Source organism: Crinia signifera, chromosome 5 (genome assembly GCF_055691185.1).
Source record: "Crinia signifera chromosome 5, ASM5569118v1, whole genome shotgun sequence".
NCBI lineage: Eukaryota > Metazoa > Chordata > Amphibia > Anura > Myobatrachidae > Crinia > Crinia signifera.
The window spans coordinates 32663065-32735153 of NC_139221.1; the positions used below are offsets into that span (position 1 = coordinate 32663065).

The window sequence follows — 72089 nt, forward strand, 5'->3', positions numbered from 1 at the left end:
AGGTAGGGTGGGCAATCCCGGGATCGTTGGGATCCTGGGATTTGGTCAAAAAATTGGCAGGATTTCAATCATCCTGGGATTAAACTGCGCATGTGCAGTCTAATGGGCCCCATACATCAGCAATCACAATTAATGGATTTCCAAATCCAGGGATTTTTTGGCCAGATAAATGGATTTTACAATCTATCTGACTTTGCCCACACATTACAGCTTTATTTCAGTGATCGGCAGATTTTTCCATCTAAAGATTGCATCTTCATATCTGGAAATTGCCCAATCGATTGCTGTTCATAATGTAAATAGATGAAGAAGACGAATTGGGAATGCCCACACATATAAAAAAGATCTGCAGATAATACCAGATTATTAAACATGTTTAAAAACCTGATTAAGCAATTGATTGGCGATTTTGATTGGGATTGCCAAAAGGGGGAGCCCACACATCTAAAATTAATTGTGGCAATCATCTCCATATCTGAAAATTGTCACAATTAATTGCTGATGTATGGGGCCCTTAAGGCTGGGCAGCGTCACTGAGCACCCGCCACCCGCACAGATGCTGCCTGGCTGTTCCCCACCCTGCACAGCCTGACATGGTCAAAGGTCACGCTGCGTAGGCATACCCTCCAAGTGTACTGAATTTGCCGGTACAGTACCGTTTTTAAACGGTCTATACCGGCAAATAAAGACTGTACCGAATGTACTGATTTTTGCTATTTGTCCTGGCTCCGGGCTCGGCTGTCATTCCTGGTGCACTCAGGGGAGTCGACAGGGGGGGTCAAGGTGGACAAGTGTGATGGGCCCCAGCAATCTCAATTGCCCCAGAGCTTCCATGCCCCATCACGGCCGATGGCCTGTCAGTGATCCTCGCGGCCAGGCCATCTACTGTGCACCATCTGTGTGTGGCTGAGTCTGACTGACACTGTGTGCCACTGCTGTCTACTGTGTCTGTGCACCCTGCCATTCGGTGCTCAGAGCCATCTACACTGTGTGTGCACATGGCCTGTGGCCTGGAGGTGCACAGCCATACCCGCCGCTGGCACTGCAGCCTCAGTCTCTGGCTCCTGTACTTTATAGCACATGCATGGGTCGTCTGTTCCGTGCCTGCTTGGAGTGCTCGGCGTTCTTTTGTGAAAGTGACAGGCCAGCAGAAGGCAGCAGCCAGGAGCCAGGCCAGCAGGACTGAGAACAAGAGAAGTCTGCACCTGAAAGCAGGATCTGGAGCAGCTAAAGGTTAAATGAGGCTCGTACAGAAGAGGGTTGTGTGGATTTGGGATTAGGTGGGGGCCCCAGAAATATAATTGTACAGGGCCCCAAGATTTCTGTTGCCAGTCCTGGGTGCACTCTCCCCTGTATTTGTCTGGGCTCTGGGCTCGTCTGTCAATCCTGGCGCCCTCTCCCCTGGCCAAGCACCTGTTCCCAAGGTTGCATTGTGGGTCCCCTGGGTGGCCAGCGTGACAGGGGGATCTGATGAGCACCTGCAGCCCGGTGAGTGGAGGCTAAGCAGCAAGGAAGGTTTTTTTAGCGCTCACTTTTTATTTTAAATGCCGAGTACACATTCGGAAAGGGGGTGACCATGCCCCCTTTACAGTGACCACACCCCCTTCACCCATGACCATGCCCTCTTTCTGGATGTGTACAGAATTGTACACTTCAGATGGAGGGTATGCGTAGGCTGCACCGTCGCCTTCCGCTGGCTTGTTCCCAGTGGCAGCGGGCAAAACAGCTGCCTGCCCCACTCCCATCTGCATTTTTTTTTTTTTTTTTTATTAGGACGGCCAATCCCGGGTTTTAGCTGTTTTTACTCCCGAATCCCGGTTTTGAAAAATGCTGCGGGATAGGCATCCCTACTAATAAGGTACAAGCAGACAGAGGTGCAGGAGTTTGTCTGAGAAAGGTCACATTTGTAAATGAGCAATAATTTATATAGCAGAACCTTGATTTTAATCAATATAATAAATATTATTTATAGATCTTTCTTAAACACATTTAACAAAGCCCTCAAATGTTTATTATATATATATATCCCCTATGTAAAGCGCAACGGAATATGCTGCGCTATATAAGAAAGTGTTAATAAATAAATAAATATATATACACACAATGAATTTTTATGTGTGACAGCCATACAGCAGTGGCCAGCCTGTGACAGATGACAATTAGACGCAAGACTGCCATGCTTATGCAAAGCCAGCAGCACGCATGAGTGGGACACTGGCATGGATGAGTGAGTGAGTGAGTGAGTGAGTGAGTGAGTGAGTGAGTGAGTGAGTAGTCTACTACTGATTCAACAGACACAACCACCCTGCCCCGGACGCGAGCGCCCCACCTATCGCGCGCTCCCGCGGCGCCAGGGAGGGAGGGAGCGAGCGAGCGCGGGAGCGAAGCGGGCGGTTATTATGCCACCCAGTCAGCGGTTGCCATGGCAGCGCTTGACGTCACTCCCTCCCCGGCCCCTGCTCGCCGATTGGAGGAAACCCCGTGGATCGGTTAGAGCAGAGCTTTGAGCGCTCGGAAGAGAAGAGAGACCGGACTCTCCCAGCGGCAGAAGCCAGAGAGACGAGCACTCGCCCAGAGCCCGGGGACCGATACAGCCGCCAGCAGCTCTCCGTGCTCCCCTCTCCGACACAGGTACCGGTACAGCGACGGCGGGAGGGGCACCTCGGGCGGGCGGGGTGACAGTGCCCTGGCAATGGCGGAGAGGAAGCATAGTCCATGGAGCAGGGAGGGGGGTTGCTGAGGCACCTCTACACCGCATCCTCCCCCCTCCTTCTCCCCTCCATCCGGCGTCTCCCACTGGGCAGCCCGGGGCTTCTCGGCTGTGGTGGCATGGCCATGGCGGTACCGATCCAGCCGCTTGCATGGCATGCTGGCACTTGTAGTGCTCTCCATCCATCCTGTGCATCTGGTTGCCTCAGCCGTGGGTTGTAGGAAGCCATTGTCCCCAGCCTTTCTCTAGCAGAGGGAGGAGGACCCTCCCTCTCTCTCTCCCAGCATCTCCTCCTTTACCCCCCTCCCAGCACCCCATATATGGTGGCCAGGCTGAGCTCATCGCCCCGCTCTATTTACTATGCCGCCTTTATCGTGCGATCTGAGCGGCTGTATAGGATAGACGCGCCCGCTCCCATTCATTGGCACCACGTGTAATCCGCAGGCAAGCGCGGCTATTCGGTGTAATCCGGTAATGTGCCCAGATCTGGGAGAAGGGGTGGGGGGGCGCTGCTGCATGCAGCCAGCCCCCCTCCCCCATCATGTTGCATTGATGCAGCAGACATTGCAGCACAGGTGAGGCCGCCTCCTCCCCCCCTGCACACGGGAAGGAAGGGAGGTGTCTCCTCTCTATGCTGCTGCTGGGTCACTTGTGGTAGAACTGGTGACAGTGGCCATGTTCTTTGGAGAGGCTTGTGCACAAAGGACCCCCTCCCTGCATGACACCAGTCATGCTGCAGCCCATCAGGAATGCATTACATCTCTGCCTATCATTGCCAGTGTCAGGCCCTAGTGTATACCCAGGATTAAGGTCACTGTGACCCCTCTCTCCTCAGATGCAGATAGAGCTGTATATTATGGCCTTTTTGCACGATCATTTTATTTCACACTATGATCCATATTCTGCCCATGCAGAAGAACAATGCCCCAGCTGATACCCCATTAGCCAGGGTGTGGTTAAAGGAATAACCTATTGCAGTGTCTTCCTTACAAATGGGGACCATGTCCTTACAAATGGGGACCATGATCGGAGCAGAATGGCTTTTCTTAAGACCTGTGTATAGCATGATCGCACCTCCCCCCACACATTCCAGATACTTGGGAAAGGGAGGTGTTCATGTGGGTAATGCCTAGCAGGTCCCTTGTTCATCTGAGGCTTCTACTGACGGCTGAAGGTGGGATTCTGTCTGTTACCTAAGATACCATACATTAGTCCCTTTGCAGCCGCTGTATTTAACATTGAATGGCTTCGCAGGGAGTGGGTGGGGTGATGCTAAGGCTTTCCGGAAGATGGGTCCACCATGAGCCTTGGCTTCCTTTGAGAGGATGTTAATGTTCATTTGAGTATTTCCAGATGGGAGCCGAGTTTGTTTGAACTAACGTTTCCGCAGCCCCTTGATATGAAATGTGTGAAACCTTTTAGCGGCTTCTTGCAAGGATGTTGCTTTATTTATTTTACCATTGCATTGTAAGGAGCACACAAGTGCAGTTGCAGCTCTGGCATTGATTGCATTATGTAACGTGAGAGCAGAACCGCAGCCTTCTCAAGGTCTGCTGAAACCTGCTTTGTAAAATGGGGAATGATCCTTCCTTTGTCACCCTAGCCCAACGTTCTATGCCCACTGCAAAGCACATGGAAAAATCCCTATTAAAAATGGATTACAAGAGCAATGATGCAACGATAGGTGGAGTTAATCCTCGTATAAATCAATCTTGGAGATCATATTGGCTGGCATATACAATTACTGGGGACTCCTCCCTTGCTATAAAACTAGGGCGTCTAGGTGATGACCTGATGTATAAAGCTGGGCACCCTAATTCTCCTGCAAGTAGCCAGACACATCTCAAACAGGTAACACCAGCAGATCAGGGTGGGGCCCTTGACTGATCGTTATCAGGCTGCATTTTTGTACAGACTATAACCCTCCCCTACATCACTGGCTGGTTTTCTTCCTCTTAATACCACCCAGTGACCAGGAGAAACCTCGTTTTACCTTCCCTAGCAGTCTTGTTTAAAAAATCTTGGATTAAAGATAATTCCCTACTGGAATATCCTTCCGCAGTGGTCAAATTCTTTATTCTCCTTTTCTGAGAGCTATAAATAAACAGATCCCAATGTTCTGGAACCATTTAGTCTCTGTACGATTTTTAAATTCGGAGCTGTATTCTCCCCTTGGGCTTTTGAAGGAGATGTCACTTAATATCACAGGGTGGTTTCTTGCTCGGGTGTGGTGGCTGAATTTTTTTAAATTTTTTTTTTTTCTTCATACATTTTGGTTCCTGTTCATACATGCATAACACCTTGTGGCTGTTGAATATATGACGCCTGCATGCTTATGCGTTAACAGATATGCAGCTTCTGGCTTGTCCCTGTAGTGGATGGCTAGCCTGTGACCTCTGGTCAGTAGGATACAGATAATTTATGTGTACCTGGATTACGGATAACAAGGGGATTTGACTGCACACAAAGGCTGTCATTTATTTTTATTTTTTCCCCCTTGGATTGTGACATGGGAATCCCCACAGTCTTCCATAGACAGGACGAGAGAGAACCTGCATTGTACATTACCGTTCTCTATCTCCCATTTATTGTAAGCAATGTCATTCGTTTTATCCCGTTGAATCTCTAAAATAGGATTGCCGCACAGCTTGGGGATGTGCTGGGAGAATATTAATGACAAGTGCGATCAGCTGCTCTGGGGTTAACCCCTTCACTGCCATTCCACCCAGCCTTCATCCTGGCCAGGCTGTAGAATCGGTGCTGTCATTTGCGAACCTTTTTCCATTCCGACGCCTTAAATGAATGTCCTACTGAAATGACAGATATTCCAGAGCCGCTCGTGTGCAGAGTCTCTGACGTGTAATGTCAAGCATGGAATTGTCAGTTTCTCCAAGATGAAGGGGTAACTTGATACTGTCTGGATTTTTGCATTTAATCCTCCTTAGAACCCGTACGTTGGATCCCATTTAGACTGTACTTTCACTTTAACATCATGGCAATGTATTAAGAATATTCTATTACGTAGAACATGCGCTCATTCTTTTTTTATTTTTTTATTTTTTTTTACATTTGAGCAGCTGTAAACTGATGCATTTGTCTATATCCCATTTTATCATTAAGCATATATTGAATTCAGTTTATTACTGAGCAGAATAATTTACATGACACCTGGAGTTATACTGGAACTGAATGTGATCACATGACGGTTCTTGCCTACCGTACATCAGTTATTAGGTTTTTTGACCCCTATAAGATAAGGTCAAGACGCAATAATGTTAGAGGATGAGGTGACATGGTGCTTGTCTATGGAGCTGCGTTGCTAGGTCAAGTTCACACTGACCCATATTTGTTACCCTTTCATAGCTAATGGCTGAACAATTTTAATTTTGGGCTTTAGTAAACTGGCACCGGATACGTTATAATACTGATGTACATTTCAGGAAGGTTTGAGCATCGGTAACAATCGGATTTCAATAAACATCTACTATACGATTTGTAGCCAACGTAAAAATACATGCAGCCAAGATCTAGGCGGGCAATGGTGACGCACCGCCGCTGCTCGGGGTCATACACACGGGAGCATCGGTGCTTAATTTCTAAGCAATCTAGAAAGATCACTTAGAAATAGGGCTAAACGTGCTTCGTGTGTATGGGCCTTCACACTGATCCTTTTCAGATAACCATTATGTGAAGTAAGCACACGGTCTTCCTATTGTGACCTTTTCACTGTATTGGGTCATTTCTAGCTAGTGAAAGGAATGTATTCATTTGTATAATATTGTAGTGAGTAATTGTGACCGGAGTCAGCTTGAGAGACCTGGTGTACACCACCCTTTGAGATCTAGGTGTGTTCATTGCACTGCTCTGATGTCATTTCCTGCTCATGCTGTTCCTGTGGGTTTTTTTTTTCAATGCAGCTGAACTGACATGAGGACAGCTGCAGTGTTGGGGATGGTGGGGGGTGTTAATGCCCAACTCATGCACCTAGTAGCATCATTTTCTGTAACAATCTCTACATTTTATCTACGTTTCCCTTTAAATTGATCAAATCTGTATAATCCTATCCTGTTAGATTTTGAAGGGTCAATGCATTTTCATTTTGACCGAATACATCCTAGCCGATGATTCATAAAGCATTAATACAAATATATCTTTGGAGCACAAGGATTTTCTAAAATATCTTTTTATCATAATGTTGTAGACCACCCCTGGTCCTCAAGTACCCCCAACAGTGCACATTTTCCAGGTCACCCTGCAGGTGCACTCATGGGGGGGGGGGGGGGGGTGGTACTTGAGGACCATGGTTGGGAACCACTGTTCTAGACAAATGGCTCCTTTTACTTCATAGCATTAAATATTCCAGGTCATGCAACATAATGGCATGACCTGGAATAAAAAAATGTTTTAGCTGTAGTGGTCACTACAAGCTCTGCTCTCCCCATGACCCATTTTCCCCTAAGGGTAAGGGGATGTCTTTACCCCACTTCCTGCTTCAAAGTGCAAGGCCACAGCCTCTCCTCACACTCAGAATATTGACTTGGAATCCATCACAAGGGATTCAGTTGTTTGGCCGCTAGTTAATAATGGGAGCCCAATAGTGCTTGATTTCTGCTCAAAGCTTCCCGAAGTGGCCTTTTCCTTCATCTAAAACTTGTGGGCACGAGAAGTGATGCAGTTGTCCTTGATCAGAGCAATTGGCTTGCAATGTCAGGCACTCACTGCATATCGCTGCCTAAAAAAATTGTTCTTCCTCGCACCCTCCCTCGAAATCCCCCGCTCTAAACTGAAAGCTCCAATGGGTAGGACAGATGTGTACTAATAGCGCTATATCATCCCGTTTTAAAGGTAGGTCTCTAAAGGACCCAATTGGCTGCCAAAATTGTAACGTGTTGGATACCTCCACATAGCTAATTAAATCTTTAAATATCTTGTGGTGCCCGCATATTTTGGATAGAATAATTCAAGCTAGTATTCATTTGCTGCAATCACTACTCTGGGCGTGTTGTAACATATTTACAAGGCAACTAGCACATACCATCGGCCAAACATTCTTGGAGTTCTCAATTCCCAATTTGTGACTCCACTATATTGATCCCTATTAGGGACACTAGTGTCTATGGAGAGCACACAGCAATTTGTTCTGTCTCCTGTAGGCCCGCTGAGCGCAGGTCGTAAGCCGGGTACATGCTAAACAAATGTTCAGATGGCTTCCATTTAAGACAAATTTTTCCACATTCAGTTTGTATGTAGTCTATCGCTAGCGATGCGCACTCTGGCGAGACACTAGTAACGTCCTCTATATAGGCAGCTCAACCTGGGGATATCGCCAGTGACTGCATACTACTGGATATGGCCACTGACTGTCTTTTGCAAGATTGCACAATGTAAATGCGTTCTAGATCATTTGTCTGAGAGCTCAAGGTAAATTGTGAGCGACATTGTATGGTTTGCATGTTGTCTGATGTGTACATGGCAATAGGCTGTGCCACAGAGATACAATGACCATATAATCAGATGCAATAATTGCTTAGCTTTGGGATAATTGTTTGACTCTGCACACCAGACAGATGTCGGTGAATGAGCCAACCAAAGGGCCAATCCACACTTGCCGCTCGATTTGTCTGCCCATGCCATGCAGCTGGTCTATCCACCTCCACACACTGCCAGCTCGCTGTTATAGCTGCCATTGGCTGTGCTGCACAGCCAATCCGATATGTCAGACTGTAATTTGCATATCAATGGCAACACCCCGCTATGGACATGTGATATCGGCCAGTATTGGACTATTTTTCTTTCTTCCTATCCATCCCCAGTCCTCCTCTAGGGGAGGGACGCATTCCGCATGTTGGGGGCTTGTCCGGCACCTAGAGTGGATCTGGGTCATACTTTCCTACCTGACCCGCTCCATGAGGGAGAAAATGCTCTGTTCCTGGACTTCCCTGGTAATGTAGGATTGCCATCACCTTTGGTGAGCTAGTTGATAAGAAAGGTGTGTCACCACAGGTGATGGCAATCATACATTACCAGGGAAGTCCAGGAACAGAGCATTTTCTCCCTCATGAAGAGGGTCAGGTAGGCAAGTATGATCTGGGTTTACCCCCAAGCCATCCATACATGCGGTGGCGGGGATGCACTGGCTCGCTGTCTTAGCAAGGCGCTCCTGAACGGGCAGGGCACGGCACCCTGCTAAAACTGCCTAACATGAATACTGCAGTAATTGAGGCAACTAGTTTGCTGAAGGTTGATGAAGCTAGGTTTAATTGTAGTTCTGCACAGTTCTCATCGTTCTTAATGACAATGGGTTTTGTAATGCCCTGTATGGGTGTGCACTCGGTTCGTTAATAATATAGAAGGTTAATTAGAGTTGCAAGTAGAACTCTTCTGCTATTTTCGTATGATACTCCTTTTATTGATGATGAGCTGGATACTTCAGCTGAAGTGCATTAGTTTGAGGCGATGGTCAGACTTGGCTGTTAGCCCTCCCCCTTCCTAGTGACCATGGATTGCCCTTACTGCTGCTGAGGAATAGGTGTGCAACTGGGAGGAAACATAGGGGCAAATCATCTGATCAGTTGGGCAAGAAAATATTGGTAACCTCCTTTTTATATAAGTATCTGTTGAATCTTTGTTTGAAGTCTCAGCACTATGAATAGCATCAGTCGGAGCATGCCAGGACTCATGGATGTTTAGTCGCAGGAACTGCCATTTTCCAATTTGCACCATGCTAGGGCATATATTTTTTTTTTACTCTAAGCTATCTGTGTAGAAATTAAACAAATCGCTCTGAGTACACCCCATAGTGATGGCAATTCAAGGCCCCGTGCAACACCATCGCACATGAGGTCAAAATCTAGATCAGGCCTGACCAACCTGTGGCTCTCCAGATGTTGTGAAACTAGAAATCCCAGCATGCCTTGCCACCGTTTTAACACTCCCTTATACCAAAACTGTGGCAAGGCATGCTGGGATTTGTAGTTTCACAACATCTGGAGGGCCACAGTTTGAAGACCCATGTTATAGCAAAACTGTGGCAAGGCATGATGGGATTTGTAATTTAACATCTGGAGAGCCACAGGTTGGCCAGGCCTGATCTAGATTGCCTACATCTGCATAGCTATATATGTATAGGCCAGTGATGGCTAACCTTGACTCTCCGGCTGCATCAGTTTTAGCATGGCCAAATAGTAAAACCTGTAGCAGGGCATGCTGGGATGTGTAGTTTAACAGCTGGAGTGTCTTGCCACTGTGTGATTTCCTGAGAATTAAGAATACAGCGCCCCTTTAGTGCTGCTAATGCATGCTGATGGTTAATAATATCAGAACACGGGGGAGTAAAGTTCTACCGGATGTGCAGCACACCTGCAATTACTGCAGCGCACCTCTGGTGCGAATTACACTTGTGATGCCGGTAGACACATGCTGGTCCGGATCGGCAACTTTCCTCCTGTTTCACATTATATAGTACTACATTACTGAGCTTTGGTCATTTAAAATGATGGCGTTATTACCAGTGACTTTCTATAGCGCACATATTGTCCCCAGCATTTTACAGTGAATATTTGACCATTCACATCGGCCCCTGCTCTAGTGGAGCTTAATCTGATCTGCACTGATACTGGGGTTCAGTTACATGCGATCATTGCAAGTCACAGCTCACTGGGACTTGACATTATGGTCAATTCACTTTACATGTGATGGGACGAGTTGTGGTGGCAACCTCGGCCTGATTGCATCCTGGGGTTTTGGATCTTTGTATACCTATGGCCTTAAGAAAACTGCTGCACTTGTAGGTGAGACTTGATCACCCCTAATTGAATTGATCCCGTTTTTTTTATGCAAATTGCAGGGTATAGGTGTAATGATGGCTGCGGTTATCGACCATCAAATGTTGTCATAATAGTAATCTACCCTATACAATTGAATTGGTGGAACATTCCTGTTGGCTGTAGGATGCATCCAACAAGCCAGAAGCTGTTTAATCAATTTCATGTGTCTGTAAATCTGGTTGTCCAATATCTAACGCTTGGTACACAGTGGGTGATTCGTGGCACCTCCACGATCATTTAATGATAGGCTAACACTATTGAGCGATGTCATTCAGTGAATGCAACTGGTCTTAGATTGCATTGTACTGGAATTTGTTATTTTCTTGTTTTTTTTTCCCTCTACTACGTATTGTCGGGTTCTGCGGAACCCTTGTGGCACCGTATAATATCGCTCCGTGCATACCCAGCATAAGTGAAGGTGTTCTCTACAATCTCTGGTCCTGCAGGCTCTGTGGACTTTGACCTTTTTCTTTTCTTTTTTGTATTGTTCTAAAGCAAATATCAAGTATTGAATGTATAGACCTTTTTGTTAAACGACTACCTAGTATCTGTGCTTGCAGAGTTAACCAGTCGCTAAATGCCATCTCCTTTACCCCATAATCCCCTTATCTCCTCCTAGAGCTTTCCTGTTTGTCTTTTTATTGAGGTGTGATAATTCTCTTGCTATACAATAGCTTGACCTGGTGTCAAAGGATGTTTGTGAGAGTGTTGGGAGGGGGGGGGGGGGTGTATGACATCATTCATGTGTGCCCAGCATTAGTCAGTTTGTGTATTCTGTATAGAACATGCATCTGTGACAACACTTGTACCATACAATCTATCTGATGGGCTGTGTGGGGGGGGCTGGCTTAAATAGGGCTATTTAGAAGATGACTGACATCCGGCAGGCACTTTTGTGGGAGTCACCCCGGTTTTCTTGGATTGCTCCAGAATATGCAGGTGTTGCCCGGCAGATCTAAAGGCCGCAAAGTGATGGAACAGTGATGGTTCCGCCCAAAAGCTGCTGGGCCCATTTTCTATTCAATATTTTCTGCTAAATCCCGGAAAATGTGTTTATTCGGGGGTTAGAGGCAAATATTATGTACTACCCATATGTATCACGGAGGTAGTACGATTGCTGCCAGATGCATTCCCCCATAGGTTTCTATCGGGGATGTGATACTCCCTGATGTGTCAACATTGGGCCGCATCCCAATGGGTTCCTTGGCTCTGTGTGCATACAAACACATTGTACATAGCATTGCTTCTTATTCTTAAGACCGTGGGTGCTGCCTGCTCCCTACTCTGGTATACGTCTGTCTATCTCTGTCCTGCAGGAGCCAGGGAATTTTTAGACAAAAGATAGGGAGAGGGGGAGGCAGGAACTGGGTACAGTAGAAGGCTGGTAAAGGCCACTGAAGGATGCCAATGGGGGGAGGTGAGCTGGTGCCGAGACAGGAGCCAGGTAAAGAGTAGGTACAGCGCAAAAGTTTTATCAGTGGAAGGGTGGTGCTGGGGCCAGTTGCGGTTCTCTCATGTCCCCGCCTGATGCTGCTGTTGTTGCCGGGAGGATGCCAGCCCTGCCAGATCTCGCAGGGTAACGGAACACAGCGGCATGCTCCCCTGATGACCTGGCAGCTCCTTTCTCCTGTTGCAGGGGCAATCTAGCAGTTGCTTTGCAATGTGCATGGGAACGTGCATTGCACCTCTTGCCAAATATATGCAATCCGGGCACTGTACATGTGATTTATCTCTGAAATCACATGACAAGTGCCCGAATTGTATGTATATCACCCCAGTATATAGGGGCCTTAACTGCCATGCAGTAGTTTTTAGATTTAAGTTTCTAGTATTTTATAATCTGTTAAAGATCACTCATTTTCTTGTCTTAGTCCTAGAAATGACATGAGCTTCTGTCACAGTGTTAATGTGACAGAAGTGGACACCCTAAATATTGGTGCACCCTAATTATCCTAGCAAAAGGGCTGATTCATGGAAGTTCCTGGGGAATTCTGCTGTAGTATGGACCAAGTTCAACGTGAAGTGACACTGGGCATTGAGGCAATGTCTGATTTCACATGTTAGCCATATACAGTAGTGCCAGCGTCACACATTGTCCCTCGCACAGCATACTTGCCGGCACGTACGTTGTACTTTCTGGAACAACGCACTGCATTTAAATCCCTTCCCTCCATCCCTATTTCTACTGTGTATACAACTTACACCGTCCATGAAGAATTCCCTATAACCGTACACAAGTATAAAGATTTGTTTGAAGTAGACTAACGTTTTTCTTTCTTCGTTTTGTTTTTCTTCTCAGAACAGTTAGCCATGGATAAAAGCGAGGTGGTACAGAAGGCCAAACTGGCCGAGCAGGCAGAGAGGTACGATGATATGGCGGCTTGCATGAAGCGGGTGACGGAAGAGGGAACTGAACTTTCCAACGAAGAAAGGAACCTTCTTTCAGTGGCCTACAAAAATGTTGTGGGCGCACGCCGGTCGTCCTGGAGGGTCATCTCTAGTATTGAGCAAAAGACGGAAGGAAGTGACAAAAAGCAGCAGATGGCTCGAGAATATCGGGAGAAGATCGAGACAGAGCTTAGGGAGATCTGCAATGATGTGCTGGTGAGGGAGCGTCTACACTCTACTCTGCGTTGTCATGTCAACTGGCTGTGGTGTGCTTGCTATATAAATGCTGACACTGGGGGCAGTACAGTGATCATTGCATGCATACTGTATAGACCGTGTTCTCTTTATAGATAAAGATCATCATTTTGATCCAAAAAAAAAAAAAAACTTCTCGCAGCCATTTGCTGACATCCATAAAGCTTTTACAGAACATACAGTAGGTCTGGTCCATTTGCCTAATCTATAACTGGGGGGGGGGGGGTTTAATTGTTTTGGGTGCAGTTAGAGAGGAGGTTTGTTTGTTTTTTCCCCCCACACATTTCTTGCCATTTAAGCAGGCTGCAAGAAGAAATGTAGCTGGTATGGACCCCTTCTCAACTGGGGGAGGAGGCAATTCAAATGTTTATGCGCAACTGAGCTCCCGTCAACAATGATGGGAGATCAGGGGGCACCATTCAATTGTTTTCATTTTTGCACTGATCGCACCCTTCAGTGTCACCCTCCCACACACAAACACACCCCGAAACAGAAAGCTAAACCAGACTAAAGTGCGGATCACTGAGAGAACCGTTTGGGCTCACATTTAGCACATTTCTGCTCGCCAGCATGGTGGCTGTGAGCAGAACTGCCACCAGCAACTTTTTGCGCCCAAGGAGGGCAAAAATTGAATTGCTCCGTCGGGTGCTATCTATTGGCAGCCGGGGTGATAAACAATTGAATTCCCCCTTATATTCTGAAATATAAAAAATAGCATGTGTCTTTTTGATTCATATTTTTTTTTTTTTTTTTTTGCTGCTATCAAGTAGCTTCTCTAGTCTAGCATCTACCCTATTAACCTCTAACATAGTGTTCCCGCTAGGCTGTTTTAGCGGGGCGCTGCGCCCTGCCCAACTTTTAAAGGGCAAAATGTGCTCTGCCCCTGTAGCAGTGCCCCATTTTAAAGAGTGTTGTCCCCGTCGGGGAAGCCCAGCGCCACCATAGATGGCTGTGTCTTCAGCGAGGCCAGGCCCTCCCCTTTCGTGATGTCGGCGCCCTGGGACTGCCCACAAGTGACGTTGGTGGGCCAGGTCCGCCCCCCTTATGCTGCCCTGACTGCTACAGTTCCTAGAAGAACACTAACGTAGGGGCATGTGCCTATTTCCCAACAGTGGCCAGATAGCAATCCCTCTATTTTTAAGGCGAGTATCTAAACTGCTTGGTTGCCTTTTACACATCCTGTGCTAGCTAATACAATAGATGAATCCATGTAGTCTGCAGCAGTCCCTTGGTATTAGTAAGAGTGGCAGGAATAGAATGTGCGGCCCATGTTGGCTTTCGTCATCTCCTCCATTATATATAAGAGCAGAAAGTTGCTGCACCGCTGGGATATGCAGTGACTCACTGCCTCCATTACTGGCTGCTTTTCCCAATCCACGCAGGTCACGGTATATATTTGGGTGGAGAGAATTTAGCAGACGTCAGTGAAGGAAGATCTGGCCCAGTAACCTCCATGTGAATGAACCACCTATTGTTAACTGGTGCTTAGATGACTAATAAGCAAATGATGGCTGCCGATATATGATTCCACATTTAGTACAGAGGAGTCTGTGGCCATAAAGTCCTGCTGCAAATAAAACTGTTGCCAATACATCGGTGTTCCGGTACTAATATATTGCCCCTCCACTCCCCTTATTAACAGTCCCTACATGTCACCGATATCTTGCAGTCTTTATTGAGCACTTCCCCCTGAAATACGGAGGAAGTGGTTCCTGTCTCTGCTGCCTGTTTTCTCTATGGCCTGCACAAGTAGAACCGCACTTCTGTGTCACATGGGTGGTTGAGGACCCTAATGCTATTCGATGGGGTTAATTGAGCTATTGCGTGTGCCATCTACTGGTCTACAGGAGGTATTCAGTTGTTACTCCGTTCAGACGCCCATTACCTGCAGCGCACACTCTGCTTCCAGAGGGGCAAGGAAAGAGTTTGCCCACCCAAACCTGGATTTAGACTGGTTTAGCTACTTCTCGCGGCTAATCCCGGAGTGATGATCCTCCCAATATGCTAATGAGCGACTGGTCAGAGCAACAATTAAATACCTCCATTACTATAGACCGCTAGCAGGGGGCATTCCCAATATGTCAATCTGCCCAGGTACCATGGTAAATGCACTGTAGATGAGATTTGTTCTTCCAGAAAGGAACCTGATATTGGATTGTGGTTTCTGCTAAGGGGCAAAGCAAGGTCCAAACATTCAGGATGAGAATGCATTTAAAAGTGATGTGCCGATGGCCGGCTTCGCACACCTGACGCATATGGTTGAACCGATGTATCGAGTTTTCCCTCACACCTTTTGTTGGATGTAAGGGAAACCTTTTGTGAGGCTGATGGGTGCAATGTGCCATTCTGGAACGGCACATCGCAACTATAGCGCTGAATTGAATCCCCACCCCAACATGCCTGTAACTTGCCAACACTGTACTCCGTATTGTGTAGGCAATCTGGCTATTGTGGTAACCCGGACCCGGGTTGACAATGATTTGGTTGACTAGTTATATGCCTAAAAATGGTCAGTATACACTAGATCAGTGGTTCTCAACATCTATACACCCCCCCCCCCCCCCCCCAACAGTTCACGTTTTCTAGGTCACCCAACAGGTGCACGCATTACTGACTGACATCTTAAAAGATCACAGGTGGATCTAATTATTTTGCATGTGCTTCTGTGTAGACATGGAAAATGTGCACTGTTGGGGGTACTTGAGGACAGAGGTTGAGAACCACTGCATTAGATCGACACAAGCGGAAGTTCGACATGAACATGGTTGACATGAGTTTATTTCCCTGCTTTACCACCCAAGTGGACAGAGAGCAATAAAATATTGTGCCGACCTCAGCGATATTGTTAGTTGGTGCACATGTCGACACTCCTAAAAACCTTTTCACTGTTGACCACGTTCCTGGCGACCTTTTGCTTGTGTCGCTTTTTCTGTTACTGTCGTTCTAGATGCTGCCGTATATATTTTTTTAGGTGTCTAATTAGCCGTGGTCGACCAAATTACTGTCACCCTAGACAACGCCGACCAATATCATAACCATCCTAACCTTGTCCAATTTTCTGGAATTGACCATAACCAATACTATTACAGAGTGGTGAAAAGATACAAAGAGTCTTTATGTTCAGCTCCAGCCAAGCCTTCAAATTAGGTTGGTTCCTATTAAATATAATTGCATCTGTCCCGTTTAAACTTGGTCTATAACTATTCCCTTCTGTCGGCTGAATTCAGGGCCAGATGTGTCAAGCTACTTAAAGTGGAGAGTAATAAGCAGCCAGCCAATCAGCGGCTACCTGTCCTTTTTCAAACCCAGCCTGTAACATGTTAGGTAGGAGCTGATTGGTTGTTTATCACTTGTTAAAGCTTGATACATCTGGCCTGTAGTATATTGAGCTTGTAGATAAATGAAAGTTGTTTCATTGTCACAATTTGAACTTAGTAAAATGCAACAGGCGTTAAGAAATGTTCAGGATGTTCTGCTTACTGTCATGCACGTCATCATTAGGAGGGGGGGGGGGGGGGTTGTTGGTTTATTGTCGTCTGTGGGGATGAGTACTTGCATCTGTTACCTGCACTGTGCGACTGGTGGATTTCCCCTTGTTTTCTCCTGAGGTGTTCGCAGACACCCCCCGTCTCACAAGCTCTTCAATTAATTCCCCCCCAATGTTCTGTGTTGTCATTTCCCCGCGTCCCCCAAAAGTTAGCTGATCCTTCATGCTTTTGTTTTTGTAGCTGCAACTTTTATCTGTCCTTATTTAGAGGTCTTTGGGTGTTAATAAGATTGGGTTAAGGCTATATGATTAGGTATTGCTGGTGCGATATCACCTTCTACTTTATCTCTTCACCTGGCTTCATGCATCTGTCCCTAGGAGTGGTGACCCTTGGTCTTTAGTGGAACTATGCCAGTCAGCCAAACCTAGGAGCTGGCAGGATGTTAAAGGACCACAGAGGATCTGGCTTCAAATAAATATACAATGGGTACCAGCAGCAATTTGTTACACGTCAGCAATGCTTCCAGACTTATTAACAGTTACTTTATATAGAGCAGTATATGAATTTGTTTATTGGAGGTAGAGGGCCTGTTTGGGCTGTATTACATCTGTGTTTGTGTGTAGTGAGTGGTAGGGTTGTTTTACTTAATGAAAGTCATGTATTATTTTCTTTGCGGTTTTCTATTAAGTTAGTCACTGCTATATCTGGCTATCTCATGGTTATACTGTAACTCAGGCTAGATGGGTCAAGTGGCTCTTATCTGCCGGCAATTTCTAGGTTTCTGTGCTGGTTAAAAGAGAAGTTGTGTGTAGTTTGGAAGTGTCATTTGTCACACACACAGGAAGTGTGGGAGGGCAGTGATGAATGAGCCTGCTTCCTGCACAGGAAGTGCACGATGTACACGACAGCTGCTCTGCTCGCCTCTGACATGCGCTGACCGCTTCCGAAAGTCTCCTTGGTCATTCAGCTGCAAAGGACAGAAGTTTGTTTGGTCTATAGTTCAGCTGGAAGAGGGAGATGCCAAATATGCATTTACTCATGTGTATCTGTATATAAAGCACAACAGAATTTGTAATCTTATTATCCTTTTATTTATACGGCACCACAAGCGATCCAGTGCCCAATTATGGGGAGGGGCCCCTCTGCATTGTAGCACATTGGGCATGATATGACTGAACTGCCTTAATCTGTGATGAGAGATTGGGGAGCGATAGTGAAATGTTCTATTTCTCTGTGCTGATCGCGGACATAAGTGTCTAGATTAGAAATATGAAGTATTTAATCCATGGGCTCGATGGCAAGAGTACAGTTCACACTTGGCACATTTCTTCTCGCCAACGATTAAATTGCTCTGTCGGGTGTAATCTGATGACAGTCTCAGCAAAAAAGTGTTTCCAGACACACACACTGAGAAGTGTTACCTATCCAATTAAAGGGCACAGTGACCTGGTGGGGCAGTTAGAGGTGCCCACAGTACAGATGTATGATGACACCTCTGTATGGCCTCTCTGCAAATGCCTGTCTGTGATCTGTCATTGCGGTTGTCTACTTCAACCGTTCCCCTCACTACAACCAGACGGAACCCCCTGGGAAGGAGCATGGCTCGTGTGCTTGCGTGTAGTGCCAGCCCATGTGTATAGGAAAGTGTAAAACCTATACGCACAAATAGGAAGAACCGGCTCCGTATGATGATTGGGGCTGATGCTTTGGGACTTTCCCCGGGTTTGACTCATTTTCTATTTGCTTTTTAATGTTTCCACATTTCTATACATTCCTGCAAAGCAATAACCCCACACCTACTTCTCTAGGCTTACCTGAGTGCTTGATCTGACATTCACAATAATGCACCTTGGCCTCTACCTGGCCGGCCCGCACTTCTCTCCCTTTGTTGGTATTAGGTACTGCACCTTGGGTTAGGAAACACAGCCTTGATTCTTTGTGCTGGAAGTGCCAGTGTACGGCAGACGGCTTAAATAGAAGTACAAAGTCCATTTTGGCTGCTTTTGAGGAGCACTTGGGTGTGTGTCACAGGGTGTGTCGGGTGACGGCCTAGCAATCCAGTTACCACATTACAGCCAAGTCCCAGACAGGATTGTGGCTTCCCGAGAATCTCCCTCCTAGCAACACAGCCATTATTGCAGACAAATACTGCTTCTATAAGACTGCCACCGTCTGCTGCTCAGACGCTACTGCTTCCTGTCATGTGCAAGGCCGTGGACTGATCTCACTGGCTCTGCTGCCAGCCTGTGTCTCCAATTCTCCTCTGCAGCTGAATGGCTTTAGTGTTGGTTAAATCCTCCATCTGATTGCACGCTGCACTAAAACTTAATATTAATCTGGCTGTTCAATGTAGGGAAAGATGTAAGAAGAGGTGTTGTCACCCCCAGCCCTGCACATTATCAGACTGCCATCCCTCCCAGTAACCGTATTGGTGTTTTGTAAAGCACATTTATATTGTAGTGGAACTTTTGGATTAGTATTTTATTTGCTGCATATTCTTGTTGTGCTACTCGGCAATATAAGTCATCATGTAGAGTTATGTTTTGCTTGGATATTACACACAGCTGGTCCCTGTGTCTTACTGTAGGCCAGTGTGTGTATCTGATAGACCAAAATATATGGCTGAAAAGCACAAAGATTGCGTAAAGAAAAACCTTGCGATGGCCATTGAAGGGAATGTACATCGTAATAAATGAACCTTTTGATGGTGGAAAACCCTCTTTAACTGCACTGGGAGCTTTTTTTTTTTTTTTTTTATCAATTGTTTAGCTGCTCAGTCCACACTGGCTGCAAGCACCGAATCGTTATACCTGGAAGCACCAGGATTGGCTGCCTTAAGGCATACACAGTGCAGTTTTGGCTATGGCAACATTTTGACACTGCTATTTCCTCTTAAAGCACGTGGAACCAATTTTGGGCTAGATGCGATTTGGTCTATGGCCAAATAAACTATGCGACAGTCAATATGGCCTTTCCAGCACAGTATACTTTTACTTGAGCAGCCCTGCGAGGTCCGTATCGCATTGGTAGTAGCTCAAGCAGTACGGGCCCTGTGTGGTTTTTGGCTAATTTTTCATACAGGTTTGACTTGTCCCAATTGCACTGTGTGTATGCACCATAACGTGGCTTTTCCTGTGCAATCTACCAGAGCGCAAAGACATGGGTGAAGGGATGAGCACACAAAACAATATTTGGAACTTCTTGGCAGTCTAACTTGTAAAAGTGGGTCAATGCAGTGATGTGGCCGTCACCCCTTTTATATAATGTCTTTCCTGGAAAAAAAAATGTATGCAAATATTCCGAACACACACACGTGCTAGATGTGATCTGGAGTTCTTTAGTGAATACACTGGTTGTGAACAGCGATTCTTAACTTTTTTTCCTACCTTTCTTGTACTTCAAGGCCTATACATACTGGGCGATTATTTGAGCAGCTCTGTTTTGTGTTGCGCTGCTTTCAGGTTGAAAGCCGTCCGGTGATGATGCGTGCTCCTGCATCATCGCTGGGGGCGCCGCTCAGCAGATGAGTGACTGGGTGGACTGCTTTCCATAGCGTCCTGCTATGGAAAGTCATCCACCCCCTGTGAAAATTGCTCAGTGTGTATGCACTGATCGATTTTTCAGGGTATTATTTTTCACATCATCGCTGTCTGCAAATGTTAGGCACAATGTGTATGGACCTTCAGTCGAAAAGGTCTTCAAGTGTGACCCTTTACCACTAGTCTGAAAGTGTGTAATGATTGGCATTGTATACCCATGCCACACAATACTTTTCAGTGCTTTTGGTATGAGTAATGTTGAAAAGCGCTCACGGTTAGTGTGAGGTCTTGAAAAACAGTGATGCAATATACCAGGGAACGTAATTACAGCACAGTGGGTGAAAATGAAACTGCATTGTCTGGAACCAAGCTGGTTCACAAGTTCACTGCAAGACTGAAGGCTGATGAAGGCAAAACCTTGCAATGGAGTTGTAAATCCCCACATTTATCTCCAGGAATAATTTCCTAGGCTCCTATTTGACAATCAACGTTCATCTTTCTGACCGATCACTACAGTAGCGCACCAAAAAGCATCTCAACACCACATTGGTACATCTGGTTGTATCGAGTGCATCGTTCCCGAGTGCTGCCACTAGCTCCTAGTCTAGGCTACACTGATGTGAATGTTGGCTCACACACAATGACTGGCAGGATCACGCTTAAGGTTCCCATACACGGTACAATTGCTGGGTGCGATGAGATGCACACTCCCGTCACATCTCATCGCACAGCTCAAAGTATCAGTTAAAGGCTATTAATACGTTTGCATTTAATTGACTGTTAAACTTTTTTCTGTTTTTCCTCTTTAGAATCTGTTGGACAAGTACTTGGTCCCCAACGCATCACAACCAGAGAGTAAAGTCTTCTACTTGAAAATGAAGGGAGACTACTACCGTTACCTGGCTGAAGTGGCTAGTGGCGATGATAAGAAAGGTAGGCTTCTATTTGATGTTGTGTTGAATATTTTAGTAATCTAGTATAGGCAAGGTGCACTGTTGTGTGGAAAATCAGTAGCACAATGTCTGCTAGTTCATTTGCTCACTCACATTCCTCCATTGTTGTTCTTGGAGAATTGTATTTCTTAATTTAATGAACGCTGCTCTTACAGCAGCCATAGAACTCTAGAAGACCTCTCTGAAGCCACTACTGTAAAATATAAACACGTTTCCACCACTTACAACGGCAATTGCTTGCATGGGGTGACTTCTTTCCAAGTGTGGGGGTCATTGGGCAGGGGGCGCATAATCGTGGCATCACGGCTGTTCACGGTTTCAGAACCGCACCCCACTTACTGCCAGTATTTCAAGTTTTCCCTCTGTCCCCTTGACAGCTATATCATGACATTTGGCCACCTATATGGAAGATGACCGCACCCACAGGCTTTCTGGCCAGGTCATTATCAGACCTTGTAATCCATTTGAGGGTCACATAGTCTACAAACTCCGCATTGCCAATGATCATGCCAGGTGTGTAACCAGATTCCAAGATAAGCTGGTGCAAGAAATATTAACCAATAAATGCAGGTGCTTAACATCGGAGTTCTGATTCCGCTTTACTGCAGTCTCCTATTTATCACCCAGATCAGTATGCGTTTGACAGATCTCGGTTTCACGATGAAGGGAATGTGCTCCGCCTTTGGATCTTTTAAAATGTTGCCTAATACACAAGCTGGGAAAATCTGCATCGTTGGCATTGCTGAGGACAAATTGTAGAAACACTGCCATAGGCATTAAACTGTTCCTATGTTGCATAAAACTAATAAATATGGAAAGAACGTTTGCATAAGTGTAACACCTGGTACCTTTTTTTTGTTTGTTTCCTCTCCAGCAATTGTGGAGCAATCCCAACAGGCGTATCAAGATGCTTTTGACATCAGCAAAATGGAGATGCAACCAACGCACCCAATCAGACTGGGGCTGGCTCTCAACTTCTCAGTGTTTTTTTACGAGATCCTTAACTCCCCGGAAAAAGCCTGTTCTCTGGCGAAAACCGTAAGTTCCGACTGAGATGTGACGCACTCGCGCTTACCAGAGGACGGTCGTTTATACTCCCTCTCATTTTAGGCTTTTGATGAAGCTATTGCCGAGCTTGATACCCTGAGTGAAGAATCATACAAAGACAGCACGTTAATAATGCAATTACTGCGAGACAACTTGACAGTAAGTAAAGAGTTAACTATTTTTTTTAACTGTCTCCTGCTGGGAGAACAATGTGGGCGTGCGTTTTACCATGAGTGCTTGTAGGTGGGTTGAAGGACTGAATTTACTATGCATGCGTCTTGCTGGCAACAACGTTGACTGTATAGTGCACACATCAGGACATGTATGTTTATATGTGCTGGGTGGTTTCCCCAGGGATCGGCAGTGCTTTGCGCACGAGGTGAAGTGCAGCACTCAACAAATTAGCCAATGGCAGTGGGATGTGCTCATTAGGTAGACAGTCAAAGACGGCACAGGAATTTAACATGAGTTTGTCATGTTGGGGTGTTGTGTTTTTTTTTTTAAAGTAACTTGTTCATACGTTACCCTCCCAGTGGACATAGACTAGGCATGGCCAAGCTAAGACCCTCCAGCTGTTAAACTGCACATCCCAGCAACCCTTGCCATAGTTTTAGCATTCACTATGAGCAACACTGTGGCAAGGCATGATGGGACTTGTAGTTTCACAACAGCTGGAGGGCCATAGTTTGGCCGTGCCTGGCATAGAAGGAGAATAAGTCGTGCCCGAAGCAATGCAAGGGGAGGAGTTACTTATACGTGTCCATGGTGACAGACACCAGTTGGTTCAAAAAAGAAATCAATAAAACCTTGTTGACCTTTTCCATGTGTTGATCAATCAGGGTTGACCTTCTGACCTATATTTTGCATGATCAAGTTTACGTAATTGTCCCTCCAAAATAAACCAGACCTTTAATTACTCCATACACATTAATCTGCTGAGAGGAAATGGGCGTAATTAGAAAGTGGGAACAAGGTGCAGGGAACAGAATATTAAGCAGAATATAACATGTTCGTTAAACTTTGTGTTATGTGCGTTTTATTACAGCAGTTAATGTGTTGCATTTGGTCAGTGTGATACATTATAACATATGGGGAATACAAACTGCAGTTCTATGGTTTTTCCTAGGATAAGTTTTCTTGCCTGGCGTCAGTCCACCTGCATAACTGAGCCGGTGCTCTCACACGCCCTCCATAGCACCAGACTGGCCACTGTGCAGATTGGGTCTCCCCTCAGTGCAGGGGAAAGCGCATCACAAAGTATCCTGCAATTGAGGCAGTTTTTATGAATATGCTTTAGGGTACGTTTCAGTTAAGCATAAAAAAAAAAAAAATGTGCTGTAGCCCATAGCAACCAATTGGATTAAATTTTTTTTTTTTATTTTTTTACTGTAATGACAAATTAAGCAATGATATGCCCTCTCTAACTCTCAGGTGGATATCCCAGTAGCAGCCGTACCTCAACCCCCCCCCCCCCTCCCCCCTATATCGGATATTTTTTTAATTTGCCGCATCTGCAGTGTACCGTAGAATGGGTCTTACCAAACATTTAATTATATAATTTTTAAAGATTATCTCTGAATTAAATTTCTTTAATGGATGACCGTAATTGTTACTATAGTCAGGGTGATATGCTATTGTTTGGGTGGCCCAATGTTTTGCACAGATTGCGCCTAGAACTACAGAACTAGACCAATTTGGCCATTTTGTGCGGCTCAAGTGTTGGGTGCAGTGTAAAAAGGGTCACTTGGAGGCAGAAACTATTGAATAGCTTCTGACAGAGGAGGCAATAACTTTAGAATCACCATTTTGTGACTGTTATTGATATATTGTCAATTGTGTGTTTTTTTTTTTGTTTTTTTTAATATATATTGCAATAAATTGCGCAGTGTCTCCCGAAAGACTTAACACTAATGCTCTCATTTTCTCCTTTCATCTAGTTGTGGACATCAGACACTCAAGGGGACGAAGCCGAGCAAGGAGAATGTGGCGGAGAGAATTAATCAGCCTTCCTTTTCTGTCTGCCTCGTTCTAAAATTTACACAATAGACCATTGTCATCCTTACTGTCCCAAAAATAGGTTTATTTTTTTTTTTTATCTTTATTTTTTTTTTTTGTTTAAAATTATAAAAGGTTTATGTTACTTCTATTTGGATTTCTATATTTCCCATGTGGTTTTTGTGTTAAATAGGGAGTAGGGCCAGTTAACATTTTGGGGCATCTAAATAAAAATATTTTTTTCTTCCCACCCCACCCCCACCTACATCAGGTGACCAGTATGGGAAATGAGGAATTTTTATACATGTTTTAAATGTCTGGCAAAGTACTTCTGGTACATCATGGGTTACCACAGGGCCCGGTGATGAAAGCTATTCCCCTATAATCAAGCAATGTGAACGGCTTGTATATAAATAAACTCTGTAAATCGATTGGGGAGGGGTTTGCTTGGCACTGTAGACGAAGGCTCTTAAATTCCTATTCGCTTTGCCGGTTGGCAGTTGCGCCGTAGTCTGCTATCGGAGTCGTCCTCTGTGCCAAAAAAAAAAAAAACCCCAAAAACCGTTTTTCACCGAGTGGTCCCTGCGATAGCGAGTCAAAATCATGAGCAAAAAAGACGGTTCACATTCCATTCTCCTTACGGTCGGCTAACGTCTGCTTTTGTTTGTCGCTATTTCTCCATTTTATTTGTATTTAAATTGTTTCAACAACCTAAGATCAAAATAAAAACAAAGTACTTGATGCATTAGACATACAATGCTTGGTATCCATAATTTCACTATATATCAAGCACAGCAGAAAAGATAAAAAAAAAAAAAACATATATTTAACTTTTTAGTTTTATTTTTGTTTTTGATACTTGCCTAACATGCATGTGGCTGTAAAAAAAATAAAAAAAATTTAAAATACAGAATAGTTACCAGGGGAATAACTTGAGATGATGGCTAGCTTTGTTTAATGTCTTATGAAATTTTCATGAACAATCCAAGCATAATTGTTAAAGAACATGTGTAATAAGTTGATGTAAGTGGAATAAAAGTTTTATGAATGGACTTTTCAACTACTTAAGATGTGGTTTTATACCGTGCATTTATTGCTGCTCGTCCTTGGCCGAACACCCCGGTAAAGCAAACCAAGGCATTCTGTATAACTACGCTTCCCACGATGCACCTCTTCACTACGCAGCCAACATTATCCCAGCAAACACTTGAGAAATTATTGTTTTAAAACCACCTAAGAATGCAGTTCGCCAAATAAGTTTTCCTACTGCAATGTAATCACACTTGCATTTTATATTGCCTTTATGTCTGTTTGTCAAAGCTGCTGATCATCTGCTTTGACTGACAGTTTACAAGCCTCTTCATGATCGAGAGCTAGCTCTTATAGCATTTATTTCTTTTTTTTTTTTTTTTTAAATAATCAGTCGATGGTGCTTTATGGTTGTAAATGTCCAACATGGCTAATATGCAAGGCCCAACGCACTGACGGGTAGATGTATGAAGCAGTGATAAGGGAGGAGAAGTGTTAGAGTGCCTGGTACTTTATCCCTTTTTAAACCCAACCAGTAATAGAACAGTCAGGAGCTGATTGGCCGGTGATAGTCAGGAGGCGATTGGCCGGTGATAAAGTACCAGGCACTTTATCACTTCTCCTCCTTTATCACTTCTTCATACATCTACCCCAGAGATGCAATATACACTGTGATCCCGTATTTGTAATGTATGCTATGTATTCCCCCTTGTGGTGTTATATTGTTACCACAAAAAAAATCCTAGTATACTCTAGTATACCTGGCCATTAAAGCTAATTCTATTAGCTGAAGAGCTGGCAATCTAATGGGGCATACACACGGGGCGATTAAGACCCATTTCTAAGTGGTCTGACTAGATTGCTTAGAAATGAAGCACAAATAGCTGTGTGTATGCCTGATAGTGATGCACGGCCCCGCTTGTGCTAGATATTTCAAGCATGCTTGAAATCTAGGGATCGCCCGTGTTTTATCTATTGAGAACACGGGCAGTGACACATTGCTCAGCACACATCACTGGTGCAGCGCTGTGTGCTGAGCGATTCAGTGTCACTTAGCACAAAGCTCAACTCGCCCTGTGTATTGGCCTAATCTAGGAAGGCAGCAGATGAAAGGTTATACACTACTGTATGAAATGTAAGGGAAGGTATACTAAAGCCCCCATACACTATGCAATTTAACCCGATTTCAGGTGGATTTGGCCCGGAAATCGTCACAAATTGCATGGTTATGACATCGGAGGCGGAGAGCATACGTGCTGCACAGAAGATAAATCTTATGTGCAGCTGTCAACGGGGGACACTGAGCTGGGCAGAGGGAGCCAAGCGTAATAAAAAATAAGTGGACGTTGAAGGACGTTGAATGGCTATAAGCTTTCTCAGCCAATCAGCAACAGCCCATTCATTTATATGGGGTTCTCCTGCAGCCCAACTCTTGGTTCCCTCTGTCTGCAGCTGCCTGGGAGTTGTATGCGATTTATCACATGTAAAAAGAAGGGGGGGGGGGGGGGCAAATCGTATGTGAGCTTCCAGGGAAATCAGGTCTGAGTTGTACTTAGGACAAGTTGGTCTACTGCAGTGATGGCTAACCTTCTCAGCTTGGTGTGTCGAAAATCGTAAAAAGGTGTAGCCTTCCTCGAGTCGCGTGTCACATCAAGAAATATCCAATAATTTGGTGATATTTGCAGCCATAATAAAGATCAGCCATAATAGTTATATTTTCAATATCCCCCATCACACCAGCCCCACACTGTTTCCATTGCACCTTGTCCTTTCTATCCCCCTGTCAGAACATATAATACAAGAACAATCCAGCGACGCGCTGTGCTGGCTTAGCCGCTTCCCTTGCACACTTCTGGGTTTTTACTCCCTGCACACAAGTGGTTAGCCGTCAAGGGTCTAGTGCAGGCATGTCCAAACTATGGCCCTCCAGCTGTTGTGAAACTACAAGTCCCATCATGCCTTGCCACAGTTTTGCTATTAGGGAATGCTAAAACTATGGCAGGGCATGCTGGGATGTGTAGTTTGGTACTTGTGTATTATCACGGCGCCCATCACATCGCAGACCATAAGGTATGCGACGTGATTGGCACCCGATGGTATACAATTAAAAATTGTATACCATTGTATATGGCATACAATGCCATGCGTTGCAATTTTAAATTGTATAAGCACCCTAACGGGGGCTTACAATGTTAACGCCACCCCAACTATGAACCTGAAGCGTGGCGAGCGCAGCGGTACGTGTCCTCCAACCGCTTCATACCCCCACTATCCATGTCAGCGTGGAGTTGATTTTATATAGTGTGGCGAGCCACCGAGCCCGAAGCGTGGCGAGGGGACGCGGAATACATGTAAAGTAATTCGCGGGGCTCGCTGCGCTCGACACACTATATAAAATCAACTCCACGCCGACGTGGATAGTGGGGGTATGAAAAGGTCGGAGGATGCATACCGCCGTCCCTTGCCACGCTTCAGGTTGGCGTTCATACTGGGGGTGCATTTAACATTGTAAGCACCCATTAGGGTGCTTATACCATTTTAAATCGTATAGAGGGCTTATACCACTTTAAATTGCATCGGGTGTATGGCATGCCATGCGATTAAAAGTCGTACGACTTAATATCGGGGGCGCCGTGATAATACACAAGTACCTGTAGTTTCACTACAGCTGGAGGGCCATAGTTTGGACATGCCTGGTCTAGTGTATATTGGGGGGGGGGGGGGGGATGTATTAAGACTTGGCGTGTGAAAAATTGGACAAAGTACCAGTCAGTTGGCTCCTAACTGCCATGTTACAGGCTGTATGACCAATGACCATAAGGTACCAATCGGCTCTTCTAGCTCTCTTCACTTGACCATACTACTATACTATCTTGATCTCCCTTAAAGTACATGGGCTTGACTAGGAGACTGCTTGTTAGGGTTATGAGTACTTCCCTTGGGTTCTGCATCAAAGGAGATGGAATTAAGCTTGGAGTCATTGAGGGAATGGAGGAGGGTGTATAGATCAGTTATACATTGTAAAATACTTCCAGCAGACTGCTGCATTCAGATATTCCAGCTTCTCTAAGCTATTTACACCAATGGAATATCCATGTTTATTCTAAACAAATGGTTCGGCCAACAGTGAAGCAGCAGGCACTGATTGGCTGAGCATTCAGGCCGATCACACCTGCACTGGAGTATACCATATCACACCTGTAATGCTCCAGCGCTGATGGTAGCTAGGAGCATTACAGGTGACAAATTGCTGGAACATGGTCAAGGAGCTGCGTGAAGATAAGTGGTTTGTGTTACACCTGATTAACCACTTAAGCATGTTACTGTAATGAAGCATCTGATGCTGTTTAGACCAAGTGTTTTGACGCAAAGAAAAGCATTTACGTGTAAGGAAGTTACAGGTAGAAAGTGTATCTTTGTTTCCTTCACAAGCGGAGGTCATGCTGAGAAGACATGCAGGTTTCCATCCATCCGTTCAACATATAATTTAGCTATATAATATATAGAACGCTGCAAGTGTTGAGAACATTTTCTTACGCACACCATGTAATTTACTTGGTTAATCCTATATACTAAAAGGCTCCTTACCTCTATGGGGGAAATTAAAGTGTTGCGCGCCTTCGTCTGTTAGCTGGCGCCCATCATAGAAGAGGTTATTTTTGTTTTGATGCGGTCAGTAGGTAAAAGGTTCATGCCAGGCCCCAAGATGAGAATTTACAAATGGGCGCAGTTGACTTTTAAAAGTCTAGTGGTAATAAGCGGCGTTTACCTTTATACCTGGGCAGAGTTCTGCTTAATCATAAATGATACGGAAGTAGAATATTAAGTTACCTGTGACCAACCTTCAATGTTTCTTTGTGGCTCTCGAGCTTTAAACATTGATGGTTTTCATTATCAGTAACTTAAGGGGGTTATTCAATATGTGTCGTTATTCCCGACAGGGGAAATATCAGCAGGCTCCTATTCAATGCTGCCGTTAATGACTACCGACTAATTTTTTTTTTTTTTAAGTCTGATCTGTTTCATTGAAAATGGCCATGTATTGTCTAATTCCCGGCTAAATCTTGACAATCCACCACAGCTTTCGCCCGTTCCGCAGACTTTGACACTCCACCACCGGAACATCGAATTTCGACTGTCGAGTTATTCTTGGATCAATAAAAACAGCTTGGTATTCTGACAGTTGGAATGTTCCCACAGTTGAAATTCGATATTGAATACCCCACTAAAACGTTAATGAAAAAATTATTTCTGCAAAATGAAATTTCAGTCTTGTGCATATGCCTAAATTTGGGCGAGACCGCTTCTGGTGCCAGATCTTCTAGTTTGAGTCTTGATAATCTAGCACTTGGATGCAGTTTGAGTAATTTCAGTAATACAGTGCACAAAGACATTCTTTATGAAGTCACTGCTTGAGAATACAGTGACCACCCTCCTGTATTTGCATGCACACTTGTTCTATAGTCGTCTGGAGCTAAAACCACTGACTACATCACTATTTCCTCTGCAGGATCCATGAAATGACGGGAGGCAAAGCATGCCACTACCTTGTAATCTTCCTAATGCGAGATCACATTTACCACATGCTGTAAGTGCTGCCAACCTCTGTACACCAGCGGGCATAGACTGGATGCTTATCATTGTAAGATCGGTTCCAGGCACATAACAGATTCGCACTCTTCACATCCAGCTGGGTCCTAGCAGGCGACATGACCTTGGGGAGGATTTTAACCTCTAAACTTAAGGTTAGCTAGGACTTACAAGCAGATGCCATGGATATTAGAGATAAGCTTGTGGATAATCGCTGCATGAGAATCATGTAGATGAAGTCTTCCATCGTCATGTTCCCTCATTAGCATATTTTCCTAATGAGACACAAAGTTTGCTGCATGCAACGGTAATTGAGAATTCTCATGCAGGAAATGAATGCACTGTTCTAGGGATTATAGGTTTTATAAATGTTCTTACTGGCGGTGTCATGACTCATGTGTTTTATGAATGTTCCTCCTGTGTAAGGTTCACTTTCTGTGATGCCATGTTCACACTGCGTGAGCAGCGGCGACGGACCCCCGTTCTCACTGCTAGGCAAATACCAGTAATTTGCCTTTTAACACTTTTTTTTTTTTTTTTGCAGTGTGAACGGGTCAACCCGTGTCTGCATTCCCGGATCTCAAACATCGGTAAAAAGAAGGGTTTGACCCGGGTATGCAGACAGTTCACATTGCAAAAAAAAAAACGCGTTAAAAGGAAAATTACCAGGTCGACATGCTAGACCCGGGAATTTGCCAGCAGTGAGAACGGGGTATTAGTGTACGTAGATCTGGGGTTCTCAACTCCAGTCTTGGGAGTCGAACCTATTCTTTTCAAAGGGTGCAAGGGGCCGTTCCAACACATTTAAATGCCGTCAACCGCATCCAAATGAACCCGATCTTGCACCCTTCGCAGGGCCGAGTTTGCTATAAATTGCTTGCAATCCTATGGGACAGGGAGCATTTTGGTGTGAATTCCATCCGCTGTTTAGTGCATATGGTGCCTTGATGATTTGCACTTGCAAATTATCCGTGGCTAATCGTAACCTCTTTGAGTATCCCAACAGGTCACATTCTCTGGATGTCTTTAATCATGTAAGAGTGAGGTCATCTATTTTGCTAGGTTAATAATCTCACCTTTTCCACAGGCAAATCCTCAAAACATGACCTGTTGGGTGTACCTGAGGATTGGCATTGAGAAACGTTGGTGTAAACTAAATACCTGTAGCCTGGTATAGATCAGAGTCTAAACGTAAACCTATTGTTGAAATTGATAACACCACTGTCAAATCCATTTGGACGCAGCACACCTGCTGGGGGATATCTACTTAGATCTGACGAGCAGACACTTATCGGTAGTTAGGCAAAAGTCCTGATATCAGCCCTTAGAGCCCTGTTATTCTGTGTAAGCACATGGTTCTGGGAACTTATGCCACATCCTATGTATTGTTCGGTAGCGGTTAAACTGCAATACCGCCAGCAATGGAATAAAGGCCCGTACACACTAGAAGATTATCTTTCCAATCTGGAAATTTCTGGGAACAAATTACATTGACCGTTTGCTCCCAAACGTTGGAAAATGGAGAAAATCAGTCATCTGCATAAAGGCCCATACACACTAGAAGATAATTACATCAATCTCGTTCAGAAAGGGGCTTCTGAACGATATTGATGACCATATATTCTAGTGTGTATGCCTGATATTCCGGCCATGCAGTTTAATCTGCCGGTATTGCTCATGCCATTTGCACTTAGTGTTCAGTGTGGATGCACAATATCTTTCATGATCAGCTCAAAGGAAATTGTTCACCAATTTTTTTTCATATCTTCTAGTGTGTATGGGCCTTAAATTGACCAATTTGTCTGTAGGACCAATCTGTTCTCCGTGTTTAGGAGCAAATGGCCAATTGCTATTTGCTTACGACAATTTCCAGATTTTGATTCCAACCAGCCAGATTGGAACGATAATTTTCTAGTGTGTATATTTTAGTGAAATCTGACACCCCTTGTTGAAGTTTCATAAACATTACCAGCGTTACCAGCCCATCAGGTGCCATCTAGTGGCCACTGGCATGCCACATGCTTGCGGTCCAGCAGCCAATCAGAAGCAGCATTGATGGCTGCTGGACCGCAAGAGTCTATTGGTTAGCGGTCCAGCAGGAGACTTTATTGAAAATAAAGTAAAGCCCACTTCTGTGTGACATGATGAACAGTAAGCGGAGTGATGCACTCTGGTTAGCTTCTGGTCAGTCCATCTCCGACTCTCCCCTCTCCAGATTTGGTCAGAATGTTGTCATGTTGCAATTACATTAGGTGCCAAATTCCTTCCATGCTATGCCACCTGGCCTCAATCTATGTCCAGTGGAGGCGATACTTACAAACCCCTTTAAGTTGGTATACACCCAATAAGCAGGGCTATTTTTCAGCAGGCTCCAGCAGGAACTGAGGCCCTTATTCTAGTTCACTCTTTCTGACAAAATATTCCTTAGATGGACAAAACCATGTGCACTGCAGGTGAGGCAGGTGTAAAACCCCACCCAAATCTAATTATCTCTTCACAAGAAACACCTGCCTCACCTGCAGTGCACATGGTTTTGTCCATCTAAGGAATATTTTGTCAGAAAGAGTGAACTAGAATAAGGGCCTCAGTTCCTGCTGGAGCCTGCTGAAAAATAGCCCTGCCAATAAGTGACATGATATAAGGGATACAGAGAACTGCTTACACACTGCATAACAGCGTAATGTATTTGTACATGCTACATATAACATCACCACTTCGGCCATGAAATCTTCATACTAAACACAATGAATTTCCAATGGGACGATGCAAGCACCCAATTCATTAAACTTAGAATTGGATGGTGCACACCATACAATGGCTGTCGCAAACTTTACACAATGCTAATATTTAGGAAGTTGAGTGATTATCGTTCAATTGTACGTGTCACAGTCACACAATAACCACACCAAGGTCAATTGGCGATGTTGTTTGCTGTGTGGGCTTGGCATTAAATGCTGCATTTTGTACAAATTCACACTTTCACACCTGAAATATCTGCCCACGTTTCCTATTCTGCACCAAACACACATTCTGATGAACAGAACAGCGGAGATCCCGTACCGGGGAACCCCACAGTGAGGAGAACTAACCCCTATCAATACTGTAACATCTTCTTCTATGGGCCCCATCACTGACACCCAGCTGTATCTCTTTCTGCTGGTTTAATATACAGGAACAAAGATTATTATTATTATTATTATTATTATTATAATGCTGGGACTGTGGGAGGGTCCTCGGACAAGTTCCTGCAAGTGAGGGGTAGGTCATGTGGATGTTCGGTAAACCCAGTCAATTTATATGACTGAGTCATTATAATTTCTGGCTGATTCTACCCCTCCCTTGGCAGATGAAGCCTTTCCTAGAGATACTTCCACCTGGCACTCACCTGGCAGTCATTAATATGTGTCGGTGAAGGTTTAAGCTGTGCACACATCGAATTTGACCAGCATCCCTTTGGAGTATTCGGGCAGCAGGGGGGGAGGGGGGTCGTTTACCTGCTCACTAGGCAGCGAACATATGCAGGTCAGCGATCAGGTCTGAATCAGGCACATGGTGAGAATCGAACCCATGACCTCATTGCTGTGCAGCAGTAATGCTGACCATAGTATAGAACTACAATGAACATTGAATGTACATTCAATTGAATGAATGTACATAACAGGTCTAATGCAGTGGTTCCCAAACTGTGTGCCGTGGCTCCCTGGGGTGCCTCGGGACACATGCAGGGGTGCCGCGGCTTGGTGGTCCAGGACCAACTCAAATTATTAATGGTTAATTATTTAGGAGCAAACCCAGTGCTGGTGGCTGCCAATCATAGAATGTGTACAAACAGAAGCAAATCCTGCCCTTTACCACATAACTGCCGCTAAGAATCGCATATAAACCCAATCGAATTAATTTTTTTGGACCTAGGGGTGCCGTGAAAAAAATTCTGATTCTCTAGGGTGCCGTGAATCAAAAAAGATTGGGAACCTCTGGTCTAATGCAAAAACACAAACAAAGCAGCTGGAAGCTCTGGCTAACAGGGCCTGTGATATTTTAAAAAGCCCTATGGCATTTAAATGAAATGTAACCTTTGACCTCACAATCTAATCCTGGTCATGGGATGAGCATTGTGAAATGACACCTGACCTACTCATACTTGGCTCCACCTCTGGACATACTGATCGCCAAGAAGGGGTGTGCCCTGCAGTGGCAGGAGAAAACTCTGGAACACTCTAGGCCTCTTACACCCACAATATTATAGCCAATACATGCAACACTATATTACAGTACATTACACACACCTATATATTAAAGCAAGTACCTGTACCCCTATATTACATTACACCGCCACCATATTACAGCCAGTACATGCACCACTATATTACCTTATGAACATCCCAGCATATTACAGCCAGTACACACACACACACACAGACCACTGTATCACATACACACACAATATATCCGGCCTCTCTCCCCCAATATACTCAGCACTCACCGACCTGGCTGTGTTCTTCTTCCTGGGGCTTGTGCAGGGACCCGTCAGCAGGGGAAGATTGGCCCACCGGGAAACCGGGCCATCTCCCGGTGGGCCGGCCCAAAAGTCATTAAAAAGGGGCCGACCGTGCTCCGCCACTTTGCCCACTTCCAAAATGGCCGCAGGAGGGCTGCTGCGCATTCACGCACAGCACCTCCCAGTTCCCGTTCCCCCTCCGCCCGGCCAGCAGCAGGTAACACCTGCTGCTGGCCGGGCGGAGGGGGAAAAATGGCAACATCACATATTTCAGCTCTCACCTCAGGAGGCCACAAGCAGAAAAGTGTGTGTGTCCCACTCCCGCAGTTATTTGCCTCTGGAAGGCAACAATTGATTTGCTCCATTTGGTGACATCTAGTGGCAGCCTGAGGGTAGAAAAAGTGTATCGCCCCTTAATAACCATTAGAATTTATAGTAGGAGGTATATCTTTTTCTAATGAACACTGGAGCAATGCCATCAAGACTTTCCGACTATATAAACAATATTCATAAGTGTTTGTACATTATAAGAATAACTTGTGGGCTATTAAGTTACTGGTCACTGACCAGTCAAAATGACGGCTTTTGCAATGTACCTACAATCTCTGGGGGAGATTCTCTAAGAATCTCCGCCTCCCTTCGCCGCCCATCGCATATTTAATTATCGCATATGTTGTAACATATGCGATAATTAAGGCAAAGGACAGCTCTTGCGTTAAGAGCTGTCCTTTGCGGTGATAGTCGCCGGGTCCCAGCAGGTCCTGGCGGCTCCCCCCTCCCTCACACACCCGGCGCTGCTGCTGCTGCGCCGGGCTCTCCTCCTCCCTGCACACGGAAGAGGATCAGTGCAGGGAGGAGGTCACAGGTCCGGGCAGCACAGCTCTGTGCTGCCCGGACACAGGTGAGGGGGCGATGCGGGGCGGCGGGGGGTCGGCGCGGGGCGGCGGAGGGTTGCGGTAGAAGCCCATTGGCTTCTATGGGGCATCGCCAGATTTTTCTGGCGATGCCCCCTGCCGCGGTAACCCGGCGGGGGATGCTTACAGCATCCCAAAATGTGGTAAAAACCCCGATAACGGGGTTTTTACCGCATTTTTCGCTTAGAGAATCTCCCCCTCTGTCTTTACAGCTCCCTCTCCTCATATTCAACAAGTTTGAAACAGATCAGTGTCTCTGCAAATATTGCTTTAACTTTCTTTTAAGGAGTAATTTGGTCAGTCGAGTGGCCTCTAGTGGTCACCGGTGGTACTTCACATTATAGAGGAGAAGAGTAGTTAGCCTTTATTTATTTATTTATTTATTTATTAACAGTTTCTTATATAGCGCACACAGATTCCACAGCACTTTACAGAGCATAGTTATGATCAAAAACACATAACAAATTACAGTACATTATATATATTTACTAGTTTTAAGGCCCTTATGCAATTCTCAAAAGTTTTGTAAAGTGAAAAATGTTTTTTATTGTTCTCTCCCCCCTCCCCTGGGTCCCACTCAAGGGCCCTTATTCTGATCGATGCGGATATTCCCGCTTGCGTACGGGCCGCCGATGTTTATCTTCTGCGCATGTGCAGAGGTCACTCTGCGCATGTGCAGGCGATTTAGCTGCAAGGATTCTCTATACGCCGCACAGGGGGCGTAGAGGGGCGTGAGGGGCTACTTATCCTCATTACCCTATGCATACGCCCCGCGTTTCATGGGCGTTCCCATGCAAACGCGGGGCGTATGCATGGTAATGAGGCCGTGACGCGTGGGTACGGGGCGGGCATCTGACATCGCCGGATGTCAGCTGCCCGCCCCCATACAAGATTTCACACGGACAAGTGTCCGTGTGGTCTTGTGTTGCGGGACCTGGTGGAGCGTGCGGCCCTGCATTCGATGTTCGGCGACCATCGAATGCAGGGGCTGCTCCCACCATGGAGGAGGCGTATCCCCGTCCAATTTCATGCGGATCGCCACATATCCGCGTACGGACGGCAGGTGGCGATCCGTATGGAAGGCGGGGATTCGCTTTCACGGTCGCGGCCGCATATTCTGATCGGGCCGCACCGATCAGAATAAGGGCCAAGGTGATCCGCGGTCTCTCAATTGAAGGCCTTCAAGGTTCACATCTTTTTCTTATTCCCTCCCCACTTTTTTCTTCTTTCTTTTTTCTTTTCTTTTCTCTATCTTCTATTCCATCCCCTTCCCCCCCTCCTTTCTCTGCCTCTACCACCTAACCTAACCCCTAGCTACTAGCTTTTGAAAAGTAGACGGCCAGTGATTTATATCTCTCCATCATGCCCATCCACGTAATTTCTCAAAATGTTAAGGGGCTAAACACACCCCACAAAAGATCTCTTCTGTTTCGTATGCTCAACTCACTGCAGGGGGATATTGCATTTATACAAGAAACACATTTTAAACATAATACACACCCCTCGCTAGTATCTAGACGTTTTCCCACAGTGATATACTCCTCCCATTCTACTAAAAAGAATGGAGTAGCAATAATGTTTCGTTCCACAACCCCATTACAGATTATTTCCACTAAAAGAGATAAAGAAGGACGCTACATTATTCTGGTCTGCAGGGTGGGCCCTCAACTGATGACCCTGGTAAACCTTTATGCACCTAATTCTGGACAGGGAGTTTTTTTCCGTAAACTTTTTCTCGAAATTCTAAATGTTCGCCAAGGTGCACTCTTGGTAGGAGGCGACTTCAACTCAGTTATCTCACTAGGCTTAGATAAGAGTAGCCCCTTGCACCCTCACCAACACAGCCATCCCCCAGGCAATCTCAGGAAACACATGTCCGAGGCTGGTCTCTTTGATACTTGGCGTGCCTACTACCCGACCTCCAGAGATTACACTTTCTGGTACTTGTGTATTATAGCGGCGCCCCGGATGTGCATTGCGCGATGTTTATATCGCATCGCATGGCATGCATCACGTAGCATACAATGCGATGCAACGCGATTTTTGCCCCCTATGCGATGAAAGATCGTATAAGCACCATAAAGGGTGCTTTTAAGCACCCTAATGGGTGCTTACAATGTGAAATGCACCCCCACGCCACCCCCCCCCCCCACCACCACCACTATAAACGTGAACCCGAAGCGTCCTCCGACCTTTTCATACCCCCACTATCCACGTCGGCGTGGAGATCAGAATAGAAAGTGCGGCGAGTGCAGCGAGCCACCGAGCCCGAAGCGTGGCGAGCGCAGCGAGCCCCGCGCGGGGACGCGGATACCTTCACAGGTATCGGAGTCCCCTCGCGGGCTTCACATGTATCCGTGTCCCCTCGCGGGGCTCGCTACGCTCGCCACGCTTCGGGCTCGGTGGCTCGCTGCGCTCGCCACACTTTCTATTCTCAACTCCATGCCAACGTGGATAGTGGGGGTATGAAAAAGTCGGAGGACGCGTACCGCCGCCCCTCACGGGCTCGCAGCGCTCGCCACGCTTCGGGTTCACGTTTATAGTGGGGGGGGGTGGCGTGGGGGTGCATTTCACATTGTAAGCACCCATTAGGGTGCTTATACAATGTTTAATCACGTCGCATCGCATTGTATGGCATTGTATGCCATGTACAATGTCATACAATTTTAAAATTGTATGACATTGTACAGCATCGCGCGATATTGCGTCGCATCGCATACCATCGTATGCCTTATGGTATGCGATGCGATGGGCGCCGCCAAAATACACAAGTACCCACTTTCTTTTCGAACCTCCACGGAACATACTTGCGCATAGACATGATTCTGGGATGTAGTAGTATAAAGCAGTCACTGACAAAAGTGGACATTCTTCCTAACGTTTGGTCAGACCACTCAAGCATCCTAGCCACTATAGACTTATTAGGCACTCAAAAAGGTTGCCACAATTGGAGACTGAACGAGACTCTCCTCCGTATACCCCAATTTAAAGAACAAATTACTACCCAGATACAGGACTACTTTCAAACTAACGTCACTGACGATGTTCCCCTGCCCACAATATGGGTGGCCTATAAGTCGGTGATTAGAGGAGCTGTAATCAAATACGCCACACATAGAAAAAAGCTTCAAAATGAAAGGATCTCCTCTCTTACCGCTCGACTCTCCCAGTTGGAACATATACACAAACAATCTCACTCCCCCTCTGTACTGACACAGATTCAAGGGGTCAGGGGGGAACTACAATCTATTTTAGCAGAACGCACTGAAAAATCCCTACGACATCTAAACCAAAGATTTTATGAAAAAAGTAATAAATCAGATTCACTCCTGGCAGCTAAACTCAGAGCACAGAGAGCCTCCCGAACTATTTCCGCAATTCGCAATGCTCAACAAGCCCTTAGCTATGACCCAGTTCACATAAACGACTCTTTCTATAAATACTACTAATCCCTCTACAATCTGAGGGACCCGGTTTCCGGCCCCTCTTTACCATCAGCCATAGCACAGGAATATCTTGACTCATGTCACCTCCCCACACTTTCGGACTCAGCCATTAATTTACTCAATTCCCCTATATCACCTAAAGACGTAAATAATGCGTTGAAGTCACAGAAACCGTCAAAGGCCCCAGGACCCGACGGGTTCCCTATGTCTTATTACAAGACATTCTCGGGATTACTGATCCCAAGGTTAACCGAGGTTTTTAACAAAATATGTCAGGGGAGAGGTTTCATGCAGAGTCAATGAAATCTGCTACCATTGTACTGCCAAAATCAGATAAAGATCCCACATGCTGCACGAGCTATAGGCCGATATCACTCATCAATGCAGACCTGAAGCTTTTTGCAAAAGTACTGGCCACAAGATTAAGTGTATACCTTACCTCGTTGATTGATGCAGATCAGGTGGGTTTTGTCCCCACGATACAGGCCCTGGACAACACGAGACGAGACATCAACCTGATCTCATACATCAATAAGACCAAAACCCCGGCGATCCTGCTTTCACTAGACGCAGAGAAGGCCTTTGACCGCCTCTCTTGGCCTTTTATGTTTCAGACACTGAAGACTTACGGTTTCTGTGGGGGCTTTATGTCAGCCATACAAGCTTTGTACCACAGTCCAAAAGCAGTGGTTACCACCAATGGAGTCGTTTCCTGGCTCTTCGGACTGGGGAATGGCACCAGGCAGGGGTGCCCACTGTCCCCCTTGCTGTACGCCCTTAGTATCGAACCCTTGGTGGCCCACATCAGAAAGAACCAGGATATACAGGGGATTACTGTTCGGGGCTCCCAATATAAAATATTGTTATTTGCAGATGATGTCCTGTTAACACTTTCTTCTCCACTGACTTCACTCCCAAACCTTCAGGCTGAACTATCACTATACGGTAGTCTCTCAGATCACAAAGTAAATAACTCAAAATCGGAAGCATTAGCATTTCACCTTCCCAACACCACCACGGAATTACTACAGTCAAACTTTACATTTGGTGCCCCCAATCTATAAAGTACCTGGGTGTACAGATAACAAAACACTTCAACCAATTATTTAAAGCCAATTACGTACCTCTTCTCTGCTCCATCAAAAAAGACCTAACAACCTGGTCCCCTTTATTTTTATCCTGGACAGGCCGGATAAATTCTATTAAAATGAACATCTTACCCCGATTATTATACCTATTTCAAACAATCCCCATAGTGGTCCCTACTTCTTACCTTCGTACAATTCAATCTTTATGTGGCAAATTTATATGGTTGAACAAATCCCCTAGATTAAACAGATCGTGTCTAGCAAAATCTGCTTCCGATGGTGGACTAGGCCTCCCCATGTTTGAACGATACTTTCAGGCCACGAAATTGAGCCATGTTGTAGCCTGGCATACTCATGCGGGGGTCAAGAAATGGGTATCTCTGGAGAGCGAACTAATTGACTACCATTCGGTCTGTTTCCTCCCCTGGCTACCACAGAAATTGAGACCAGCCTCGGCACTGGACACCCCTTGTGTCCACTCTGTGTTAAAAATGTGGGACTATCTCAACAAAAAACTTAATCTAGCGCCATATCCCTCCCCTCTCACCCCTCTCTGGCGACACCCGGATTTTCCTTTGGGATGTATGTCTCCTTACTCACAGCCCTGGATCTCGGCAGGTATCACTCGTCTGTCGCACATCTCAGGGGAATTCGCCCCTCAAAACTATAAAGAACTATGTGAGAAATATGACAGTCAGCTCCTCAGATACTTTGACTACCTGCAGATTTCCAGTCTTGTACAGTCTCTATACAAATCAACTAAGCCCAGATCCCCACATCCCATTGAACGTTTCTGTATATACAGGGCCGGTGCAAGGCACCGGAGCGCCCCGGGCGAGTCGGGGTGGGGGCGCCCTGGTGCCGGGAGGAGGGAGGGGGGGGGTACCTGTGTAAAAAAATTGCTGCCCCGGCGTCCCTGCAGTGCTGGGGCGTCAGGGGTGTCCGTGCCATAGGGGTACCGCATAGCGCTAGTTATTTGCTATTCACTACAGGGACCCCGCCGGCCGCAGCCAGCTTTATACACATGACGGGGCCGCAGGTACCCCTACGGCACGGACACCCCTGACCGCCCCAGCACTGCAGGGACGCCGGGGCAGCAATTTTTTTACACAGTTCGCTGGGGGTGAGGGGCGAACTGCCGCCCTCCAGGTGCCGGCCCTGTGTATATACAGCTCTGACCGCAGAGGAGCAATCTCATATCTATACTCCCTGCTGGCAGACAAACCCCCGGCTAAAGAACCTTTCGAGGTAGCTTGGGAAAGGGATTTGGGCATGACTCTGGACGAGGAGGAGTGGTCAGAAATAAAAACACTGATAGCAAAATCCTCAATAAACTCGAATCTCAAGGAAAATGCCTTCAAGGTCTACACTAGGTGGTACATGGTTCCCACAGTAATACACCGTATTTTCCCTTCTAGCTCTAGTCAGTGCTGGCGGAACTGTGGATCACAGGGTACAATCATCCACATATGGTGGGACTGCCCCAGATTAGCACCTCATGGGATGACATTTTTTCTCTTTTAGGAAAGATATTTGATTCCCCGACCCCAAAAAATCCCTTGTTGGCTCTACTTTGCAGACCAGTTGCAGGGACCTCAAACCCTAAAAGCAAGCTATGTGGCCACGTACTCAACTCCGCCAGATTGCTGATCGCGGCAAACTGGAAACAACCTACCGCCCCTTCCATTCAGGCCGTTATCAATAAGGTCTGGTTTGCAGCTTCCATGGAGTATATCACTGCGCTGCTACATGACTCAGTGGGGAAATACAGATCAACTTGGACTCCCTGGTATGTTTATTACCAGAGGCAACCAACTCCCTGGGTAGAAGCGATCACTGGCTCTTACTTGTTGCTCTGATAAATTTAGTTCTTGAACAGTAGATACCCTTTCATATGCAAGGTTAAATGTTCCCCACTCCCCCTCTCTTTTTTCCCCCTTCCTCCCTCTGTTCTTTCTCTTTCTGTGTTTCCCCAATGCCATTATTTTGCTGTTTGTGTAACAAAAAAACAAAAAAAAACAGTGGTACTCATAGCAGTATATTTTATTTACATGCATTATTCCATGTTGTTTGTTTATACCAAATTGTATGTAAATGCATCGTTCAGATATCTGCCTCATTCAACTGTATTGTCTGCCACTGAAAAATAAAGAGTTTAAAAAAAAAAAAATGTTTTATATTTAATGGACCCTTCTAGGCCTTTAACCCCTTCGGTGGTATGCCTGGAAATTTCCGCACATGCCACCGCAAAGAAAAGGTGTGCCCGTGGTGCCTCCAGCAGTGAACCACTGGTGCATCACCATCCCCCTATCACTAATCCTCCCCCACTGTTGCCAATCCTCCCCGTCACCGCCCCTGTCAGTGGTGAGTATTTCAGGGCAGGACAAACCTGCCCTGGTAGGAAACCCCACCAGGGTTAAGGGTGTTTATCATGCTGTATTCAGTGCCGTCGAGAGGGGGAGGTACTTTTTACCTGGGTCTGATGGAGGGGCCCAGGTCTTGTTCCCCCTCCCCCGCTGCAGAGACCGGGCAGTGGAAGTAGAGAGCAGAGGCTGCCACAGCAGCACAGCCTTTGTCCCCCACTCAGCACACGCTGCTCAATGCCACACAGCCCGCAACCCCTGAATTTTTTTAAAGGGACATGGCCACGCTCCTCCCGTTGACCATGTCCCTTTTTTACCAGGCACGTTGGTGCTTTCAGATTCTCTGGTTGTATTCAGAGAGTCATAAGCTTTCCAACAACATATCACAATGCATGAACAACAGAAATAGCATGGACCCTTATGACAGCCCCCTTAAATGTGTCGTCCTATGAAACCCATCTTCATACTTAGATTCTCCCTTAAGATGATAAGGTAGCGCACAAAGTATGAAGACAATTATTTAATGCATTCGAGAGTTATTGTGGAACATCCATGCACACATGCACACAAACACACACGCACACACAGACACACACACACACACAAACATTGTTTAATTATACTTATGTAGATATAGATTACTTATTGCATTTTAATAGCATTCTTAAGCATTTTGGAGGTCATTCAGGTTCTCACTCACCGTTGTGAATTTGAGAGGTGTCTTACATCTGCAAGAGCTGTCGGAAACCATCGAATGATTTGTTCCGCGCAAGCAGGCTGCAAATGGATGTTTATGCTAAACATCCATTCCAATGCCTGCGGGGAAACTTAGCTTGTGAGGGGGGCAGACGGTCATGCGGGGGACTGGCAGTGTTTGGTTTTGCAAATTTCGCAGCTTTGCGAATCAACCTGAATGACCTCCTTTATGTCTGATCTAGTAAGCCCGCTCAAAGCAAATGCTTCGAAAGCTTGTCTGCTACCTTGTGATTGCCTCAGTGTTTGTGCATGTGTAAGAGAGAAAGAGATGTGGTTTCACTCGCTGCCAACAGATGGCAGTATTTTGGAGACCCACCATCAGTCACTAGACATATATATATATAGATTATAGTTAAATATTTAAGATATCATTATGGAAGACAAAGTAATTACAACGTTATCAATGAAAAGGCTACACCATACAGGTGTAACAATTCTCATCTGAGTCATTCATTTACCACTCTTATTCCAAAATCATGCGGACATAGTGCAGGCATACAGTACTCGTGTAACATGGGGGTGGAGGAGACATCCCACATTCAATGCATATATTATCTATGTCCTTTTATATATTAGAAATTAATTTTTAAAAATGCCCTATTAGTTTAGTTTCTTTGTTATTTTAAATGTATAACCCTTATAATTAATCCCAGTGGATCAATACAGTGGCACCTCCAGTACGTCTCTCAGTACAATGGTGCATTTCCTTGACTGCAAATGACTCTTAAGGGCTGAAATTAATTGTTCTCACTTGCGCCTTTAAAAAAGAGCTGACTGAAAAAGAAAGTTTGGTACAAAGATTAGAACTTACATTGAGCAATCCTGTCTAATTTATTATTGTTCATTAACTTTTAAAAGTAGAAAATCTGCAAATTTGGGATATCAACCTTTAATTTGTTCCTTCATAGAAACAGACCCTACTATATCCCCCAGGTGAACCCCCCCCCCCCCCCCCCACTAATACATCTACTGTGTCAAGTTGAAAATATTCTATAAATCATTCATGTCACATATTTTCGCTTGCCGTATGAAAAGAAGATCTAAAGAATAAATAAAATAAGTCATTTATGCCCTCACATCAACTCTGAATGTAAAATGAGTTTAACGCGTTTCAGCATTTTAGAGTATAACGCGTTTCAGCATCTTGTCCTAACGCATTTCAGCCTCTTGTAGCTAATGCATATCAGTATCCTGTACTTATGGGTTTCAGCCTCTTGTAGATAATACATTTCAGCATCTTGTAATACCGCGTTTCAGCCTCTTGTAAATAATGCATTTCAGCATCTTGTCTAACGCATTTCATCCTCTTGTAGCTTATACATTTCAGTATCCTGTACTAACGGGTTTCAGCCTCTTGTAGCTAATGCATTTCAGCATCTTGTACTAACGCGTTTCAGCCTCTTGTAAATAATGCATTTCAGCATGAGGAAGGCCACTGCCTTGACCTCATTTTCACCAGGCTGTGCTCAGTCTCTGATTTTACTAACACTCCCTTCCCTCTCTCTGATCACAATCTCATTACTCTCTCACTCTCCTCCATTACCTCAAGCTCACTGACACAGAAATCATGCAAGCCTACTCTAACCCGCAGAAATACTAATGCTATTAATTTTCCACAACTTTCCACCTCCCTGCAACAACAGCTCTCACTAATTTCTACATTTACCTCTCCTGACTCTGCTGTTTCCCACCTCTACCAGACTCTTGAAACAGCCCTTGATGAAGTGGCTCCAGCTACCCATTATACCCCACGTAGGCTTAGATGCCAACCGTGGCACACCAAAACAACAAGACAACTACGAAATCAGTCACGTAAAGTTGAACGCCAATGGCGTAAATCTCGTAGTACGACTGATTTCCTCACATATAAGACTAGCTACCACTCCTACTGCAATGCTTTGGACACGGCCAAACAAACATACTACCAATCTCTCATCTCTTCTCATGCCACCAACCCTAGGTGACTTTTTAACACATTTAAGTCTCTTCTGTACCCTCCCCCTCCTCCCCCACCGGCTACCATCAGTGCACAAGAACTTGCCTCCTACTTTAAGGACAAGATTGATAACATCCGAGATGAAATGGTATGCTCCACAATCTCTAACCCTCTTTCTGCCACACCTGAACCCTCTGGCACTTTCTCTTCGTTTGAGCACACAAATGAAAAGCAAGTATCCGCACTCTTCTTATCCTCCTACTCTACTACCTCTCCTCTTGATCCTATACCTGCACAAGTCATTAAAAATCTATCTCCTGTGCTTATTCAAACCTTAACTAAAATCTGCAATCTCTCTCTTGCTACTGGTACTTTTCCATCTCTGCTCAAACATGCAGCGATTACTCCCATTCTGAAAAAACACAATTCTGACCCTAACTCTCTCTCTAACTATCGTCCTATCTCTCAGCTCCCATGCCTCTCCAGGACACAGTGAAATGCGTTAGGTGACCTCCCTCAGCCTCTGGACATCGCTGTGAACACTTGCATTCAGTGTGAACACTACCATTCTTATTCCCCACTGTGGATATCTCCAAACGGACGACACCGAGCTTAATACTCCTGGTCATACCATCCATACCAGTGTGAGTTACCCTAGACACGGAAGCCATAACCCATTGCAGCAACATCTACTGGGATTTCGTTTTTGGACATCCTCCGGCGATTGAGACTAAAGGAAATATCTTCACTCGCCGTCCAATAGAGGACTGAATTTATCCAAGCGTATCCATCTCCTCCAGTGGCAATCCATCGAGCCACAGACATCGTGAGGACTCCCAGTTTTGCTACTTCTGTGGGACATCCAAATTCATATCCGGTAATGTGCACTTACCTGGTCTCCAAATAAGTGACCTAATATATCACACAGACGTGTCCATTGAGGCGAGGACTTATTTACATCCTCCAATTTTATCCCTTTATTATTGTTTTTATTAATTCCAATTTACGTTTATATCCCCACCTTACCCCTTTATTTGTTTATTTGTATTATTGTATTATTTGTATGTACTTTTAACAGTAAAAATTGTTACATTCTTTACCAATTGGTAATATTCATTGTCTTTAAGCGCTGCTCGACTCGCCTGGTGCGTGCCCACCTTTTTTCTTTCTTCTTTAAAAAGTGGGGAGTGACTACCCCCACACCTGAGCAGCTGCTTTAAATTGAACAGCTCAATATCAGGCGCCTGATTATTCCTAGTGAATAACCTTTTTTCACTCCACTGAGACAGCACTGACTAAAGTGGTGAATGATCTGGTAATAGCTAAGTCTAAAGGCCATTACTCACTGCTTATTCTTCTAGATCTTTCTGCTGCGTTTGACACTGTGGATCACATTCTTCTCTTACAAACACTACACTCCCTAGGTCTTAATGATACAGCCCTTTCCTGGTTCACATCTTACCTATCTGATCGCTCTTTCACTGTTCGCTTCTCTGACTCTACTTTCTCTTCACTACCTCTGTCAGTCGGAGTTCCGCAAGGCTCAGTCTTAGGTCCTCTGCTTTTCTCAATCTATACCTCCTCGCTTGGCAAACTAATCAGCTCCTTCGGATTTCAGTATCACTTATATGCGGATGATACTCAAATCTATCTATCAACCCCAGAGTTGTCGCCAGTGGTTTTGGGCCGAGTCTCTGAATGTCTCTCTGCCATCTCACTTTGGATGTCTTCTCGCCAACTCAAACTCAATATTTCCAAAACTGAATTACTTATATTCCCGCCAACTAAGAACAGTTACCATCCTGATATCTCCATCACTGTTGACAACTCGACAATCTACCCTACCCCACAAGCTCGTTGCTTAGGGGTCACCCTCGACTCTGACCTGTCCTTTGTCCCCACATTCAATCTGTCTCCAAATCATGTTACATGCATCTAAAAAACATATCCAAAATACGACCGTATCTCACACAAGACACTACTAAATCTCTTATCCATGCACTCATTATATCCCGCATTGATTATTGCAATAGTCTCCTAACTGGACTTCCCAAGAACAGACTCTCACCACTGCAATCCATTTTAAATGCTGCTGCTAGGCTGATCTTCCTTGCAAGACGCTCATCGTCTGCTGATCCGCTCTGCCAGTCCCTCCATTGGTTGCCTGTATATTTCCGTATTCAATATAAAACACTTCTACTTGCATATAAAGCTATTAACCATACTGCACCAGCATATATCTCTGCACTTATCACACAATATCTCCCATCTCGACCACTCCGCTCTGCACAAGATTTGCGTCTCTCATCTGAGCGGATCACTAGCTCCCATTCACTATTACAGGACTTTCATCGGGCTGCTCCCATCCTATGGAATGCCCTTCCATGCACAATTAGACTCTCTGCTAGCCTCCAAACTTTCAAGCGTTCCCTGAAAACTCACCTCTTCAGGCAAGCCTATCATATTTAAGTTCTACACGCATAACCCTCTGAGGCACTTATGTATTATATAGCTTCCCTTCTGGACTTGTAACTTGTTGGGACTGCTATGCTATTACTGATGCCTGTCCTTGTGTTTCCCTCCTATGTCCCTATAGATTGTAAGCTTGCAGCAGGGCCCTCTAACCACCAAGTCTGTCTGTTACCCAGTTTGTTTTATCACTGTCTACTATTGTAAAGCGCAACGGAATCTGCTGCGCTATATAAGAAACTGCAAATAAATAATAAATAAATAATCTTGTACTAATGCATTCCAGCCTCTTGTAGCTAATGCATTTCAGCATCTTGTACTAACGCGTTTCAGCCTCTTGTAAATAATGCATTTCAGCATCTTGTACTAATGCATTCCAGCCTCTTGTAGCTAATGCATTTCAGCATCTCTTGTACTAACGCGTTTCAGCCTCTTGTAGATAATGCATTTCAGCATCTTGTATAAACAGCTGGTGTATGAGCCCTATAACCAGTGGTGGTTTTTACCTATGGGCTGTGTGTTGGTGGGGGGTGCAGAGGACATATACAGAGAGACCTTACACATCACTGTAACTGAGGGGGGTTGTCACAGTAGACAAATATGACCAGTATATGAGGCAAGGAGTCAGAGACAAAGAAGGCTTAGGGGGAGGCAGGCTGCAGCACAGTGTATAGTGGGAGTGGGGGCACAGTTTATAGTGGGGTGGACACAGTGTATAGTGGTGGTGGGACTGGGGAGCACAGTGTAATTGTGGGGGGAGTGAGGGCACAGTGTATAGTGGGGGGAGTGAGGACACAGTGTATAGTGTATAGTGTGAGAAGTGGGGGCACATATTTGGGGGTGCGTACTCACCTTGCACCTATTAAGGAAGAGTGGGAGCAGTGCTGACAGTGGGCTGGGGCCTCCCTGTCCGTGGCCTCTGCCATACACAGCTGCTCAGGCTGCATGCACTATGGTACTCATGCGCATTCTCGATAATCTCTTGCTTTGCAAATGATCTGATTAGGGATCCTGAAGATCCCTAAGATTAGTACATCCCACCCTAGGCGACATGCACCGCAAATTATATCAGCTGACAATCCCTTGAACTTCCTGTAACTCCAGGACAAACGACATTGTGTGCACATACTGAGCGATTTTAAAAAGAGATATTGTCAATGGCAACATCCAGGAGTATGCTATCGTTAACAATTTCCTCAGACAGGATGAGAAACACAAAGATGTCGTTATGACAGGAATTTATCATGCATATCTTTTAGTGTTTAAGGTGCTTATGTATCTAGGCCAGATCTATGCCAACACAACAGTGGCTACATATGTGGCAGACCCCGCGGCGGCTTGGGGGAGAGGCGCCGGGGTATGTGGTGGGTGCCGCTGGATGAGCTGACATGTGTCCCAGGCAGCAGTGAGTGCTGAGCTGGCTCACCCTGTACATATCTAATGAGCGGGGACCCAGTGCAGTGCATATTGAATGAGCGGGTTTCGCTCATTACATATGCACGGGGCGGGGACCCGCTCATTCAATATGCACTACGCTGGGTCCCTGCTCATTAGATATGCACGAAGTGTGACCAGCTCATCGCTCACTGCTGTCTGGGTCACCTCACCCAGTGGCACCCATAGTCTATCGCCTCGCCCCTTCTTGGAAGGGGCGGGGGGGGGCACGGCAGAATTTTTTTGGGCAGGGGGGAGAAAAATTTCTAGCTGCGCCACTGCAACACAATTACTCCTGCTAATGTCATTGCGATGTTGCCGCACAGTACATAGAAGCTGGTATTCGTAAACAAGCGACCAAGAGTATGCTGCTTAGCAGAGTGGATGGCGCCTTCTGCAAGTTCATTCACTCAATAATAGTGCTGCATTTGCTTTGAAAAGTCTGTTGGCTAAATGTAATATCCTCTGCGTTTGGCACCCATGCACGATGCCAAACAAACTCTATTTTTTTTTTTTTTTTAAATGGGCAGTCATTTACAAGGGAAAACCATGCCCTTTAAATGATTACCCCAGTGGTTCCCAAACTGTGTGCCGTGGCTCCCTGGGGTGCCTCGGGACACATGCAGGGGTGCCCTGGGTTGGTAGTCCAGGACCAACTCAAATTATTAATGGTTAATTATTTATGAGCAAAAGCAATGCTGGTGGCTGCCAATAATAAAACATGTACAAACAGAAGCAAATTCTGCCCTTTACCAAATGACTGAACCTAAGAATCACAGATAAACCCAATCTAATTAATTTTTTTTGGGCCTAGGGGTGCCGTGAAAAAATTCTGATACTCTAGGGTGCCGTGAATCAAAAAAGATTGGGAACCCCTGGATTACCCTTTTAACAATCATCATCATCTGTGCATCCTGCAGTTGCCAGACTTGGAGATGATTACATTTTCCTGTGTGTGTTTTTGTGTGTTTGTGTGGTGGGTTGGCACTATCAGGGGTGCCAAGAGGGGGGGGGGGGAGTACAGTTTACCCAGGGCCTGGGCCTGTCAGGGGGGCCCTGGTCTGGACACACAGTCTTTTTAAAAAATTTGGTGGCGAGTACGCCGGAGTCAGCTGTTCAGCAGTGGCATTGAGAGTGCGGATGTGGGCGGACGTGGGGGCAGCAGCATCGCAGAGGTCCTTCTGAGCGTTGTTCCGCTCTCCGACTCCAGGGCCTGCCACATGACTTGGGAGTTTACCGTGGCTCAGCAAAAGAATGATACTTAAAGTAGGTAGTCCCTAGGTGCTGGGAGGAACTGGGTCAGAGGGAGGCCACCTCCCGCGGGAGTACCACCCACTCCGCAGAATCCAGCACGCCCTGCTCCCCACATTTCCCATCCCAGCCGCCACCAGCAGCAGCAGGTGCCAGTGCCATGTCTCCAGCCCAGCAGTCCCAGACCTGGTTCCCCACCCATGTCCAGGTCACTGTGTTCCAAAGTGGAAGGTGGGTGGCTGGTTGCTCTGTGTCTGCTGCCTCCCTGCATGCTGCTGGGGCTGAGATACAACTCTGGAAGTCAGCATGTAACCCCTGGCAGAGCATGTACTGTAACCTCATGACAACGAGCATGTTAACCCCTGGCAAAGCATGTAACCCATCGCAGAGCATGTAAATCCATGGCAACAAGCATGTTAACCCCTGGCAGAGCATGTAACACATGGCAGAGCAGGTTAATCCCATGGCAACGAGTATTTTATCCCTCTAATATGCAATGAGCATTACGGTGTGTGGAATAATGTGTAATAGGCATTATGGCATGTGGTAAAATATGTCATAGGTATTATGGTGTATGGTATAATGTGTACTTCCCACTATGGTGCGTGGCATAACGTGTAATGAGCATTATGGCATGTGGTATAATATGTAATGGGTGTGTGAAATGTGTAATAGGCATTAAGGTGTACATTTTTGTCCCTGTATCCAACTTGGAAGCAGTGGTGTAACAACAGGTCCGCAGAGGAGCTCCGTCTGTGGGGGCCCCAGGAAGTTGTCGTACCGGGGCCCAGGATTTCTCTTGGCGGCCCTGGGCACTATAATTTTGATATTAGACAGATGACAGTTTAGAGCAGTGATGGCTAACCTTTTCAGCTTGGTGTGTCGAAAATCGTAAAAAAAGTGTAGCCTTCCTCGAGTCGCATGTCACTTCAAGAAATATTAATATTTTGATGATATTTGCAGCAATTATACATACGCCACACACCATGATGCCCATTATACGTATGCCGCACACTGTGATGCCCATTATACATATGCCGCACACCGTGATGCCCATTATACATATGCCGCACACCGTGATGCCCATTATAGGTATGCCGCACACCGTGATGCCCATTATAGGTATGCCGCACACCGTGATGTCCATTACACATATGCCGCACACCGTGATGCCCATTATAGGTATGCCGCACACCGTGCTGCCCATTACACGTATGCTGCACACCGTGATACCCATTATAGGTATGCCGCACACCGTGATGCCCATTATAGGTATGCCGCACACCGTGATGCCCATTATAGGTATGCCGCACACCGTGATGCCCATTATAGGTATGCCGCACACCGTGATGCCCATTATAGGTATGCCGCACACCGTGATGCCCATTATAGGTATGCCGCACACCGTGATGCCCATTATAGGTATGCCGCACACCGTGATGCCCATTATACGTATGCCGCACACCGTGATGCCCATTATAGGTATGCCGCACACCGTGATGCCCATTATAGGTATTCCGCACACCGTGATGTCCATTATACGTATGCCGCACACCGTGATGCCCATTATATGTATGCAGCACACCGTGATGCCCATTATACATATGCCGCACACCGTGATGCCCATTATACGTATGCAGCACACCATGATGGCCATAAGGCTGCAGTGGGAAAGTGTCAGAGTTGATTTACCGGTTAAAGATAACCGGTATTTCAACACGTTTAAAAAGCAGAGTCCTGGGGCGTGGCCTAGCTGGCAAACAGGGAAGACGCACTTCCATCTGCTCCTGTTTCCATAAAGATTTTGGGGACATTTTACCATCACCCGTCACCCAGAGAAACTCTAAAAAGATCTCCAGCCCCTCTCTAGCTGCTACAGCACCCGGGACCCAAGCTGCGGAGCCGGGCAGTGCCTCCGGGCGCTGTCGCGGGTTGCGGCCTGGTCCGCGTGGAGAAGCCGGGGCCTCAATTTCCGAGGCGGGCGCCGGCGCCAGACGGAAGTGTCCCCCCAGCGACGCAGAAGGTGCAGCGGGAGACGGGGAGACCCATCGCACGCCTCCCCGCCTGGAAGAACTCACCGCCGGAGAGACCGTCCCGCCGCGCGTGCAGTTAAAGCCGGTGAGTCAGGACGGAGACACGCCGGGTGCAGGGCGCACCGCCACACACACGCCAGCCACAGCACGCGTCACTCAGGGGGGAGAGCTGCCGCCCAAGCCCTCCGGAGGCTGAGTGCTCCAGGGCAGGGAGACAGACACCCCTGTTGGCACTAGGAATAAGTGGGCGCTGTCAGATCAACAGGAGATAAGCCGGCTGGAGGGGCCCCACAGCGGCACCCCCCCAACCAGATAAAGGGGGGCTGTTACTGTCACTCAGACCTCCACTACAAGGCCCAGTACTAATAAATAAGGCCCCTTGGCTGTAAGGGTGGGTGGCCCGGTCCTTTCATATAAGTAACAGTAAGCCCGGAAAGCTGCAGACACCCAGTGCTGCAAAACTGGAGTGACGCCCGGACACAGAGCTGGCTTTAGCCCGACCAGAACTCAATCTAACCGGGAAGGCCCCGTGCCACCCCCAGGGGAAGACATTGAGACACATCACATCTGCCGCGTGGAGGAAATACACATTCACCCTCGTCCGGCACAGATTACATGTTAGAGCCTGCAGGCCGCCCTACAAGACCCAGAGTTAACCTTGAGCAGAGAACTGTAGATATCTCCCCTGTAAACACAGGTGGCCCGCCTGTGCATGTACCACAAGATGATCATATAATGTTTGGCCCCTAAAGGCCCCCACTCTACCCCTCGCACCACAAGGCAGATGAAGAAGCAGCCCCAATCTCCCCTATGTGCCTGAGATTCACACCCTGAGCTTACGGAGTGAGAGAATACAGAGCTCCCCGACTGCCCCTTCTGAATTTTGTAAGACGGATTTTCTGAAAATGCCTCCCAAAAGACTCAAGACACCCAAACCAGTCTCCCAGGTTCCGTTTTTCAAGCCATCCCCCAGAAGTCAGGGCAATAAAACAGAGGCCCCCTCCACGTCATCCTCCCAACCTGACCACATACCATCACCAGACGCCATACCACTCTCCCCAGCTCCTCACCAAGAGCCCGTGGGTAGACCAGAAGTGCCCGACGATGCGGCATTAACAGTGGGGACCCTCAAGCTACTGCTCAACCAAATGAAGGAGGAAGTGTCATCAGAAATCAGAACTTCCCTACAGACCTGCCAGCGCTCTATCGACGAACTGGGAGACCGCACAAATGCACTAGAAACTAAAATGGGGGAAATGGTTGGCTCCCACAACACCCTGATAGACTCCCATTCAGCACTAGAAGAGGAAGTGGCTGCCCTGCGGGAGAAATTGGTCAGCATGGAAGATAGATCACGGAGGAATAACCTCAAAATACGGGGTATTCCAGAGAACATCTCCAACAGTAGCCTCCATGACTACGTCATTAACATCTTTAAAAAGCTGTTACCCTTGGTGACTCCTGCTGACCTCTTGCTGGACCGCATACACAGGTTACCGAAGGCGAGGTCTGCTCCTGAGGGGGTCCCCAGAGACGTCCTGATGAGAGTGCACTTTTTCCATATAAAGGAAGCCCTCCTCAAAGCTGCAAGACCCTCTGCGGACTCTGCTGCGGCCTTGGGGCCCCTTCAGCTATTTGGAGACCTGTCAAGAGATACCCTTCTTAAAAGACGCTCCTTCCACCCGGTCACGACGGCCCTACGCAAAGCTAACATACTCTACAGGTGGGGCTTCCCGACCCGTCTGTTAATTCAACGGGAAGGATCCACAATCGCAGTCTCCTCGGTGGAGGAAGGCCTGAAACTTGTGTCCAGTTGGAGGCTGCGAGACGCTTCCCCGGACGCCTCCCCTAGCCGGCGACTTCAGCAGGACTGGTCGCTGGCTGAGTAGCTCCGGAAGAGAACAGAATTCGCACCCCCCCACGTTGGACACTTTTCCCCCAACCACCCGCTTCGGTCATAGACTCTAGGTGACAGTAAAGGGATGAAGATATCGGAGGGAGGTGTCCATCCTAAACAGTTTGTTTAAATTTAATGGTTACTTAAGGTTGTCTGTAGGCCCCTTTGGTCCTGCATAAGTTCGGTGTGGATGTCCCGTCGTGCGCTGGGGCTCTCCTCTATTTGAGGTGGCATTATAGTTCGAAGGAGGTCGGACCTCCATAAGCTAGGCCCTTCTAGTTTCACTTCCAGGGTCACCTAGAATATATGTGACTCAGGCTTGTTGTAGTTCACCTCTATGTTAGAGTTAAAATTTACCCAGATCAGGGACTACAGGTTGCTTCTTATTATCTATGTTAGTTTGTGTTTTATATTTGTTTTGCGAGGGGGGTTTGGGCCCAATCCCACTACCCCCAAGATACTTAACCCAGTTGAGGTGGTCTTGGACAGACCCCTCACTTCGACCCCTCCTGGGGTCGCCTGTCTATCTCTTCTTTCTGTCTTTTCATCCACCTCTCTCCCATCTCCACCCCATGTGTCCTACCCTCCTGCTTGCCCGTACAGAGTAGCTTATATTGTAACTGTGCCTTCTTATGCTAACATTCATCTGGTTAGACGTGCTTTTATGCAAGTTCTAGATGTCCTTTAAATGATTAATGTCCTATCTTTGAACGCTAAAGGTCTGAATTCGCCCCAAAAAAGGAAGGTAGCGCTGGCTTACTTCCACAAGCAGAAAGCCCATCTCGTAGCCATACAGGAGACTCACTTTATCAAAACAGCACCACCCAGATTCTTTAACCACAGATTTCCCCAGTGCTACACAGCTAATGGCCCCCATAAAAAGGCCGGTGTTGCCATACTTGTGTCTGCTAGTTGTTCTTTTAAGGTCTCCTCTCAGCATATAGACCCGGAGGGTAGATTCCTAATATTAGTGGGAAATTTAGAGGGAGTCGAAACCACCCTAGTCTCCTGCTACGCTCCCAACACCCGTCAGATCACATTTATCAGGTCACTCCTCGCCACTATACAGAAATACGCTAAGGGCGCATTGCTACTGCTAGGGGACTTCAATACGGTCCCTGACCCAATCCTGGACAAGTCACATTCCCCAGGACACAGAATAGCCAATCCCCCGGCTCAATCTAAGAAATTTATGCAGCTCATTAAAGAATATGACCTGTATGATGCTTGGCGCGCCAGACATCCGGGTGTGAGAGATTACACCTTTTTCTCTCACCCCCACCGGACATATTCGAGAATTGATCTCGCCTTAGCCAACAAATGGACCTTAGCCTCCATCCAAAAAATCGACATACTCCCTATCACTTGGTCCGATCACTCCCCCTTGCGTCTGAGATGGGAACTGACCGCATACAAGACTTCCCCAGGACCATGGCGCCTGGGCAGTTCTGCCCTGTCGCAGTTAGAATCTAGGAACTCCATTAGAGATGCCCTGTCCTTATATATCACAACCAATGACCCAGCCGACACCAATATACTCACATACTGGTGCGCCTTGAAGGCTGTAGTGAGAGGCACGGCAATACAGGTCGCTGCCAGAGCAAAGAAAACAGAGGCAAAGGAGTTGTTGGCGGCAGAGACAGAGCTGGTTAAACTAGAAGTAGCCCATAAGAATAACCCCTCTGATGAGGCAATATATGCTGCACTCGCGCGATCTAGAGATAAGGTTAATGCGTCAGCTTTCAGGGAAGTACAAAAAAATATCTCCAAACTGAACCAGAGCTTCTATCTCTTTGGTGACAAAGCGGGTAGATTGCTCGCCAGGAAACTGAGAGGTAGAAGGACCAAGACGAGAATAGATCTTTTGATAAACGCTAGGGGTGCTAGAGTCACCGACCCCTTCCAAGTAGCAGACACTTTCGCAGAATATTATGCCAAACTGTACAACTTAAGAGATGACCCACATACTCCCCAGCCCTCGGAAGCTGACATCACTTCTTTTCTGGACGAAATTGACCTCCCTGAGTTACAGTCCGAAGCCTGCCAGGCCCTTAACGCCCCCTGGTCCCTGTCAGAGGTAGAGGCTGCAATAGATGCCCTGCCAAACAACAAGGCCCCGGGTCCAGATGGGTTCCCATCCAATTTCTACAAATGCTTTAAGTCTGAACTAGGCCCGATCCTACTGCAAGTATTTAATAAAGCATCTCAATCTGGGAAATTCCCCGGCGAAATGCTTGAGGCTAGGATAATCACGATCCCCAAACCTGGGAAGCCCACTACGGCGGTTCAGAACTACAGACCCATCGCCCTTTTAAACACAGATTTGAAACTGTACGCAAAATTAATCGCTAACAGGTTGGCTCCGTTACTCCCTTCCCTGGTAAAGATTGACCAGGTAGGCTTCATCCCGGGCAGGCAGGCTCCGGACAACACTCGGAGAGTACTTAATGTTGTTGAAGTATGTGAACGGGCCCAGTCACCATTATTATTGCTGTCTTTAGATGCCGAAAAGGCTTTCGACAGGTTACATTGGGGATACCTGAGGGAGGTACTGGTACGTTTTGGAATCCGTGGGAGAATGCTAGACTCGATACTTGCCCTCTACTCACACCCTTCTGCGAGAGTGTTTGTGAACGGAACCATCTCTAGTAGCTTCCAGATAACAAACGGCACGAGACAGGGGTGCCCCCTATCTCCTTTAATATTCGTGTTAGCGATAGAGCCACTGGCAGAGAAGATCAGGTCGGATAGCCGAATAGAAGGACCAGTCATAGGGGAAATTCTACACAAAATCTGTTTATTCGCGGATGACGTCCTTCTCTGCCTCCAAAAGCTGAACACATCCTTGCCCGCGCTGCATGAGATCTTAGACGCGTACTCCGCAATCTCATATTATAAACTTAACACCACCAAGACAGAGGCTTTCCCTCTAAACATACCCGAAACAGAATTGGCCCGCCTGAAAGACCAATATCGCTACGCATGGCAGGGAAGGGCGATTAAATACCTGGGAGTGTTAATATCTCGGGAAACTCACTTGATGGAGTGTAATTACTTGCCGCTGATTGCTGCATTTCAAAAACTAATAACGGAATGGTCCATGCACGAAATTTCGTGGATGGGCAGACTGGCAGCATCCAAAATGGTCCTCCTCCCGAAACTCCTCTACCTATTTCGATCAATCCCCAGAAGACCTCCCAGGTCTTTAATGTGCAAAATTAATGCCATTTTTACAAAATACATTTGGAAAGGATCACGCCCCCGGGTGGCTAAAAAATACTTGGCCCTACCAAAGGTTCTGGGGGGGGGAGGCTTCCCGGATGTTGAGTTGTACCAGGCCGCGTGTCTACTGAGCCAGGCCGGGGATTGGTGCGACTCCGGATCCCCTAAACCGTGGGTGGGGGTGGAACGCTCGTTAGCCTCTAACATCCCGTTGGTGGACCTACTCTGGGTCCCCCTGCGGGCTATCCAGAAAAAGTCGGAGCTATGCTCAGCAACGAAGGCTACTCTGGAGGTGTGGCATGGGGCACTCGCCAGCGTGGGTGGGCTAAGCCTGCCGAATGTGGCGATCTCTCTGGTAGCCATTTCTAAACTCATCCCCAACCTAAATTTGAACCCGTGGTACGCCGCAGGGATCTCCACCTTAGGCCAATTAATCCAAGAGGACTCGTTACAGCAGTTTTCCGACCTCCAAGCGAAGTACGGCCTGCCTAAAAGTGAGTTCTACAAGTACCTTCAAATCCGCCACTGGCTAGCAGCTAACAGAGAAGGCCCAGTACCAATGGCGCCTGCTCCCAAGGTCCTCACCTCCAGATTAAACAGCAAATCGCAAAGAGGGGGTATTTCAAGATGGTACAATTATCTCATCTCCGTAACAAAAAAAGGGAAGTTGCCGGCCCAGATCAAGTGGGAGACGGATCTCAAGGTTTCTCTTAATGAGGAAGTTTGGGACACAATTTTCCACTCAGGATTTAAAATGTCTAAATGCATTCAACATACGGAAATGTTTCTTAAAATTTGTCATAGATCATATTTCACTCCGACTAGACTACATGCCATTTGGCCAAATGTCTCACCCTTATGTTGGAGAAAGTGTGGCAATGTGGGCACATTGCTACATACATTTTGGCAGTGCCCCTTGCTGGCCCCCTTCTGGTCAGAGGTGTCCTCGTTGGCCAACAAGGTCCTTAGACTCCGGGTCCACCTGACCCCAGTGCTGGCCCTTCTCCACTATTCCGAAACACTGACAGGGAGTGACCTATATATATTGAGACACATCTTAATAGCAGCCAAGGCAGGCATTGGACGTCTGTGGAAGTCGGTGGAGGTGCCCCTGGTCGGCCAGGTAATTAGCAAGGTACATAACCACTTTCTATATGAGACAACGAACGCTAAGTACACCTCATCAAATGCATCGATCCACTTGAAATGGCTCAAATGGGCAGAATTTAGAGAAACGCAAGGCCTCACCCTAACCAGAATAGACTTATGGGACAGAAATACCTTGACATCCCCCCCACATTCGTAAGAATAATGGCCAATACTTGAATATAAGTTACATATTACATTTCGCTGCATGTACAACTCCCCTCTCCCCATGCCTCCCTCACCCTAATGTGTCTCTGCAAAAACTGTTACTGTCATGTCCACTTTTCTGTTTCCCCTACTTCCCAAGCTATCTTTCCTCTTTCTCTTTCTATCTTAATTTTCTTAAGTAAAACTCAGGTCAAATTTCCGCGTAGGTTTAAATTTTCTCTGTCTCCCTATTTACCATTAGCCATTTGTGCTTTGGGATTTGCTATGATTTATATTATGTTAAATGGCCTTATGTTGTTTATACCAATTCCGTGTAAGATTTAACAACCTGACCTAATAAAAATCTATTATGAAAAAAAAAAAAAAGCAGAGTCCTACACGTTTCAGAGCTGTTTTTATGCAGTGAGAATGGCTCTGAAACGGTATTTAGTAAAAACAGAAAACAGACCTGTGATAGGCTGGCCCCTGCGTTCTGCCTTGAAACATGTTCAGGGGATTAAACGGGTTGACTGATGTGAATGGTACTTAAACGGTATTTAAAACGGTAATCTACTGCAATGTGAAGGCTCAGACCCGTTTTAAATACCGTTTAAAAATACCGGTTCTTTAAACGTTTTGGCAGTGTGAAAGCAGCATAACTAGAATACATTTTTGAAAAGATTGTAAATAGTCCCCTGGGACTTGTGCAATGGAAAGTTCTTTGGTCCAGATTGAAAAAATATTTTCAGACCTTGCTTCCAGAGAGTCAAAAGAAAAAAGTTTGGTACCGTGTTAGCCAGTTGATAAGAAAAGTTTTATTGTTCCTCAGTGAGAAAAACAAAATAGCAATCTAGCAAATATGATACCTTTTAATGGCTAACAAAAATAAATGTTGTTAAAATGCAAGCTTTCGAGACTTCTTAGGTCTCTTCCTCAGGCATGGTATAACAAGGTGTGTGAAGAACCACATATATATACACAGCAGAGTAGGAACAAGATGTGATAGATGGACATTCTTAAGATTAAAACAAAACAAAATAACAGAATGAGCTTGTAAATTGAGTCCTTAATTGGTTTGTAGATAAGTAGTGTGAAAGTTTTATTGTCTCTAAGTTGATGACAGACCAGAGTTAGAGCTCCGATGCCCTCACTCTCTCTGGGCCAGATTCCTCAGATGTTGTAGTGGGCCATAAATCCCTCGGATAGATTCAGTCCTGTGTTAAGGGTGTCAAACGTTGTCATTAATTTGTATTCCCAGACCCTCCTGTCTCTTTGTGATTTGAAATTTCCTTTTAGTATAATCACTTTCATATGATCCTGATTGTGTCCTGGGCTGCAGAAATGTTTGGCCACAGGAAAGTGTGTCTTTTTTTCTTTTATTGTGTGGCGATGGGACCTCATCCTTGCCTTAAGTTTTTGAAAAGGAAATTTCAAATCACAAAGAGACAGGAGGGTCTGGGAATACAAATTAATGACAACGTTTGACACCCTTAACACAGGACTGAATCTATCCGAGGGATTTATGGCCCACTACAACATCTGAGGAATCTGGCCCAGAGAGAGTGAGGGCATCGGAGCTCTAACTCTGGTCTGTCATCAACTTAGAGACAATAAAACTTTCACACTACTTATCTACAAACCAATTAAGGACTCAATTTACAAGCTCATTCTGTTATTTTGTTTTGTTTTAATCTTAAGAATGTCCATCTATCACATCTTGTTCCTACTCTGCTGTGTATATATATGTGGTTCTTCACACACCTTGTTATACCATGCCTGAGGAAGAGACCTAAGAAGTCTCGAAAGCTTGCATTTTAACAACATTTATTTTTGTTAGCCATTAAAAGGTATCATATTTGCTAGATTGCTATTTTGTTTTTCTCACTGAGGAACAATAAAACTTTGCTTCCAGAGAAGCCTGGTTTAGGGGTTCCTTGGTCTTTCAGGATGGTGACCGAGTGATCCAATACTGCCTCCTAGGATGCAGGTGAGGTCCCTACTGCAGCAGGAGACTTTATGTGTAATAGACGCCTCCTGCTACACTAACATACATGCGACATTCCAAGGAAGCAGCAGTGATAGCAATGCCAACCAGATCTGAATGAGGCCCAATAGAATTATGGCCAGTAACAAAGTTATAGGACTCTGCGTCCTGTATTGCCCCTTCCCCTATTAGTTTCGAACGTGTGAGTCTTTTGAATTGTACTTTATTTTTTAAAAACAATTTAAAATTGTAAATAAATTTGCCTGTTCCAAACGACCGATTTGTATTGGTATTATAATGATTTGAGTGATAATGTCAACCATAACTTAACTGAATCTATCTATTTAGCAGCTGCTACTGCTGGGAATGAGTTCTCAGACGTCTTTGTTTGAACAGGTTTACTAATTATTATTGTGGAACAATCTGTATTTTCCTTTAATTTCTCACTTCCTAGGGGGACTCTATGATTGGTTGATGGATAAGTTGACTGATAGGTGCAAAGTGGTATCATCTGGTTTATTCCTGCTCATCCTTCTTGCCCTAATATCTCATTCTTTTGTTTCACCCTAGGTATTTTGTTTCACAGAAGGTCAAAAGGTGGCACACCCTGCAGTACTGGCCAATTATGAGTTATGTATATAGCAGCATTCATATTAAACAGCACTTGTACATAGTGGTGGATTTCCCATTAGGCACGTGCCTAGGGGTGACACTTGCTGGGGGCCGGCACAGTATGCTCACTTGTATGAGAGCCTTGCTAGGCCATTGAGGTCATTTTTTTTATGACTAAAGGTCACACCGTACAATTATTTTGACCAATTTTTTTGACCATTTCGGTAATTTTGGCCCTTCTGAACGATATTGGTCAAAATATCTTTCAGTGTGTACACTGAAAGACACTGATGACCAATTTCCCTTGAACCCAGTGTCCTGGACGAAAGATGTTGACGAAAAATCTAGCTACAGTTTATAGGCTTTTTTTTAAAGATATCCAAATTGAGCTGCATGCACAGTTGATGAACAACGTTGATGAACAACTGGCGGGTACAGTTTGGGTTCGGTTCGGCCTCAGCTCATGACAGACATAGACAACAACGCATCGTGAATACAGCAGAAAATCATAGGCACTTGAGAACATCTATCATGCCAGGGTCCTGAAACGAGCAGGCAGGATCATCGAGGACAAGTCCCACCCTGCACATGACTTGTTCCGGAGGCTACCGTCTGGCAGACGGTGCAGCTTAAGGCCTACAAGGACTACTAGACACAGAAAGTTTTTTTCCCGAAGCGGCCATCCTAGTCAATTCCTCAATAGCGTAGCCCTCACACCCCCAACCAAATAGTCAACTAATCTGTCATGTCCCCTCCCTATGCCATGTTTGATATGCTGCATATTGTCTTACTAGGTGATTCATCGCGCCCTACGGGCGCTCTTCACACCGTCGTAAGGGGCTGCGCCCCCTTAATTTGTGAACATTTGTATATGAGAAAGATGGTTGTAATTGTATGAAAGATGGCCTGTAATGCAACTTGAGTTATAGGTGAAATGTGTTAAATAGAGAGCATATGATGTGGAAGGGGGTGTGTATTGTTTTGTTTAATTAAAAAGCGGTTACAGAGTAAGATGTACATTGATAGTGTGGATGGTACAGTGACATTTGTGGGTGGGGGAGGGGCTGTGTGTGCATGTTGTTTAGGTGTGTGTGTGTGTGCAATAGTATAGTAGGGTGTTTTTGAGTCAGCGGCTCCCCACTGGCGGAGGTCACGACACAGGAAAACAGGAGGCTGGGTAGTGATAGGGGTGTGTGGACATAAGTGGGACTAAAGAGGAGGGTGGGAGATACTGTGCAGCTTCTGCCAGTGGGTGAGGGTCCAGTGTGGCAGTACAGGAGTACAGGATGGTGGCCCCGAGTCAGTGTCTCCTCCTACTGGGTGGGAGTTAGGGTACATGAGAGCAGGAGGCTGGGCTATGAGGCATGATAGGGGCATGTGGCCAAAACAGCATCAGTGACTCCCCAGTGGTGGAAGTTACGGTTCAGGAGAGCAGGAAGCTGGGTAGTGATAGGGGTGTGTGAGTATACGGGGGACTAAAGAGGGGCTTAGGGGTGCCATGAATTGTGGGAGGGGCGTGGGGGGTGCCGTGAATCAAGGGAGGGAGGGGGCGCAGGTGTCCGCGAATCACGGGAGAGGGCGGAGGTCTGCAAAGCGTGGGAGGGGGCGTGAATTGCAGGAGGGGGGGTTGCAAACTGCGGGAGGGGGGTGTTCGGGGGGTGACGTGAATCGTGGGAGGGGGCGTGAATCGGGGGGGCTGCGCGGGGGGTCCGTGAATTGCGGGAGGGGGGGGCACGGGGCGCGATAAATCACCTAGTTGGTTATATATTCTTGAGGAAGGATGGTAGGGTGTTGCTGTCATTCAGAATGCATTTACATAAACAGTAATAGTAGCAGTAAAAGATCTGACTTAAAACACCTACAGTAAAACAGAACAGGTGTTATATATTATACAAAGAATTGGTTGATGATGTGTAGGTTGACGTGCACATAGTTGTCACTGTAAAAAAATTGCTACAAGAAAAAATCAACACAGAAAGGTCAACACATGTAAATGTTGACATAAGTGTGGCACTTCATTGGTGTCCATGTCGACACATGAGAATGAATATGAAAACATTCAAAAAAGAAAAATAAATCTTCAAAAACTTTTTTCATTGTCGACCATAGCCGTGTCAGTGTTTTGCATGTGCCATTTAATCCTGGGGTTGCCGTGAATCGCGAGCGGGGGTGGGGGGGGAGGGAAGAGGTGAGGTGTGTCCGCGAATCACGGGAGGAGGGGTCGTGGGTGGATGCCGTGAATTGCGGGAGGGGGGGTCGCGGGGTGTGTGGGTGCCGCGAATCGTGGGACGGGGGTCGCGGGGGGTTGCAGTGAATCGTGGGAGGGTGGGTTGCAGGGGCGGGGGGTTGCCGCAATGACAGGGGGGGGGGGTCGCGGGGGGTGGGGGGTACCGCGAGGAAGGGGGGGCCTGGGGGGTTGGCACAAATCGTGGGAGGGGGGGTCGCGGGGTGCCACGAATCGCAGGAGGGGGTGTGTCACGGGGTGGGGCCGCAAATCGAATTGGGGGGGGGTGTGCTGTGAATCGCGGGAGGGGGGTCGCCGGGGGGTGCCGCGAATCGCCACAAGAAAAAATCAACACAGAAAGAAATAAATCTTCAAAAACTCATGTCAACCTTTTTCATTGTCGACCATAGCCGTGTCAGTGTTTTGCATGTGCCATTTAATCCTGGGGTTGCCGTGAATCGCGAGCGGGGTGGGGGGGGGAGGGAGGAGGTGAGGTGTGTCCGCGAATCACGGGAGGAGGGGTCGTGGGTGGATGCCGTGAATTGCGGGAGGGGGGGTCGCGGGGGTGTGTGGGTGCCGCGAATCGTGGGAGGGGGGACGCGGGGGGTTGCAGTGAATCATGGGAGGGTGGGTCGCAGGGGCGGGGGGTTGCCGCAATGACGGGGGGGGACGGGGGGGGAATCACGGTAGGGGGGGTCGCGGGGGTGGGGGGTACCGCGAGGAAGGGGGGGCCTGGGGGGTTGGCACAAATCGTGGGAGGGGGGGGTTGCGGTGTGCCACGAATCGCAGGAGGGGGTGTGTCACGGGGTGGGGCCGCAAATCGCGGGAGTCGCCGCGAATTGGAGGGGGGGGTTGTGCTGTGAATCGCGAGAGGGGGGTCGCCGGGGGGTGCCGCGAATCGCCACAAGAAAAAATCAACACAGAAAGGTCAACACATGTAAATGTTGACATAAGTGTGGCACTTCATTGGTGTCCATGTCGACACATGAGAATGAATATGAAAACATTGAAAAAGTGAAAAATTAATCTTCAAAAACTCATGTCAACCTTTTTCATTGTCGACCATAGCCATGTCAGTGTTTTGCATGTGCCATTTAATCGTGGGGTTGCCGTGAATGGGGGGGGGGGGGACACATTGCTCTGTTTCTGGACTTTCTTCTTAATTTATGGATTACCATCACCTGTGCTTAAACACCTTTCTTATCAATTACCCTGTTTAAAACAGGTGATGACAATCATAAATTAAGATGGAAGTCCACAAACAGAGCATTCTGTCCCTCCTGGAGAGGTTCATGTTGGGAGGTATTTAGGTGTGGGGCGCTCACCTGGTGTGTCTGGTGAGTAGCTGTGTCTTTGCTGTGTAACATGGAGAGGCAGAGGGTGTCTGTCTGGCACTGTGGGCTCACTGGGCTGGTTCTCTGTCGAGTGAGTCAGTCATGTGAGTCAGAGGCTCCACCCAGCGTTACAGCTTCAGACACACTTTGAGTGACAGATGTAGCCAAATATATAAGAGATTGTATGTTCTAATGTTATGTGATGTAAAGTACTGTCACAGCGAGCGATAGTTATCGGAAAAAATTCCTGTGTATTATGCATCTTGTATTGATACACCTGGCAATAAACTGATTCTGATCTGATTCTGTATACGCATCATCATTCGTCGTTCGTCACCTACACACTGAAAGATATTTTGACCAATATCATTCAGAAGGGCCAAAATGAACAAAATTGATCAAAAAAAATTGTACAGGGTGCATGCACCTTTATTTATTTATTTTGCAACCAGGGAGGGGTGCAATGGTGACTAAATTGTTGTGGTGGAGGAGGGCTCAAGGTAAGTGTGGCTTTGGCAGTCAAGAGGTCCCAATATGAAGGGAAACTATGCCTATACCAACCAATCAGCTTTGAGGAAGCAGTTATCAGGTACATTCTATAAAATGATAGATGCTGATTGATTTGCTAAGGGTCCACTTCTCCACTCTGGTCACTGCTTGATACATTACTCCTTTAGTCATTTATGTCAGTCCCTGCCCAATACTGCAGTGTATGCATCTGAAAAATGGATGTAATGCCTACGATAATCCAATCACATCAGCCATGCCGATAAATCGTTGTTCTTAAATAGTGCCATTACATTATACAGCTTTATTTATTAACATGAGCCCTGCTCCCACATGAGCTTAGGCTAAACACTGAACTATAGAAATACTGGATAGCCAGCATCACAAATGTGGTGATGCTTACGACTTGGGGCGAGATGTACTAAGCCTTGAAAAGTGATAAAGTAAAGAGTGATAAACCACCAACCAATCAGCTCCTACCTATCATTTTTCAAACATAGCCTGTGACATGGCAGGTGGTTTATCACTCTGCATTCAATAATAATGCTGGGTATACACTAGGCAAAATATCACTAATCCGGTGGATCAGACTGGCATTTTAGACACATAGGGATGGCCATCGGTGCCTTTGACATCGATGGTTGCCATCGATGGAAAAAGTGCACCTAGCCATCGATAGTGTAAAACTATGCAATGGGTGACCATTGATAGTTTTACATATCTATGGTCTTCTATTATGTGTGAGTGATTGGCCTGTGGGCCAATCAAAACACGTGGGCGGGGCTTTGCAGGTGTCGGGGGCGAAGCTATGCTCTGTGTCCCCGCACTTTGAAAAAAAACAGAAAAAACATTGGTTTTGCTGTGCCATCGATGGAGGGAAACCATCTGGTTCTCCGCCATCGATGGCAAAAGTATTCGACATCGGCCATTAACCATCGATGATTTTGAATGGCCATCCCTCCACATTATCTAGTGTGTAACCACTACTGAGTGCCCCCGCAGGTCTTTTGCCTAGCTGGTTGGGTTGTGCACAAGTCACATGCACTGGGCGGGGCCACTGCTCACTGAATCAGATTTTTGGAATATTACTGTTAGCAATCATAATACATACTTGCCTACTCTCCCAGAAAGGGCAGGTGGCTCCTGAAAACTGGATGGTACTGTACCCCCTGCATAATTCTTGCCTGCATAAAAAGAGGTATATATAGGCTAGGGATAACATGTGATATTACCACTGTATAAAGTGTAAATAAGACCCCACTTGGAATTCAGTGTGCAGTTCTGGGCACCACACCTTAAGATATATATTAAGGAACTGGAGAGGGTCCAAAGAAGGGCAACTAAATTGATTAAGGGTTTAGAGGGGTTGGCCTTCAAGGAACGGTTCAAGATATGAATAATATACAATCATCAAGGCGCAAATGTATATGAATATAAATGTACAGAAGAGAAATATGCAGTAGAGGAATATCATACATCCCTTATTGGAGAGTCGCCTTCATGTAAGGTGGCGGGCCTCAAGAAATGTTGCTGTCTTTGTAGCAATCGCTCAGTCCATATAAAAATAAAGCAAAAAAACAACCAATGTGACGTGTCGTGTGTAACTTACAAAATATATTCTGTGTGCAAGGGGTAAGAGAGAGAGGGCATACCAAACTCACACTTTCAATGGGCGATGACACCTATCTCGGTTTCTTTATCTTGTGAAGTGATTAGGATCAATAAAAATGGAAGTGGTAGTGGAGTTAAATCCATAAAGGTTTCTTTAGTGAACTTTCAATCGATATGGAATGGTGCCTCAATATGAATGCTTATTCGTAGGCTGACATGCTCCAGAGGTATATTGAAGTGGGGGAAAAAATAATTAACCCCTTCCTGACAGAGCTAGTTTTTGCGTTCCTGACAGAGCCATTTTTTTCAAATCTGACATGTCTCACTTAAGTGGGGATAACTTTTTTTTGCTTTTACTTATCCCAGTGATTTTGAGATTGTTTTCTCGTGACACATTGTACTTCAAGTTAGTGGTAAATTTTCGTCGATACAGTCTGTGTTTTTTTGTGAAAAATACCAAAATGTCGGAAAAAAATGGAAAATTTTGCGATTTGCAAAATGTTAAATTTTCTGCTTGTGAGACAAATAATCTTACCACTCAAAATAGTGAATAACTAACATAGACCATATGTCTACTTTATGTTGACATCATTATTTCAACTTCCTTTTAATTTTTTGGGACACTAGGAGGCTTACAATATGAATAGCAAATTCTCAAATTTTCAAGAAAATTTCAAACACTGATTTTTTTAGGGACCAGTTCAGTTCTGATGTGACTTTGAGGGACTTGTATGTGAGACACCCCCATAAATGATGCCATTTCAAAAACTGCACCCCTCACAGTATTCAAAACAGCATTTTGGAAGTTTGTTAACCCTTTAGGTGTTTCACAGGAATTAAAACAAAGTGTAGGTGAAATTTCAAAATTTCTTTTTTTTTGCAGAGTTTCAATTTTAATACATTTTTCTAACGAATACAGTAGATTTTACTAGAGAAATGTGACTAAAAATTGATTCCCCCAATTCTTTTGTTTTCATAAATATCCTATATGTGGCCCTAGTGTGCACGGTGACCAAACCACAGGCTTCATAATAGAAGGAGCACCTACTTGATTTTGGAGCCTCCTTTTTATGAGATTATTTTTTAGGCACCATGTAGGTTTCTAGGCACCATAAGATGCTAAAAGTTAGGAACCCCCCCACAAGTGACCCCATTTTGCAAACTACACCCCTCAGGGAATTCATCTAGGGGTATAGTGTACATTTCAAACCCCCAGGGGTTTCACCAATTTTGATACAACTGGGCTGTGAAAATGAAAAAAATTAATTTTTCATTTTCACAGCTCAGTTGTATCAAAATTGGTTAAACCCCTGGGGGTTTGAAATGTACACTATACCCCCTGATGAATTCCCTGAAGGGTGTAGTTTGCAAAATGGGGTCACTTGTGGGGGGGTTCCACTGTATAGGTGCTTCAGGGGTCATTCAACCAGAATCTGTGCTGCAAAATCCAAAAATCACTCCTTCCCTTCTGAGTCCTGCCATGCACCCAACTGGTATTTTTTGGTCACATGTGAGGCATTGCCGTACTCGGGAGAAATTGGGGCACAGATTTTGGGGTGCTTTTTCTCCTTCATTCCTTGTGAAAATGAAAAATTTTGAGCCAGATCTGCATTTTTGTGTAAAAAATGTAATTTTTCATTTGCACAGCCCAGTTGTATCAAAATTGGTGAAACCCCTGGGGGTTTGAAATGTACACTATACCCCTAGATAAATTCCCTGAGGGGTGTAGTTTGCAAAATGGGGTGACTTGTGGGGGGGTTCCACTGTATTGGTGCTTCGGGGGTCTTGCTAATGCGACATAGCACCCACCATTCATTCCACCAGAATCTGTGCTGCAAAATCCAAATATCGCTCCTTCCCTGCTGAGTCCTGCCATGCACCCAAATGGTATTTTTTGGTCACATGTGAGGCATTGCCGTACTCGGGAGAAATTGGGGCACAGATTTTGGGGTGCTTTGTCTCCTTCATTCCTTGTGAAAATGAAAAATTTTGAGCCAGAACTGCATTTTTGTGTAAAAAAATGTAATTTTTCATTTTCACAGCCCAGTTGTACCACAATTGGTGAAACCCCTGGGGGTTTTAAATGTACGCTATACCCCTAGATGAATTCCCTGAGGGGTGTAGTTTGCAAAATGGGGTCACTTGTGGGGGGGTTCCACTGTATTGGTGCTTCGGGGGTCTTGCTAAAGCGACATAGCACCCACCAAAATTCCACCAGAATCTGAGCTGCAAAATCCAAATATCACTCCTTCCCTTCTGAGTCCTGCCATTTTTTGGTCACACATGAAGCATTGCCGTACTCGGGAGAAATTGGGGCACAGATTTTGGGGTGCTTTTTCTCCTTCGTACCTTATGAAAATGAAAAATTTGGAGCATTTTCACTGCCCAGTTGTATCAAAGTTGGTGAAACCCCTGGGGGTTTGAAATGTACACTATACCCCCTGATGAATTCCCTGAAGGGTGTAGTTTGCAAAATGGGGTCCCTTGTGGGGGGGTTCCACTGTATAGGTGCTTCAGGGGTCATTCAACCAGAATCTGTGCTGCAAAATCCAAAAATCACTCCTTCCCTTCTGAGTCCTGCCATGCACCCAACTGGTATTTTTTGGTCACATGTGAGGCATTGCCGTACTCGGGAGAAATTGGGGCACAGATTTTGGGGTGCTTTGTCTCCTTCATTCCTTGTGAAAATGAAAAATTTTGAGCCAGATCTGCATTTTTGTGTAAAAATTTTTTATTTTTTACACAAAAATGCAGTTCTGGCTCAAAATTTTTAATTTTCACAAGGAATGAAGGAGACAAAGCACCCCAAAATCTGTGCCCCAATTTCTCCCGGGTACGGCAATGCCTCACATGTGACCAAAAAATACCAGTTGGGTGCATGGCAGGACTCAGAAGGGAAGGAGTGATTTTTGGTGGTGGAATGAATGGCGGGTGCTATGTCGCATTAGCAAGACCCCCGAAGCACCAATACAGTGGAACCCCCCCACAAGTGACCCCATTTTGGTCACCAGCTTTGGGAGTGGGGCTGGCGCTGCGGCTGGCGGGGGGGTGGGAGGGGTGCTGGCGCTGCGGCAGCCGGGTGGGTGGGAGGGAGGGGGGCTGCCGGGTGGGAGGGGGGGGGGGCTGGCGATCGTTGGTGATCGGTGCGGTATACGCACACACACACACACACACACACACACATATATATATATATATATATATATATGTGTGTATATATATATATATATATATATATATATATATATACATATATATACATATATATACACACACATATATATATATATATATATATATATATGTGTGTGTATATATATATATATATATATATATATATATATACACACATTTGCACATTATTTTTTATTTTATTTTATTTTTAACTTTTCCAGCAGCAGCATGATGCTGCTGCTGCTGCTGCGGGGGGGAGGGGGGAGGAGGGGAGCGCAGCGTGCGCTCCGGACGTAGCGGTGGAGCCGGGGGAGCTGCTGCTGCTGCCGGGTGAGTGCCCGGCGGGTGGGAGGGGGGTGCTGCCGCTCGGTGGTGATCGGTGCTGCACCGATCACCACCGTTTTCTGTGTTACCGAGCGGCTTAGCCGCCGGTAACACAGGAAACGCTGTGATTGACTGTTCAGATTTGAACAGCCAATCACAGCGATCGCCGACCGGGGGGGGCACCCCTGCCCCCCCTGGGCGGCGAGGGGGGATGTCTGCTGTCAGGGACAGCAGACATCTCTTAACTGTCACCGCGTCTATAGACGCAGTGACAGTTAGAAACCATGACGTACATTTATGCCATGTGTCGGGAAGTACTTCCCGACCATGACGTAAATGTACGTCAAATGTCGGGAAGGGGTTAAATAGCTTGACAGGACACCTTGAGAAATAAATTTAAATAAATGGTGATTGGGCGTATCCCCACTCACAGAAAGAGTGACCAGGTGTAAGTATATAAAGGTTTCTTTTGGACTCCAGATGAGAAAAGCCCCCACCCTTGTGACAGGGAGTGACAGGGACTACCAGGACTGTAAGTTCAGTACGCAACTTACGGTTGAACCAATTTTTAGCGGAGAAAGACATCCGGGATACAACCATTAATTATAATGCATAGTGGGAGGTCCGGTAGGGTAAATATCAGCCAAGGGCTCAGGGAATGCTGGAGAAAGGATACTATAGTATAATTTTATAAATAGGATGAACAAATGGATTTTCGTCTTTCGTCAACCTCACAAACTGTGTTACTACTATGTTACTATGTCCACCTATGAACTATTTTGCAGGCTTGCCTACCCTCCCGGAATTGCTGGGAGGCTCCCGAAAATCGGGTCCCCCTCCTGGCCCCCCGGGAAGGTTGGCAATCCTCCTGCATTTGTCAGGCAGCCCCAGCACCCCCCTGCCATGCCGCACTGATTACCGGTTTTCTAGGGTCCGCGGCAAGGGGCGGGACTAAAATGACGCATTTAACATCATTTTAGTCCCACCCCCTAATCGCAGACCCGCGAATCGCGGCGTTTACATGGATTGGGGGTGGGGCCGTCCCTGCCCCCTGACCTGGAGATCCAGCTGTCCTCTCCGGGCTTCTCTTGAAGAGGCAATTTTAAAAGTCGGCAAGTATGCTATTTTGACATTGTAGATCTTTAAACTGCTTCCCCAGAGTCGCAGGTCCCTGCCCTGGTGTAAGTGTAATGTCGATAATGATAACCTCGAGTGATTGTTCGCTCATGGTAAAACCCGAACTGTGGCAACACTGTTTAAACTGTGATATTACACTGGCAGATCACACTAGTTGTACCCGGATACAGAATGCTTCTTACGCTATTAAGTGTTGTCAGAAAATAAAATAAAATATCCTATTTGCTTGTTCTACTTTCCTTCTTTTTTAAGCTCCAACCCACGGATACTTAGAAGTAAGTTTACTAAAGCTCATAGCAACCAAAAAGTTGCTCATAGCAACCAATAAGATTCCATCTATCATTTCCCTATTGCATCCTAGAAAATGATAAACAGAATCTGTTTGGTTGCTATGGGCAACATCACCTCTTCATTTTTAGAAGCTTTAGTAAATTTAGCTGTAATTATCTGGTCATTAATTGTGCCACTCTGTGGCATTACCTGAATAAGGGGCACTGTTATGTGACCACACCCCTTCCTTGTGAGACCACTTTATAAAGTATAGGAGGCAGAACACATATGTACAGCTGCAGGAAGTGAGTTCCAGCACCTCTCCAGGAGAACTTTAAGCCATGTTTATATCCTTCTAGAGATATGGGGGTTGCTTCTAGTTGACTCTGTAAGCTTGCGAAGCTCGTAGCTTGCCAAGTCCTTCTGACGCTGCCCTGGCAAATGCATGACCCCCCCCCCCCCCCCCCATCCCCTCACATGTGCCTGATGGAT

At 46.0% G+C, this 72089-nt stretch overlaps 1 protein-coding gene across 1 annotated transcript; it reads left to right on the forward strand.

Moving 5' to 3' along the window:
- Nucleotides 1–2457: 2457 nt before the first annotated feature.
- Nucleotides 2458–25253, forward strand: YWHAZ (tyrosine 3-monooxygenase/tryptophan 5-monooxygenase activation protein zeta). The gene is made up of 6 exons (XM_083186969.1): nucleotides 2458–2631; nucleotides 12836–13140; nucleotides 21016–21139; nucleotides 22034–22197; nucleotides 22270–22365; nucleotides 24144–25253. The coding sequence occupies exons 2-6, from the start codon at nucleotides 12847–12849 to the stop codon at nucleotides 24204–24206; spliced, it is 741 nt and encodes a 246-aa protein (XP_083043095.1). The 5' UTR covers nucleotides 2458–2631; nucleotides 12836–12846; the 3' UTR covers nucleotides 24207–25253.
- The last annotated feature ends 46836 nt before the right edge of the window (nucleotides 25254–72089 follow it).

Bases quoted from the DNA above. Each gene is read 5' to 3' on its own strand.
- YWHAZ (XM_083186969.1), top strand. From the start codon at position 12,847: ATGGATAAAAGCGAGGTGGTACAGAAGGCCAAACTGGCCGAGCAGGCA. The intron at 21,140-22,033 runs GTAGGCTTCTAT...TTTCCTCTCCAG, and splicing joins TAGTGGCGATGATAAGAAAG to CAATTGTGGAGCAATCCCAA. The intron at 22,198-22,269 runs GTAAGTTCCGAC...CTCTCATTTTAG, and splicing joins CCTGTTCTCTGGCGAAAACC to GCTTTTGATGAAGCTATTGC.